This window comes from Scardinius erythrophthalmus (assembly GCF_964197995.2).
Source record: "Scardinius erythrophthalmus genome assembly, chromosome: 5".
Taxonomy (NCBI): domain Eukaryota; kingdom Metazoa; phylum Chordata; class Actinopteri; order Cypriniformes; family Leuciscidae; genus Scardinius; species Scardinius erythrophthalmus.
The window spans coordinates 9,360,081-9,432,169 of record NC_138225.1 but is presented as its reverse complement, the minus strand read 5'-3'; the positions used below and the strand labels follow the sequence as shown (position 1 = coordinate 9,432,169).

At 37.2% G+C, this 72,089-nt stretch overlaps 1 protein-coding gene across 1 annotated transcript; it reads left to right on the top strand.

Moving 5' to 3' along the window:
- Positions 1-30,181: 30,181 nt before the first annotated feature.
- npffr1l2 (neuropeptide FF receptor 1 like 2) lies at positions 30,182-44,354 on the top strand (the record flags this gene model as incomplete). The annotated part of the gene is made up of 3 exons (XM_081366415.1): positions 30,182-30,530; positions 40,114-40,213; positions 43,355-44,354. The coding sequence occupies 3 exons, from the start codon at positions 30,182-30,184 to the stop codon at positions 44,352-44,354; spliced, it is 1,449 nt and encodes a 482-aa protein (XP_081222541.1).
- Between the last annotated feature and the right edge of the window lie 27,735 nt (positions 44,355-72,089).

Genomic DNA, 72,089 nt, shown 5'->3' with positions numbered 1-72,089 from the left:
ATACTACACACACAGTGGGTTTTTTGAAAGAATTGTGTGTATTTCACTATTAATTAGCAATAAGCCGTGAAAGATAACTGAATTCGCACTCACATTCTGTCTGAGATAAACAGCTCTCTTCTGTCTCAATCAGCGCAAGCACCAGATTTGAGTCTTTTTTTAACGACTTACTGCGCTTAACATTTTAAACTTCGTGCACGTTCTTGTCTTTTATCATTCGAGCATGTTTCCTCGCTTTAACGTTAGTCTAGGTGTCAATAGTTAAGTAAGTTAGCCATGTGCTACGCGGATAATCTAACAATAGACACTTATCGTCTCCACAGAAAATATCTTTTAACATAATACTATATTTTACCAACATAGAACATATGTCTGCAATCAATGTAGCTTATTTTCATTCATAAAGCAAAATAAAAACTTACCTCAGAGATGAATCCAGTCCCTTCGATAGCATGGTTGAATGAGGAAACCCCGTGTAACGTACATACAGACAGACTGCGCATGCGCGATGGTGGGAAGTTAAACGTTCCAGCGCAGAGATCAAAACATTAAGTTTTCTCAACTTATTTTTTTGTGTTCATTGGACAAATAGCAGTAAACATGCAGTTAAATAGTTTTTATAAGTTAACTCAACATTGCGCTCAAACATTTGCCCACTCAACTTATAATCTTAAGGTGAGTAAACAATTTGCAAGTTGGATTTTTTACAGTGAGACAAATGCTGTCAGAAAGGCAAATAAACAAATCTATAAAGTAACTAAACATAAGATTTTATTTGTCCATTTGAACTGTTGATAAATTGAGGAACATTTAAGTTGGATAAAAGGTGAGTTAACACATCAGCAAAAACCTCAGCATGTAAATGTAGTATTGAGTACATAAATCTCTGAGGTAATGTGAATCTTGTCTGGATGTTACAGGGACAGATAAACACGTGTGTGTTTATTGAGTTCAGAAATCACAGAGGTAACGTGAATCTTGTCTGTATGTTACAGGGTCAGATGAACAGATGTGTGTTTATCTGGTGGAGAGTGGCTGAAGAAGGCTTTGAGTGAGTATACTACAGAAATGAATAACAAAATCTATTTAAATATTAAGTAGTTTAAGTAGTTAGATCTTCAAGCAGCTGCCCATCTCCTTAGTGCAGACATTACAAACATTACAAACGCTGTGGAAAACCATTCTAGGTAGGGCTGCCGAGTTACTGATGTTGTGAGGTGTTAGTGCACCTGTCGCTGGTATCATTTTTTTATTGGCAAACTTGCTTATATACAAGATCAGGGAACCATGGTTGAATATTTAACAATGAACAATCATAATGACAAAAAAATAAAATAATAAATATAATGGGTTTGCATAAATCATAATATGAGATTTTATACACAGGAAAAAAGAACAATGACAAGGTTAAATATAGCTGCAAGCAGCAATACGGGGCCAAGCCCTGCAAGGCAGAGCAAGCAACAGCCGCTGTAGCGCAATGCGGAGCCAGAAGAGCAAAACATCAGAAATTTAATGTACATCAAGCACAGCAAGTTCTGTACGCACATCAATTACAGCAGCACAGCAAGCATTTAAGCACCAACAGCAGTGCGGAGCCAGAAGAACAAAAAGAGCAGAAATTGAATATACATGTAAATGTACATGAAGCACAGCAGGGCAGCAAGCATTTAAGCACCAACAGCAGTGCAGAGCCGCAAGAACAAAAACAGCAGAAATTAAATATAGCACAGCGAGCATTTAAGCACCAACAGCAGTGCAGAGCCGGAAGGAATTTAAATGACAACTTTATACACAACTTTAAAGTCATCCCACATGGGACTCGAACCCACGACCAGAATGGTTCAGGATTCTAGATACATGGTTTAGCAGATTGCACCACTCAGAGGACGTACAATCATTAACTGCAGAGGAGAGCTTCAGTGTAAGAATGAGCACACAAAAGCAAGTTAACCAGATTAGCATGCTAAGCTATCTTAATGCTAATGTAGCTTATGATCTGGTATATCCAATCCTGGCAAAAAAGATATCCTCGGATTCGACATGACGCAAGGAATCGATAGACACCAATTTTATGATTTTGTGACAATCTGTTCCCAAGTTACAGCCTCTAAACCAATTATGGGTCGACCTCATTAAGTTTGCGACATCATAACTTTTTTTTTTCCAGTATAGCAAAAAATTCTGTTCAGTCATTTCTATGCGGCTAAGTCCAAAGATCATTTGAGCACATGTTTGGACAAAATTGAGCAAAATTTGAAGGAGGAGTAGCGAAAAAACTGTTTTTCATTTGTTCCAATATGGTGGACAGTCACATTGTTGGAAAATGACAAATGAGATTTCGACCGAATCGGCATAAGCCAAGGAAAATAATGAAGCAAAGAAATCAAAATTTGAACAATGTTTTCAAGAGTTATAAGCGTTTTTGCAAAATATCTTATATCTCTGGAACACTAGGTGGCACTGTGTTCAAAGTTCTCAGGTACCTTCAGGCCATGCTAATGATGATCCTTACCAATTTTGGTGCCGATATGTCAAATGCTTTATAAGATATTGCAATTTATGACAAAAATCAAAATGGCGGACAAGTGGTTCTTCCAATCCTGGCAAAATCAGTATCCACGGATTCAGCATGACCCAAGGAATCCATAGATACCAAATTTCATGATTTTCTGACACTGTTCAAAAGTTTTTGGCCAAAACAGCCATTTTCCATATCTCATGACCCATAGGTGGCGCTGTTAGTGATAAAAACATTTGAGCAGTAAATCAGCATATTAAAATTAATTCTAAAACATATGACATTAAAGACTAGAGATAAGATCCTGAAAATTCAATTTTGCATTATAAGAATGAACAAAATATATCGTAGTAAAAATAAGGGACAGTTTTACTCAGTTTAGATCAATTTAATGCAAAATATATTTGGCAAAAATAAATAGATTTTTTTCCCATAAAGTCATTTCAATCATTATTTAAACATGTTTACATGAAAAAAAATTATATATATTATATAATCATACCAACAATGGTAATCGCAAATACCTCCAAATAGTAATCAAAATACGAAATACACATTAGATACATACCAACAATGGTAATCACAAATACCTGCAAAGGTAATCAAAATATGTATCATAACACTACCTATGAATACATAAATACTTGACAAGATGTTTATGCCAAATGAAATGAAAAACATTTTCATGCAGAAAATTCTTCTTTTTTTTTTTTTTTTATTTATCAGCTAACAATTTTTTTGAACATGTCTAAAATATTCTGTATTTCAGTTTTCAAACTACAATAAGGAGCATTGCTGTTTTCTGTAATAAGAAACATTTCTTGAGCAGAAAATAAGTATATTAAAATGATTTGTAAACCATATGACATTATAGACTAGAGTAATGATGCTGAAAATTCAAATTTGCATTACAAGAATGAACAAAGTAGATTGTATTATAAAAAGGGACAGTTTTGCTTTTAGTTTAAACCAATTTAATACATAGTATGTTTTCAACAAGAAATCAAAAAGTTCTCTTCCATGCAATCAATTATCAATATTTGCAAAAGTAAAAAACTAATACAAATAACACATTACATAAATAAATGATAAATCATACCAACAATGGTAATCACAAATACCTGCAAAGGTATCAAACAAAAGGGTAACATCAACATATATAATATAACACTACCTATAAACACTTGACAATATGATCACAAGAATAAACAAAATATATTGTTTAAGAGATACTTTTGGTCTTAGTTTAACCAATTAAATACAAAGTATATTTTCAACAAGAAATTAAAAATTCTCTTCCACACTATCATTTAAATTATAAATTTACAAATTTAAAAAAAAAAAAAACACATTAGATGCATCAAATATAATCATACCAACAATGGTAATGAGAAATACCTGCAAAGGTATATAAAAAAAAAAAAAAAATATATATATATATATATATATATATATATATATATATATATATATATATATATATATATATAAGCGGGAAAAAAAATCATTTTTTTGTTTTTAATTGCATGCCTACAGATCTCAACTTTTTATTTGTGTGTTTTGGCTCTTGTACTGGTGGTGATGGCGTCTCAATGTCAGTTTGTGTGTCTTGAATTGCGTAATCAGATGTGTCAGTTGGTGTAGGATGTGTACTCTGTGGTGGTGTATGAATTTGAAGCATGTCTTGATCCAAGTCTGTATCTTGGAAGAAAGGTGTAGATGGTCCAGCTCTATCATCAGTTATTGTGTTGGTGTTAATTGGCTCAATCTTTATGATAAAATCATTATGTGTTGTGACTTTCATTTCTGGTAATTCAAGTAGTGCATCAACAATATCGTCGTCAGATCTACTGCGTTTTAAGTCAACGATTGTGCCAATAATGTTATTGCCAATTTTGGCTGTAAATATTTTGCCAGATGTAGATTTCATTGTTAAGTTCCCGAAAGTTTTCATTTGTATTGCAGCTGATTTGAATTGAGTTTTACATTTCTCACACAGTATTTTTGAGCTTGATAGTGACATATTGATAGGGTGTTTTAATGGACAGATATACGTATTTGTAATTTGTGCGCCAATTATTTCACAGTTTTGACTGTTTGAAGATGTGGTTGGAAGAAGGACTGCAGTGTCTTGAGAATTAATGATTCTGAATTCTGTGTCTTTGGTTGTAGTCAAGTATGGTTTGTTGTTGTATTGTCTTACGGAGATATTTGACATGCTGTACCACCGGTCAACTTCAAGGCAGTGCTCGCCCCACACAGTCAGTTCTGCAGATGATGTTGCGTCACAAACAGTGTAAATGGTTTTTTCCAGGAAAGTTCCATCTCTCATTATATTGTGGCCCTCGCTCTCCTGTTGAGCGATTTTGACATTGAGTAGTACCTATTGAAAGAGAAATTTACACAGATTAGTAAAACAGTATGTTAAAGCTCGTTTTCAATTTCAGTAACATGTTTATTTCAATTACATGTATGTATATTTAAAATAATGTTATTTTTTTATATGCATATAAATAAGCATAGGAGTTATCTTTAAAAGCAGACTGTGGATACATTTTCAAATCATACTGCCAAGTCACACCATATATTTGAAAGACAGTGGTGTGCAATGCAGCTTCAATGTTCTTTTGAAGTGTAAAATGTGCAAGTGTGGCTAAACAGCCCCTAATGTTAGGACCAAACTTGAAAATTCTCTCGTGTCAGCATGCACACATAAATTTAGTTCAATATAAATTCAAGTTGTGGAATCAAAGTTTATAAGGGTATTTCTGTTATAGTGGTTAATGTTTAAGTAATATGTGATTAAGTCCATTTAAAATAGATACTGTTCATTCAAATTTTCTTATAAAAATGTACTTACTCGTTCATATTGGGAGCTGGTTTTAAGGATGTGCTCCAATGTAAACACTTTCAGATCTGTTTTTTGCGTGTTGTAAATGAATCCAGCATCTCTTATACACAATAATTTAGACGTGTTTGTGAAAAGAATGTCTACTTTCCCGGAATACAGCTGCGAAGGTTGTATCACAATATTCTCCAGCTTAATGGGTCTCCTAGGAGTTGCATGGATTAAGGAAATATAGTTAGTTGTCTGGTATACAGTTTAAAGAGTAAAGTCACACAATCTAAAAAGATGATTGTTTTAAGTTTTCTTGCACTTTAGTAACATTTCTTTTTATAACTGTATGGTACTAATAAATCGTCATATACTAAAATGGATCTTTAGGTTACAGTTCATGGTTGTCTGTTCCCTCTTTTTTTAAATAAAATAAATGTCTTTATCAAAGATTCATAATTAAAACAAATATTATAGACTCGAATTCTAACAATTTAAAGCATCTTAAAATGTATTTTTATATTAAATTTCAAATTTTCATACAATCTTCATGCATAAACAATCCCAGTCACAAGATCATTAAAGCCACTAAATCAATCTTGAGGCTCTAAATTAAAATTACATCTCAAAGATTGAGGGGTGAAACAAACCCCAATATTAATAAATTCAAAAAGGAAAAAATATAAATTAATATTAATCAAATAAATATTTATCACATACAGTTATTAATTTTAATGAGAATAATCTAACATAATAAAAGTATTTTTATAACACCATGGGTTCTAGCGCTTTCATTACAAATATTGTTTATTTAGCTGGAAGGGTTCTGCAATTTTTATGAATCAAATAATTTTAACATGGTATGGTTTAGAACCATTTTTAAGAATGCGTTTAGAGCTAAAAGGTCATTGTGAATGTACTTTTCATAAGAACAACATATGTAACTGACTCACCGATCATTTTCTGATGATTTGAATTGCCCGTGTAGTTCAGGCCTGAATATTCTGATTGTTGATGTGATGTCTTTTTGTTGTAATGTTGCGTCAAAAAAATGTTTCTTGGGGCCCTGTTTTATGTCAGTGACGTTGTGTATATATCCAACAACATTTGATGGACTTGCCATATCTATAAGAAATATTGTATGCACATTAAAAAAATAAAATAAAAAAAAATAAAAAAATTCAGATTTAATAATATGATTATCACTTACAGGAGTCACATGATTTAACATGTGGTTATAATTATCAGACATATGTTTTGTGATTTAGTTTGAGTATCTTTGAAATTACACAAAATATTATAAATAAAATATTAAAGTCATATTCTGAATTTAAAAATCATTAAAAGTATATTTAGACTAACCTGTGTGTCAGGGTGCAGGCTGAACAATCTTTCTCCTTCTGAACAAATCTCCTTCTGAACAAATCTCCTTCTGAACAAATCTCCTTCTGAACAAATCTCCTTCTGAACAAATCTCCTTCTGAACAAATCTCCTTCTGAACAAATCTCCTTCTGAACAAATCTCCTTCTGAACAAATCTCCTTCTGAACAAATCTCCTTCTGAACAAATCTCCTTCTGAACAAATCTCCTTCTGAACAAATCTCCTTCTGAACAAATCTCCTTCTGAACAAATCTCCTTCTGAACAAATCTCCTTCTGAACAAAGCTAGAACGTTTTGTGTGGAACAGTTTTCTCTTAATCAAGGTGAACATATGGCAGGATACAGACACATTAAATAGACAAAAATGCACAAAGGATGATTGATCAGAATGGAACTACAAAAGGTGATGATGAGACAAAGAGAGACAGCTGTGATGAATATTAGTGTCTATGGTGATAAATGACAAGCAGGTGATGAGTTATCAGTGATGGCTGATGACGTGAAGGTGATGAACATATATAGTATATCAGATATGTTTAGTTGAAATTACTTTATGCTCAATGTCATGTGCTAACTTGAAGACATGTTTTGTTATTGTTCACACATTGGTTTTTATACATATGGTGCTGAATTGTGAAGTATTACTTTCTATGTATGTATTTTGAGCCCTGCTGTAGTATTGAATTGTGTTGGTAAATTTGAATATATAGTATAAATAGATAAAATGTGTGATGTATGAAATTGTTGACTATTTAAATAAACAAAAGTCAATTGTACCATTTTGTTGTGTTTAATATACAAATAAATACAATTATATTTGAAAGATGGATGTGAATAAACCTTGATTTTTTTCAGCATTAATCATATGGATAAGAAAACTCCATTTTAAAAACTTTTGAATTAAAATAATTGTGCATTTAAAAACAGATTAGAAAACTATTTACAGCATGTGACAAAACAGCAGTATAATTCAGTCATTGAACATTGAACATGAACATTGTCTTGACAATGGTATCATATGACAATTTTGAATGTAGACAATGTTAAGAATTACATTAATACAAGATTAGGGGTTTAAAATGATTCAAATTTGTATTGTCTGTGCTGAGGTGATCAATTTAATTATAAAGTGTATTTAAAAACATTAGGGGTTAAAAAACTATTTTGAGTAAATGAAAAAAAAACAAATACAATGATTATTTAAAACAATTACAAAAGGGTATTCAAAATTGTGAAATAATTGGTGCACAAATAACTAACGTGTCTGTCAATTAAACCATCACATTAGTAACATGCCACTATTCATTTTGTGGCTATAAGCGTCCAAAAAGTGGCATAAGTGGCATAGTGTCCACAATGTTAAACTCAATTCAAACCAACTGCAATAGAAGTTAAAACATAGAAACCTCATCATAAAAATCTACCTCTGACAACATTTTTACAGTAATAGCATTGAAATAGCATTGTTTGCACACTGGTTGATGTAAAATGCAACAGATCTAATGATGATATTGTTGATTTTCTGCTTGAACTATAAGAAAACTAACAGATACAATAGGTGCCTTGCCCCTTCGGGGCTTGGCCCCTAATAATAATAATAATAAGAAGAAAACTAACAGATACAATTAACAATTTTCAAAGTTAAAGCCTTTTGCTATACTTAGTATTTGGTTTACACTCATACACTGTGGTTTGCTTAATAATTTTACAGAGACTTAAGATGTTGAAGGTAGAATCGCTGTAGCACAATGCGGAGCCAGAAGAGCAAAACATCAGAAATGTAATGTACATCAAGCACAGTAAGCACATCAATTACAGCAGCACAGCTAGCATTTAAGCACCAACAGCAGTGCAGAGCCGGAAGGAATTTAAATGGAAAAAAAAAAATTTTATACACAATTTCAAAGTCGCCCCACACTGGTCTCGAACCCACGACCACAATGGTTCGGGATTCATGACGCATGGTTGAACCACTTGCGCCACCCAGAGGACATGTTTTACAAAGCTGCAGAGGAGAGGCTTCAGTGTGTGAATGAGCACACAAAATCATGTTAACGAGATTAGCATGCTAAGCTAACTTAATGCTAATATAGCTTATGATGTGGTACATCCAATCCTGGCAAAATAGATATCCTCAGATTCGACATGACGCAAGGAATCGATAGACACCAATTTTATGATTTTGTGACAAACTGTTCACAAGTTACAGCCTCTGAACCAATTATGGGTTGACCTCATTAAGTTTGCGACATCATAACTTTTTTTTTCCAGTAGAGCAAAAAAATCGGGGACAGTACTTTTATGCGGCTCAGTCCGAAGATCATTTGAGTACATGTTTGGACAAAATTAGACCAATTTTGAAGGAGGAGTAGCGAAAAAACTGTTTTACATTCACTCCAATATGGCGGCCAGTCACATTGTTGATAAATAACATATGAGATATCGTTGAAATCGGCATAAGCCAAGGAATATATTGACATAAAGAAATCAAATTTCAAGCAATGTTAGCAAAAGTTATAAGCGTTTTTTCAAAAAACAATGATATCTCTGGAACACTAGGTGGCGCTGTGATCAAATTTCTCAGGTACCTTCGGGCCATGCTAATGATGATCCATACCAAATTTGGTGAAGAAATTTCAAATAGTTTAAAAGATATTGCAAATTATGACATCATTCAAAATGGCGGACACGTGGTACATCCCATCATGGCAAAATCGATATCCACGGATTTGTCATGACCCAAGGAATCGATAGACACCAAGTTTATAATTTTCTGACAAACTGTTCATAAGTTATTGGCCAAAATATGCATTTTCCATATCTCATGACCCGTAGGTGGCGCTGTTCCCAACTTTGGCATGGAACCTCAGATCATGCTTCCGATGAAGTGTACCAATTTTCGTTTCGATTGATCAAAGTTTGGCCGAGCTATAGCTTCTGAACCAATTTTGGGTCGACCTCGTTAAGTTTGCGACATCATAACTTTTTTTTTTCCAATATAGCAAAAAAATCGGGGACAGTACTTTTATGCGGCTCAGTCCGAAGATCATTTGAGTACATGTTTGGACAAAATTAGACCAATTTTGAAGGAGGAGTAGCAAAAAAACTGCATACTGTACTTTTCAAAATGGCCACTACTGTAATGGGCGGAGTCTTAATGTAAGATATTGGTTCTAATCAGCATGATGAGATGAATCAGGTGTACTAAGTTTCATTTTTCTAGATCAAAGGGTTCAAAAGTTATAACCATTTCAATGTTGAATTTTTGAACTGCTGGTGGCGCTATAGAGTTGGACCTAGAGACTCAAAAATTGCTACAATTACTTTTCATTACCATCACTACAAGTGTGCCAAATTTCATCATTTTCCTATGTATGGTTCATAGGGCTGCCATAGACTTCAAGAGGAGGAAGAAGAATAATAATAATAATAATAATAATAAGAAAACTAACAGATACAATAGGTGCCATAGCCCCTTCGGGGCTTGGCCCCTAAATATCTTTAAACAATTCATCGTGATACATAAAAAAAATGTAATTTTTGTTGTTATTTGTTATTTATAAGCCTGAGGGATGAAACAAGAGGTAAATTCAACAAGAAAAAGAGGGAAACATAAAGGAGATATAAGCCACTTTTGCTTGTAGGTGAAAAATTGTGGATAAAATAAAGAAATTAACAACATATTCAAGAGATGACGATTTTTGGGTTTTCGTATGTTTAAAATCTAAGAACTTAAATCAACCTTAAATGTATTCACAACATAAATGGGCTGCTGTTTCTTCAACCAGACACAAAATGAGCAAATTTCGTCAATATCAGGATATTTACAGATAGATGAGTTATATCGCTTATATCTTTTAAGTTGTTGCGCTTGTGATAACGTCGTAGGTCACATGAAAACGTCAACATCGCGGATGATGTACGGCTCACATTCATACTTAACGAGATCTGGCTATTAAGTAGCCTACCTACTCAGTGAGTATGCGGTTTCGGACGCAGCCACTCACTCGTTTTTATTCACTCCTTCAAATGGATTATACAGCCTAATGTATAATGAGAGTATAGGGGGCGATTTCAAACACAACAATGATCTCATTAAGCAACGTTTGCCTGAGGGTAGTAGCCTAAATGCAATTAATAAGTGTATTTTTGCTCCAAAATATTTCTACTTCAAATATAGTAAAAATAGACGTAGCCTAATAGAACCATTAACAAACTGGAATCGTTGAGATAAATTGGAATCGGAAGTGTGTGATTTCCATCCCTACAGTGGCAACAATGGCAATATAGTAAAACTAAAGAAAAATCACACCCAATAATAGAAATATATATATATATATATATATATATATATATATATATATATATATATATATATATATATATATATATATATATAGTCCATATTTTTCTACATGTTGTGTAGAATTAGCAAGATATTGCATCTACGACTATTAAAAGACAGAAAAGAATGATTGTGCTGGTGTTTGCAGAGGTCTGCTTTCTTTCAGACCTTGTGAGTTCTTATGATGGTGGGAGCAGCAGAACGGCGTGGCGTGCACGAGAGGGTGCGCGTGGAGGGGCTGAGAGATGCTGTGAATATGATTGAAAGGGCTCTCCTGTGCGCGATACTTGTTGACTCGGAGCTTCACTGGAAGCGCAGAGCGGATCATCGGAGAAGCCAATAACACGACGTGATCACCAGCCGTCCTTCAAGCTTTCTCAGCCACACAAGTTCATTTATGAACGTCGAGACAGAGGAATATTATTTTATACCGACTGCATATAAAAACATTGTTTAAAGCTACATTTAAAAGTAACTTAAAGACATTTACTCACAGTTTGACGCCAGGGCACAGGAGTGAAACGTGTAGCATAGTCCCCGTTTGCAGGTAAGTTAAACATAATGATATTTTGTCTGCTTTATTATTTTGTAATGGCTCGAGATATCGTTTGGGATTCATTTAAAGTGATGAATGATACGGGCTTTGATGGTTTTGTGCAGAACAGTCACCTAGACGCAAATTCTGAAGTTCCAGTTGTGCTTGTTTCAGGTAAATTGTGCTTTGCGGTCTCGCAACTTTTCTAATATACATGGACTGTCATTGTTCTGTGAACATCAACCTTAATGCAAGTCACAAAAACATATAATAATAAGATTCATTGTTTAGCCTATATTTTGAGCTGAGCAATGTTTTATAATCAATAGTACCTACTGATTACTTTAATGCTTCCTAAATCTCCTAAATTTTAATTATTGTTTTATTTACACTGCTTTTTGGCACAATAATTACAAAATATTTGCAAAAAATAGAATAAAATAAATAAGTTTACCTGCTAAGTGTAGCTTTATCTGAACCTTTGTGGTATCCCGTTGGTGTACCACCGTAGTGCTGGGTAGATAGTTCGATTAATCGACCCGGTATTGAGAAACAAATAAACATTGAAGAAGAAATATTGGTCATACTGATTATTGCTCTATCTTTAGTAGTGCAGACACAGCTGTCATCGGTGCATTTAGATTTGCATTCCCTGTGAAAGCTTCCTCTGATGTCTGATTTAGATTTTGCAATATTCACATAGATTATGTCAAGCAGCTATTTCATTAAATAGAGATATTTTAACATCATCTTTTTAAAAGAAATCCTACTGTCTCTTATATTGCTAGCTTTAACTGGAGATGAGAATTTTTTTTTATTATTATTGTGACCTGTTTTAATTAGATAGGCAAGTGTCATTACAATATTTCCACGAAATGTTGCTCAGGTTTGAAAGAAAGCAAAGGAATCAGAAAGGGACACTAACTGATTTCATATATTCATTCATGTCCATAGCCTTAAAGAGTTTAAAGGTGCCATGTGTAAGAATTGAGGTAAAAATATCCAAAAAAAATTAGCTATGCGCATTAAAAGAATGAGAAGAAATAAGGGCGATGATGTCATTAAAAAAATGACAAGTTATAGTGCTGCAGAGATGTATCAACCTGAATTAGCATGCTAAATTACTAGCCACAGCCCGACAGGTGTCATAATACCAGTTTCGGCCATGGGAGGCGGTATGCGGGCAACATAACCACCAGCCAAACTGCAATACACGAATAACTCGCACGGCTTGTGGGCGTACTTGAACCTGATGTCAATCGTGTGGAAAGTACAGCCCACTACTACATTTCAGTTCAGGGCAGAGAGCGGAAGAATGGCTGGAGCCTATATTATGTTTATTAAATGGCTTTCCTGAGGTAAATCTGACATAATTGTTCTCCAGCTATGTTATTGACCTCTTCACGCTGATAAAAAACACTGATTGGCCAATATTATGTATGAGGGATACATTTTGGTAAAATGTAGCCTACTGTATCTTTCAACAGTATTCGGGTTTTTTTACTATTAGCTAGTAGAGATGATCGGTTCACGTGGGCTAGGGATCTGTCGTGTAACATTTACAAGCGCCAGAACGGTATTTATTGTTTGAATTGCGTAATAAAATTGACAGAATCTGAGAGCTGAGATTTTTTTATATTATAACTAACCTGCTCTGTCTAGTCTGTCGGTCTCCGTGTCCTCTTTGCTTCGCGATTTTTCTGTGCGTGAGAAAATTGATGTGTGGCGTGAGAGCGTGTGAAAAGTGTCAATGCGTGTGTCTCATGAATATGAACTTATTCACTGGTAAAGGTGAAGGGGAGTAGCTTGAAGATGTCATATTTCAAAATCACTTGACATCAACCAACGTTCCTCTGGAGTCAAAACGTCCTCTATTAGGAGTTGGCTCGGCTCACTCTAGGGGTCGTTGTGAAGGTAGGGGCGGAGCATAGAGACTATGCCGTTTCTCGGTTGTTACTCTAGAGTAGACCAACTCACTTTCTGGAGGTATACTGGCCCCATCTGGTATGGAATGTGGAGTATGAATTGATTTTTTGGTGGACAAGTCACATTACACAAGGCACCTTTAAGCAAAATTTTGGGGGATATTTTTGTGTTAGAGCTCTTTGTCTGTCAGTCAGTCAGATCATAAAGCATGCAAGCCCCATGAAATAAATTATTTAGGTATTAGAGTCAGTGATATAACAAAGCTCATACCACCATAATTAGTGTTTCTCATTCCATTTCATTGGTTTACTCCAAGACAATAAGTGGGAATTGGTTGAAGTCTGCTATAGGCAACACTGCAATCTAAAGCATTTTGAAAGCACTTTTAAAATAATCAAAGCCACTAGAGTTTCACATTTGATTTATTTTGAATATAAACACAAATGCCTGCTAGCAAACTTGACAAGACTTTCTAATAACAGGTAGCACCATCAATTAAATGATTGGTGAGGTTGTTAAACTGTGCTCATTAACTAGCTCTTATTATAATTTAGACATGGTTTGTGGTGTGGGTGAGGTAGGCCTACATCCAGACATGCTTGAGTTTTGCCAGACATGCGGAGCAGATGAACAGAGGAAAGAAACTGATGCGTCAAGCAATTGATATCACAGTCAGGATCTGCCTGACAAATCAAAAGATGAGAGAGCCGCAGAGAGATACTAATAATTCAGCAGAGCTTTAGTATTAGTGGTCTTGGTGTTTGAAATGATAAAGAAATAAAATAAAAAGCAACGTGTTAACTTGTGATTATTTAGCTAAGTGTGACATTAACATGATACAGGACTGGTCCACTATCATTATAATACGACCAGCTGGTGCTCTGCATTAAACGCTAGAAAAATAGAGTGGAAACAGGGTTTTTGGTCCAGCAGTACTCCATGATTTTAAAGTGCTGCTGAGTGTCATCAAGGGATAGAGTCCTTAGACAGTCAGAGCGGAAAACTGCACATGCAACCAGGGAAATGTTGAAGCAGAGGGGATTGCAAAATGACTGTTACATACAGTGTACAGTAGAATATATTAGGGCCGTTTCCTCCGAGGAGGCAAGGAAGGCATTGCCTCCTCAAAAAAGTTGGATAAGAAAATAATCCATATTAGAAAACAAAACCAACGCAAATATTACAAAATGTTACATTAAAAAGTGTATAAATCACTCTTTTTCTAAAGTAACACTGTCCAACAGCAACACCAGCAGGTAAAGTTACAGCGGGAGTCCGCGTCTCTCTTGCCTCCCCTGAACCCATTGAATTTTAACAGACCCCCTAAAACATTCTGTGGGTTTAATGGAGGGTAATTGAGAATGAATGGGAATAAGTCACGTGAGAGGAGGTAATGCCTCCATATCGTGCCTCCATGATTGTACAGTATATGATTGGTTATGGTTGGATATGATTGGCTCTTGTGCTAAATCCTGCCTCTTGTTTTAGTGCACATTCGCGAATTGGCCTGAATGAAGAAAATTATGGCATTTAATGGGAAGACTAATTAAAAAGTAATTAACAAATCAGCCATTTAGATATCACCACTTTATGTCACATCAAAATCAAATTTGAAATGGACATGATGAAGGGATTTTTAGTGAGCAATCAGCTTGGGGAAATTAAAGATTTCGTGTCTGTGACTGTTTACTGAGCTTGATAATTGATTAAAATAGGTTGACTATTAAAAAGATCAAAAATCAGTTCACAAATAAAATATGTTGTTTAAATTGTTAAATTGTGCCTTTAGTTATTATTTTAGAAAAAATGTAAAAATGCTTAAGAAAACTAACTTGATGTCATTTATACTTGTATACTTAATACTTGTATCCAATCATATAGCGTGATGGAGGCATTTCCTCTTCTCACTTGACTTTTCCCTATTCATTCTCAATTCTCAACACCCCCACCGCATGCATGGGCAGGGATGGGCAGCGTCGGTCCTGGAGTGCCACTGCGCTGTCCTGCAGAGTTTAGCTCCAACCCTGAAAATGCTATGCCTTGCTATGAGACATTGATTAGCTTGTTCAGGTGTGTTTGATTAAGGTTGGGGCTAAACTATATAATAGCAGGACAGTTATATAGTGCTTGAATGGGGAAAAAATGCAGTTAAATATATATAAAAAAATCAAGTCAATGTTTTGGGCTACAAATATTGTAATCAATAAATACTTTTTTATTAATATATATATTTTTAATAAATGTAGAATATGTAGAACAAATGTAATACTTGCCTTGTTCTTTAACGTTGAACTTTTTTGTTAAAATTCTTATTCTTTCATGCTATATGGTTTTATTTACTTGTTCAAAATATGATGAAATTGGATTTTTAGTTTTAGATTAAGAATCATTTGAGATGTTTGAACCAATATACAAAAAAAAAACAAAAACAAAAAAAAAACCCTGCAATAGGACACATTTTTGAGAAAACACATTTGTCATCAGATGTGTGCTCGGTCCTGACTAGCAAGAGAGCAGCGATGAGTAACTGCCAATGAAATTGCAAGAGGAGGGCAAGAGAAGCAGCAGCCAAAAAACATCAAACTGATGGCTACATCTCCCCAAGCTCTGCTTCATTCGTATTTCTCTCAGCACTTGTTCCTGTTCCTGCAAATCAGTGCAAAACTCACTGCAAGCCCTTGCTGACATTTATTAAAAAATCAACAGTTGTGTGCCTGAGTGCATGTGAGCACAAATTGTGAGATGTCAGGGAGTAGAATGGTCTTGTAATTGATGCATATATAGTCGACTACGCACAAACACAACAAAAACAGGAAACTATTTGCAATACCAGTTCGCAATGGAATTGTACTATGAAAATAGATACAAACTTACTGTGCAGTTTACACAATAACAAATAAAAGTGCAACAAAGCAGTGTAGTTGTATCCGAAATGAAGAGGACATTTAATTTGTTTTACATTGACATAAACTTTTGGTACTATAAAAAAACTGAAATAAAATAAAATAAAATATAAAAACCCTTAAACATTTTATCATAGCTATTTGCCAACATTTGGCTATATTTCTCATTTTCATTTAGTTTAACTTGATGTACTCCTTTCCACATGCATTTTGAATTGAATTTCTGATGTGGTTCTGGCTTTAAATTGTATTATATGTTTTTTCATAGAATAACTAAAGATGTCTCTGTTATTAGCAGAGTCAAAGTAGAGAGATTGTGAATGGCACTTAGAAGATTTTGTCATTTGCATTGAATACTCTCTTTAGTTTTGTACAGCATTTGCTGAAATATATCAAAGATTCATACAGTATCCCCTCTGTTATAATGGTTGCTCATGGACTTAAATGTTCTTGAGTCAACCAACTCACTGAACCTTGAACTGTGAGCTATACTAAGTGGGTACTGAGGACTTGCCTGGTGGGGTAAAAGAAGTTAGTTGATTTTAATTAGCCTACTTTAATTGCTGAAATGAAACAAATAAAATGTAGGCCTAGTGTTTTATCAACAAACATATGACAGTTGGTATTTATTATTGCTTAATGTAAATGCAAATCGTTTGAAAAAACATGGACTCTGCTAATTAGTTGTAATTTATAAAACAACAGATGTAATAAGGTTTAGATTTTAGACATTATATTAATTTACCACCACACAAACGTTTGACCATGCAAAAGCACTGGTGTTGCCATTTTTGTAACACCATGGCAACTGGTGAATCAAACAAAATACTTACAAAATGCAGAGAATGAATTACGTAAAACACAACTCTTTCCTTCCATGGCTATGAAAGTAATTGGTGGTATGCGAATGGCTTTGTCCAACATATAAGAGGCAGCATTAGTAAACCCATGAATCCAATTTTTATTACATTATAGTTTACCTTGAACTAAGTTCAAGCTGTGCATGACCATTGGTGAAAACACTTGTAGCAATTTTGTTCATTTTTAAAGGATATGTTCCAAACGTGAACATTTACTCACCCTCATGTTTGCCAAATTGTCATTCTTCTGTGAAACACAAAAGGAGATGTTTTGAAAAAATGTTCTGTTCACTCTTTGTCGTGCAGTTACATTGAATTGGGGACCGGAGCTTTCAAGCTTCTAGAAACATAAAAAGCAGGGGTCAGGCAGATTTCAGAACATTTTGAATTTTGCACACCTAACATGAAAAGAAGACAAGCTTCGGTGTTGTAGCTTGTGCTTGATTTAAGAAAAAGCCTTCAATTTCAGCCTTTGATTAAGTTGGATTGAATAATATTATTCTTTTAAGCATGTTTACTGATCTTGTGATGGATGTGCACTTAAAGATTGCAATGAATGTCTTATCCTTACCCTCTAAAAGCAATATACGGGGCATCATAACAAAGAACACCTGAAGCTTCTGTTTGTGCAGAATGAAACCCTGATCTTAAATGAGAGATCTCCATTTTGCTAGTTAAGATCAAAGAGGAAACTTAAATTAATGCAGAAAGACATCCACATTAAAACCTGTTAGTGAACTTGGGAAAAGTAAGATTTTTCTACTAATAACATGTTGTTGCAGCAAAATATACATGCATCAATTTCTGGTATGTAACAAAGATTACTTTCACAAACTCATGTGCTTTTCCTTTACATTCTGCGACTGAAAGCAATGGATTCAAAGTGTCCTCTGTCTAGTTTAAATGAGAAAATAATCAACAGTACAAAAATATAACAAGAAATTGTATGACATATAGCTGAAGTACACTGAAAGGTGCACATGCAGAAAAAGCTACGAACAAAACTACATTTAATGTCAGGATGAAACGGAAGTTTCAGTAGTCGTTTCTTCCCTGTTGTGACGTATATCCAAGTGAAACGGCTTCTTGAACCAGAAGAGAAAATGTAGGGTGGAACTTGATTTTGTCCATTGGGAATTGCTTGGATGGTTGTGGTTTGCTATTGGTTTAACTCCTGTGAGTGACAGGTTGTCCTGCCTTTGTGCCAGTAAACACGTCATCAAGAAAAAAGATGTCACTGCAAGAGGGAGGTGAAGTTATTTTGATTAAGGATTACGAGGGCACGTGCATTTTTGAAAAATGACTTGCACAGATAAATCCTTTATGACAAATGTTGTAATATTCAGTACAAAAACATTATTGTCGTATTGATCTGTTGTATTGTATTGATTTCATGGTGACTGTAAGGGCAATATGGTGTTATAAACAGGGTTGGGGAGTAACAACATTACGTATTTAAAAAAGTAAATATGTGTAAATGTATTTCAATATAGTTACATTTTAAATAGATGATAATCAAATTACAGTTACATCCGAAAAGTATTTTTGATTATCAAAGTGATTACTTTGAATTTTAATCTCATTCGTTTCATTTAATAGTAATATAAACTGTTAGGGAATTTTTAAGCAATGAGGCAAATTGATTCTCTCTGACTGTTTAAAAATGTTCAGGTATATAAATCATCTTGGCACGTTTATGCAAGTTCGTGAACAAATTGATTATTTTGAGTTGATCTTTTCAATGAATCATTTGTTTTGGTTTACAAAACCAGTGTGAATGATTTATTCACAAATCTGATATTTCTGGGGTGTGTTTCCCAAAAGCATCGTCAACTAACTTTGATTGTAATTTCCATTGAACTCAATTGGTGCTTTTGGGGAAAACACACCCTTGACTGTCAAGTTTGACTCAGCGATTATGTTGTGGCGGTAGTCTCTCCATAGAGAGGATTATCAGGGAAGTAATCACTTAAAATTTGGTCCGTTCATTAAACAAATCTATTGTATTACTTGGAGAACTGTGGCAGTTGTCTTGGCTACTTTATTGTTTGGCACGTTTGGATTTGTTTTGAAGCTTAACTGCTCTGAATCCAATTCATTGTTATTGCAATAAAATATAAAACACTCTTAAAAGTTTTTCAAAGACAATTGACTTGACAATTGTTGAGATTATTTTTGTCGAGAACTGTACTTGAGAGATCTTTTCAGTCAGCTTGGCTTTCAGGCCAAGAATGGTTGGAATGGTTGAAAGTCAAGAAAACAGTGAGAGGTTTCAGAACTGCTGTGTACTCCTTGAGAAATGCAGTTTAATGAGGGTGCAGTTCAGCCACACTTAGACGGTCACACACTTCAATTGGCTTCCTGCTGATGAGAGGGAAAATATGAGAAGGATTAAGATCTAATAGGCTGCTCTTCTGGACATTGTGCCTTCTGCTGAACTGACCACTTTTTAAAAATGGACAGATTTCAGGAGACATGGATGACAACTTATTCTCTTTTGAGAATACAGAGATGACAAGCACCAAAGCAGAAGATGAAATACGGAACTATCCCCAAGATCCATGCAAGACTTTTGATTCATTGAAGCTCTATCCAATCATTAAATCCCTCTTCTTGAAATACAACACCACCCTGCCTTCAAGTGCTCTGGTAGAATGACTATTTAGTCAGGCAGGGCTACTTTTGAGCATACTCTCTTGCTACAATCGCCCTTATTGGGCTCAAGTTGGAGAGTAAACGTAAATATTAAAACATTTAAGAATAAAAGTGAATATAATACTTTGCTTTAATTTCTACTTTTTTTTCTACTGCAAATTCAAGTAGCTGTTTACTCAAATTTGAAAAACGCTATGAATGATAAGTACTTTGAGTATATTCTTATATTGCATTAAAATGATTGGTCTTTATTGCAGTTAATTAATATTGAATTTATTTTGATTGGTGCATTTACAGTAAATGATTGTTTTACTCTAGAAATGCTGTGGAAAACTGATATAAACAGAAATAAAATGCAGAGGAAGACCAAATCTGATGACTGGTAGATATTTAGAAGTGGTAAACATAAAAATAAGACATCAAGTTAATATGCTCCTTTGTGTTACATACTTAAGATTAGACATATCTTAGATTAGGTTACTAAACTTGACTAATTACTTTTTAAAGCATGTATTTTGTAATATGTAGCGAAGTACAAAGTAACCTTCCCAACTCTAGTTATAAATAAAGCTAAAATAACTATCCATCAAGTTGAAGAGGAGGTCAGCTGTGTCGTCTGCTGGACACAAGTCTGCATAGTGTTCATGCCCCGATCACACGAACAGACAGCCAATCAAACCACAGCATTGTTGGGTGACTATGCAAATATAACTTTTAGTTTCGTTTTTGCTCAAGCATAGAGTGATGGTTCGTGTGTTGTTTCTTCCTAATTCCTGCCAGAGCTGTGTGCATAAATGATTAAAAACCACACACCCACAAACGTGCATATGCTAATGACAACCCATACCAATGTAACCAATAAACTTGATGGACATTCCTTGTTCACAACAAACCCAATTCACCAGGCATCACCTCAAGAGAAACCCAGATAGGACTAAGTTATCCCTCTTCGAGTTTGCAGATTGGCTGCAGCTAGAAGCCAACTGTATGGAATTTGACCCAATGGAAGAGACAAGAGCCACAAAGCGAGAATCAAAGATGCAGCGAAGATCAAAGGGCAGCAATTCGGGGACCAAGCAAACAAACCAAAGCAAACAAAGACAGGTCATAGAACCACTCACCAAACCCAAGGCAGTTCATCCCAAAGTACCTACCAAGCCCAAAGCCATCTGTACCGAACTTCACCTCAGCCAGTGTACCACATTTACAGCATTAACCAAAGAGCAAATGATTGGCTAGATCAAATACAATTAACGGTGCATGGCCAAAGACTTGGCCAATGGCAAAAGACTGTGACCTAAAGAGGCCTTGTCACCTTTACCAAACCCAATACCTCTCTGTAATCCACAACATCAACCAAAGGAAAAGTGAGGTTATCAGTGAGAGCAATAGCCTATACAACTTCACCACAAAAACTCTTTAGACCAACCTTGCTGCGGTGGGAAAATGTTCCTGAAAGTTGTTAAGGTTACCATCCATCACTAGCACAAAGCTTTGAACACATTTGCTGTACTTGATGATTGCTCAGAGCACACCATTTTGCTCGCAACAGCTGCACAACACCTCGGTTTTAAGGGCAGACCAGAGCAACTGAATTTACGGACGGTGATCAAGACACCAGGACATTGCATGGCACTTCCATGAACTTCAGCTCATCCACCCCAAGTAACCATAGGAAAAGGTTCAACATTCAGGGGGGCTTTACAGCAGATCAGTTTGGACTAGCAGAATACACCTAAACTCTTAAGCAACAAAATTAACCCACTGTAAAAACACAAATTCAATGAGTGAGCAAACATTACGGTGAGATAAATGTAATCTAAATGCTAATGCTGTAAAACCCTAAATATAACCATCGGTATCCCACTTAAAATATTGAACCTAATTATTTTCAGTATATCAACCCCTAGTTTTAAAATCATTTTTTTACTTTTTTTTAAAATAAAGTCCTTATTTTTTTAACGCAGGAGTAAGCTATTCTGTTAATGTGCGAGACTTCCATTTCATTAGCCACGGTGTGTCATTTCATTTCTCTTCTGGTGTGCAATTGGCTTAGGGTTAGATTTTTTTAACATTTACACAATACAATTTGCGCTACAATCTAGTATGTTTATGATTACAATAGACCGGACAACTAAAGGCAGAAAAACATAAACTTAAATGCACTAGATGATGAAGAAACACAGCTGAACAGGATAATGAAATCAAATCAATAACCATGGCAACAAAGAGTGACAACAGCAGTGACATAACACAAAGTCCAAAAATCAGGAGGTTTTGGTGGAAGGCAGGAATCCAGGAGATGTGACAACTGAGGAAACTAGGGTGGTGTATATGGTGGGAGGAGCCAGGGAGCAACCCTAGGCCGCGTTGATGGAGGAAGGAGTCATGGTGTTGAATGAGCGAAGGCAACAGAGCTGGGTCATTCTATGAAAATGTCCATTTTTCTGTCCCTAGCCTTTACAGAAATATTACACTTAAAAAACACTTTAGGGTTACAATTTCTTTACATTTTAAAATAAAACAATATGTTATTTGAACAATTACACCTTCTTGAGCCATCAATGAGGCAATATTTGATTTTTATTAATTATTTAGAATTCCAAGCACCACATAAGTGCTCGTCCCCTCAGTCATGTACAGAGGGAAAATGCTTTATTTTGAGGTCAATAACAGATTTTTACACCATTTAAAATGCAATAATGTATACGTAACTATCAAATATATTATGTAAATGATATATATACAAAAAATGCAGAATAAATATTATAAAATGTATAATGAAAGTAGTGGTCCCCTGGAGTTGTGTCACTGGTGTTACCGTTAAACAAAAATCTCTTATTTTGAAATAAAAATCACACTGATGACATCACTTGACTTCCTTCTTCCAATTTCCTGAATATCTATGAAGAAAAGCCCATGGTAGATCCACTGTCTCTTCTCAGTTATCAGAAATCTTCTCATTTATCTCATGATTTCATATGAAGCTTTTAGTTGAAGTCACTGGTATGACCTACTTTACTGTTAGGTAATTGTAAATAAATGAGAATACAAATGGATTAAACTACTTAATTTAGTTAGTATACTCTGATTGACAACATGTGGTTTGTTACCTTGCAGCAGCCATTTTGTAAAATGAATTTTTCATGAAAATTGTCACTGGTGTTACTGTCACTGGTGTCACCTTTCTTATGGGTAACACCAGTAACACCAGTGACTCCCATTTATAGATAAACTTTATTCAAAGCTATTCACTTAGATTATATGCCAAATGTAACAATTTAGTCTCATATACTTAACTAGATGTACCGCATTGCGGTACAAAATATGACCGCCGCTCAGGCCTGCACTGGCTTTCCACAAAAATAAATGACGTTGAGTAATTTGGCTGTATTGCATGTTTATGTATATACCTAAAAAAAGTAGTAGTATGTGCATGTCTGTCTGTGTGTGTGTGTGTGTGTGTGTGTGTGTGTATGTGTGTGTGTTTGTGTATGTGTGTGTCTTTGTATGTGTGTGTCTGTGCGTGTATGTATGTGTGCGTACATGTGTGCGCGTGTGTGTTTGTGTGTGTGTGTCTGTGCATGTGGATTTGTATGTGTGTGTATGGGTGTGTGTCTGTGCGTGTGGATGTCAGTGTGTGTGCATGCTTGCGTTTGTTTGTATTCCTGCATGTGTGTGTGTGACAGTATCATCCTAAACCAGCAACCCTTCGCTCAACAGCACCATCTACAGGCCGATGAGTGTACAGTCACTAAATGTGCACATAAATGAATTTATTTTATACCCCCCCCCCCCCATGGATGAAATTCTACGAAACTTAGCAGAGGATACCCCCAGAGGATGTCAAGTTAATCATACACATGAAATATGGTGCAGTTCTGAACATCTCCACTGAAGATAGGGGCGATTAAAGCAGAATAATATTGCATTTGCATTTTTTATGGGAGGGGCGCAAATCACAAATGAGTGATTATGGGCTAGGTTGATGTGGGCCCTTAAGAGCAACATACCATAAAAATTTCTTCATCCTCGGTGCCACGGTTCAGGTAGTTATTTAGGAAAAACTGCATTTTTTGGGTTTGGGGGGGCCTAGCGCGGGGGGGGGGATGGGGGGGTGGGGGGGGGGTAGTGGCCCCCGGGGACCAAATTAAATTTTTCCTTAGAAGTCTAGTGGGGCTACATGCCCACCAAATTTCATGTTCCCCGGTGTTTCGGTGTCCCTGGTATCGTTGACGAAAAATTTACGGGGGCCCCAGCGCAGGGGGGGAAGTGGCCCCCGGGGACCAAACGAAATTTTTCCGTAAAAGTCTAGTAGACCAACATACCATAAAAATGTCTTCATCCTCGGTGGCACGGTTCAGGTAGTTATTTAGGAAAAACTGCATTTTTTTGGGTTTGGGGGGGCCCAGCGCGGGGGGGGGAGTGGCCCCCGGGGACCAAACGAAAATTTTCCTTAGAAGTCTAGTGGGGCTACATGCCCACCAAATTTCATGTTCCCCGGTGCTTCGGTGTCCCTGGTATCGTTGACGAAAAATTCAGTAAGGTGACGGGAAAAAAACAAACAAAAAAACTTTGACAATCCCTATATGACCGCTTTCGCTAGCTACGCTAGCGGCGGTCATAATTATAGTTGAAGAATAATGATCTTTGGTCTTATGCATGCCATTGGTGATTCATTGTGTCACTGGTGTTACTGTCTTTTTTTTCTGTCACATTAAATACAATGTCACATGTGACATAGTAATAATGTTACATCCATTTAATTCTGCTACACTCAATAGTTAAGATTTAAAGGATTGCATCATTACTTGATTTTAACTGGTTTTCGAATATTTTCATTGTTATAGCAAATAGATGGTAGCGCAGATGAACTAACCTCATTCAAGCACACTTTTAACAAACCTAATTAAAATAAATAAAACATAATCTCCTTATTTGTTGCATTATTATTATTTTTCGGTAACTCTGACTACATGTGCTCAAAAAAATTAGAAATAATATTTCATAAAAACCTTTAATATTGCCAAAGAAGTAGGGTAACACCAGTGACAAAAAAATGGTACATGCGGTCTTTAAATAAATGTACAAAAAATATAAAAAATCATTAAGCTGTCATTTATGCATATTCATAAAGTCAAAGGGTAGTCTAATAATGTGGTGTAAGTTTAAATGTTAGAAAAAGAAATACATTTTAAGACATCTTGCCATACCAAAAGTGGACGTTTCTGTAGAATGACCCAGCTGATGGAGGTGGAGCCCTCGGCACAGACAGAGAGCCGATGGACCAGAACGACCCAGATGGAAGCGGGGTAACGGAGGGCTTTATTTTATGACAGTATTAAATCACGTTTAATTAAAATTATTTTTTATTTATTCTTACAGAGCCTGATTGATTTAGTTTACCCCCAAATGTTAAGTAATGCATTAACTATCAAACATGTTACATGTAGTCAAGGCTGCTGTTATTTATGCATGAATACTTGACTCCTTTCGTAGTTAAGGATAGTTCTTCATTGGTTCATGATTAGTTCATGTACTGTTATTGTAAAGTGTTACCCTTTTTGCCCTTTGGGTGTGCGCATTTTGTCTTGAGTCTTTGTTAATCAACTGGAACTTAAAATTATATGAATGCTTCTGAAGCTATATATACTGCATTCAGCTAAAGAAAACATTTTTGGTGAGGAAAAGGTCAAAGAGTGTTCTTCGTCATAATATGTGACCCTGGACCACAAAACCAGTCACAAGTCGCACGGGTGTATTTGTGGCAATAGCCAACAACACATTGTATGGGTCAAAATTATCGATTTTTCCTTTATGCCAAAAATCATTAGGATATTACGTAAAGATCATGTTTCATGAAGATATTTTGTAAATTTCCTACCGTAAATATATATAACATTTATTTTTGTGAGTGAATGCAGCATAAATCGTGAGCATAAATGGACAACTTTAAAGGGGATTTTCTCAATGTTTCGATTTTTTTGGCACCCTCAGATTCCAGATTTTCAAATAGTTGTATCTCGGCCAAATATTGTCCTATATCCTAACAATCCATACATCAATGGGGAGCTTATTTATTCAGCTTTGATGTATAAATGATGTATACATCTCAATTTCAAAATTGTGACCTATGTGACTGGTTTTGTGGTCCAGGGTCACATATTTATTTATAAACAGTCAGTTCATGCCTTTCTAGTGAACTTTTGCTAAATAATTCAGTGACCTCACATGCTGTTCATAATGATAATACATCAGACATCATGGCCCAGTTCCTCTCCTGTACAAATTAGGGGCTCATAAATTTAATCAAAATGGTTTTGAAGAATATCAAGGTGACAAGTTCGCTTTACAATCAGTGTTCATTCAGTCAACCAAAAAATTACAACGAGCAGATTAAAAACAACACTAACCAGATATGGATAAACAAGTGTGTTGGTCACACTTTATATTAGATGTCTTTAAAGCTGCAGTCCGTAGTTTTTCCTCTTTGTCGCCATCTCTATTTGAAATCTGCAATTGCAGTTATTTGCGGAATTAGCAACTTTACGTGGGTTGTGCCCCGGCACGACTCAGCGTGGATGAATCCAATGTTTTGTGCGGCTGTCAGTCACCGCGCTGGTGTGGATACTGTCATTCGCAATCACAGATTCTACTTTTTGGAAGTATGACCAACATAAGAATTTTCACCAGAAAATGTAATCTGAACAAGTAACATCCACTTTTGTTCGCACTGATTAAATCTAATGATCGCTTATCATATCACGTCAAACCATGCAAATTATACTTTGTTGTCAAATTGTTAATGTTAACAACATCTGCATTGCGTGACTACATTTAATACCTACATTTATCCTTGTTTTCGCATGGGCCAAGTTGAAGTGGTTGAAGTCGCATGGGCTTTTTTCTGTAGCCACTCAGAAGTCCGAAGTCTTTTGCGTTTTACAATGGGTTAATCTCCAGTTGTCACTGGTGATTGTCGTTTGATCCTTTCTGGATCTGCCATCAAATTGATAAGTTTAAATATATCAAGTGCTGTGAGAAAAGGCTATAAATCTCCACCTCCAACACTGTAAAATAAAGTCAAGTCAAGTCAAGTCAACTTTATTTATATAGCGCTTTTCACAATACAGATTGTATCAAAGCAGCTTCACAGTATTAAATAAAATAGTACATAAGTGTTTGTTTCTGGTGTAAAACATCCACGTTTGGTAATGCTGATCAATAGCACTGTTGAATCGATTAATCAAATTAAGTATCCCCAACTGAGCAAGCCAAAGGCAACAGTGGCAAGGAACCGAAAAACTCCATCAGGTGTCACTGTGTCACTGTGATTTGCAATTACATTGTAATTTACATTGTACTTATTTTTTTATGTAAGTTCATAGTTAAAGCTGCAGTCCATTACTTTTTGGGTTAGAAATGATCCAAAATAAATTTCTGAGCAAGTACATAACCGGCCAGTGTTCAAAACTAACTGCTTGCCTTAGCTCGATTCAAAACGGTAAGCTTGAAATAATGTTTTTAATTCCAGTGGTACTGGTGGATTTCCGCGGGAAATTCGAGAATGTCTTTGCGTCATTACGTCACATCTGTACACATAAAGAAGGTGTCTTGGCTAGTAGTCTATGTTGCGTTGGATGTTGCACTGTTAATTACCAGGTAACCATTCTCATTACTTTCAGTTTAAATGGCAGGAGTATTCTGTCCTATCTCAGAACAAATACATTAAATATCGTCACAGCATGCACTAAATATGCTCTACTAATTAGAGAAAATGATGACTGACTATTAAATGATGATTGGCTATGACTAAGGTATTAATTTAATTGATCTGTTTTTTTTAACAGAATCTGACTTTCAAATGATATTGCAATCCAGATTCTATTAAGATTCAGTTGACATCTGCCCTTGTCCGAAGAGTTTTGATAGTTTTTATATTTGCATGTTGCATGTAATTATGCATAATTTATTTTTACTACAGTAACTACATGTAACAGGTGTAGCAAGGATCACAAAGACAACTCCTCGGCTCTTGCTGAGACATAGATTGATACAGAATACCGAAGATATTTACTTCCTCACTTCACAGCAAGTCTCTCTCGATTGTTTTATTACTTGTAGCAAACTCAACAGCTTTGCACCACAGGATGTAACTCCAGCTCCATCATACTGTTGTGGGGTCCTTTTAATGGTTGGAGAAAGTGAGACCATGTGGGTAGTATCATTCCCATTTTATCCACAGTTGAACAAGAGTTTAATTACAAGAACATACAAAGTCTTTGAACTATATATATATATATATATATTTATTATTTTTTTTTTTTTTTATGTTGGTCAGTATTAATAACAGTTCCATGGTTAGATGATTATGTTGTATTGTAATGTTTAATTGTTTTGATCTATGCCCCAAACTTGTGTGAAACATTAATTAGCACTCCCATTAAAACATCAGTTTAAAAGCAATGGCAACAGACAGAACAATTAGTGCTGTAAGTTCATGGATTTAAATTTCATTTTTTCAGTAAACATTCCCTCAGAATGTTGTCCATTGTGTTACATATATATTACTGCCTGTATGTGTCTATTCCTGTGTAAAAAAAAAAAAAAAACACCTGCACAAGCACAAAGAACACATTTTTTCTCCATCATAATTAATACACAAACTATTTCACTCTGATCAATATTGTAGGCGTTCATATTTAAAGGGAAAGCCTGACCAAAATTTTTAAATCATTTACTCGCCCTCATGTCTTTCCAAACATATGGCTTTATTTCACCTGTGGAACACAAAATAATATATTTTGAAGAATGTTTGTAACTAAACAGTTTGGGTTCCCAAACTCTTCTTTTGTCTTTGGCAGAAAAAAAGAAATAAACACAGGTTTGAAAAAAAATCAGAATTTTCATTTTTGGAAGAATTATCCATTTAAGACTGCACTGGTTTGTACTTAACCCTTATCCTATTCAACTTCTGAAATTATTTCAGCCCAAACTGCTGAATATACAGACAACATTTAAAGGTAGGTTTAACCAGCATATGTTGTCTTTGGGGTGCTGATATGATCCCAAAAAGGCCACAACAAAAATTGCGTATGCGTTACATATCATGTTTCTTAGTATGTGTTCATAGTTATTTTAGACAATTTTCCAAATACATTTTTAGAAATCATTTAATAAAGAAGAACGCATGTTGCTGGTTACTGGTACACAGTAAAATCCCAAAAACAAACACTTTCATATGGTCCCAATCTATAAAGAGTAAAAGTAACAAGAAAATCAATGTTGCAGTTAGTGAAATAAAGTAGATTCACAAGTGATGATTGAACATTAGTGATGACATCTGCAGTTAACAAACAGAATCACAGAAGATAAAAGGAGACAAAAAAAAAAGAAAAAAGAAAGATACAGACAGCTAGCCAATTCACACCCGCAAGACCATGTTGGTGAACCAGCTCCACCAGCTCTTATTTGCTTGAGAACAGCATGGATAGGCTGGTCCACCAGCTAGACCAACACTAACCAGCCTAGACTGGGTTTTTCAGCAGGGAAGCTAACTTTGAAAGCATAAGATCCTCCCTTCAGAGCAGTCCAAAGCAATTTAAACTTTTTTAATGCATATTTTTTACTGTCTTGCAAGCTCTGGCAATTTATTTTCTAGAAATGAAAATGTAGTCTTGTTCTAAACTCACTATGCATAAAATCACAGAAAAATGTACAATGACAGTCTTAGCGGCCCCTAATTTAATAACAAATGATCGTTGCGACGAAAGCGAAGCAATCAAAACTAACTTTAGCTGGAAAATACCTTTATTAAAGAACTGCTATAAGGCCAAAACAATCTCTGTTACCTTATACGTTTAGCTCTGTAAAGCTGCTTTGAAACAATCTACATTGTTAAAAGCGCTATATAAATGAAGATGACTTGACTTGACAGTCTATAAGAGCTAGGGCTGTTGATCAATCTGAAGATGCTGGAAAGTATTCATACGCCATGCATCAGATGTATCAAGCTTTCCTGTTGAAACTGACTGCACATAAAGCCTGACGCTCTCTGGTGCTCAAATTCTTTGCATGAATGCATTTTACAATGAAAAGTCATTATTGTCTCTGTTTTGACATTATTGTTTTAAATTGGCTCTACTGTGGTGTGTGTGCAATTTGTTCACCCTCAGGTGCTTTCTGCAACCAGCATAGCAAGAGGAACTCTGTGACAGCATGGAGGACGAGCTAGCAGAAGTGGAGATGTTGCAGGAGCTTTCCACACTCTATTTGAACAGCAGTCTCCTGAATGCTTACGCAAACCACAGTAATGTCACCAACCACACCAGTATCACCTACTACCCATATTACCAGCACTCTCTGTCTGTGGCTGCCACCCTGACAGCGGCCTACCTCTTCATCTTCCTGTTGTGCATGGTGGGAAATGGCTTGGTATGTCTGATTGTGCTGAAGAACCGGCGGATGAGAACGGTCACAAACCTCTTCATCCTCAACCTGGCCGTTAGTGACCTTCTGGTGGGCGTCTTCTGTATCCCAACAACCCTGGTGGACAACCTCATTACAGGTAAAACACATCAATACACTGACATAAACATGTGAAGGAGAGAGAGAAAAAACAAATCCTAATCCTGTCTTTTGCCTTGACCACTTCCTTAAGCTAAAAACATTTCTCCACTGCTCATGGCTTTGTATATAGCACATTTTTTGAGCATTTCTCCACTGAGCAAGTATCTTATTACTGCAGTGAACCCTGAGGCCAGTTAGCTCTTTTCCACTGGATTATGCTGGGTTGTATCTCAATCCCACAGTTCTAAGTCTAGAGCTAATACTCCTACATCATTGACCTATTCTGACATTTACTAGCTGCAGTACATAAGTCAGTTCTTGCTATTAGACTTTGGCTCAGTGTGGAACAAAAAGCTAAATTTCTCCCTTAGTTCATTGTCTTGTGTTAACTTTACATGGATTGTGTTGGTACAAGCTCTCTCTGTCTTGTTTTATTGACTCTGAGCCTGAGCCTGCCACAAAGATCGAGCCAGAGCGATCGCCAGAGGCAGAGGCTACACTGTGTAATTTTTCGGTCATACAGATAAGAGTAGAGTATAGCCTACATCGTTTAAAACTGTAAACTTTTATTCATATTAGGCTAACGACAAAAGTTTGTCTGTCGTCTCTGTCTCCGGGAACTGCGCGTCACAAAAATGAACCGTAAGCCACTTTCCTCAGCTCGGTCACGATACGATACTCAGTCTACTCAAACATGTTTCGCTATCATGTGAGCGCTTCCCAATGACGAAAGGACGAGGAAAGGGGGAAAATCTCGATCTAATTAAATCTAGGCTAAATCGCCCTGAATTAAATTGTAAAAACAGATCAAATAAATGTATTTGTCAATGTTGCGATATTGTTTCATTTAAGTTCATAATTATTCTATAAATATTATTTAGTTTAACAGCTGCACGAAGCACTGTGGTTCGAGATTTATTTGAAAAAAAAAAAAAAAAAAAAAAAAAAACCTTATTCACAAATCGCACCCTGGTTGTATAAGGATTCAAAGATCCCTGTGGAATTTAAATATTGAGTTGAACATTTTGTTCATGACAACAAATGAACATGCGTTTGAAGATTGTATTTAGTTTTGCTTGGCCCAAACTGAAGTAGCGTTTTAATTCTTCAATTATTGAAATAATTAAATATTTAGTAATAAACATATGACAGAAATATTACTACATAGCCTAAATTATTTAATTCCTTCATAATCAACACTTGAATAGCCTATTGCTAATGTCTAGAATAGCGATTTAAGTGTGAATTGCAAAATCTTTGTTTTGTTTTGCAAACTCAGATAGCCTGTGGGGGGTTTGGAGAAGGCAGTTGCTTTATCGTGGGGGTGCAGGACCAACCCGAATAGGTGTTAAAGGAGAACTCCGGTCAATTTTAACATTGAGCTAATTTTTTTGTAAATTTCGAGTGCCCTCAGTACAGAGAACAACGACAAAAATCGGTGTTGCCTACACCATGTTATCCTCTTTTTAAAATTTGCACCCTGTTGACTTCAATGGGGCAAGTTTTAAACTTGCTTTTAGCCTCTTAACATCTTTGATGTGTCATTACAAGTGCACAGCTAATGTGAGTGATTCCTTCAGAGTGATCACGGGTGAATCTGACTGCAGTAGATGTGAAAGATATTAATAAAAATGATGTTATTTCAGCCAGCGCACATACCTGTATTTACATCCTGTTTTCAGTCGAGGTCCATAGTAATCGATTGTCGAGTTCACGCGCGTGATCATAGGTAACTAAACCTATGCGTGTGAACTCGACAATCGATTTTGCCACTTTCTATTTTGTAAAGCTCAACAATCTTTTGCTGCACATCAGAACTATATTCTTTGGTTTTACTCATTGTGATGGATGATTAAAGGAATTGAAATTCAGGAACAGACACCGACACCGGCTCAGGAACAGGAACAGACACCGACACCGGCTCAGGAACAGACACCGACACCGGCTCAGGAACAGACACCGGCTCAGGAACAGACACCGACACCGGCTCAGGAACAGACACCGACTCAGGAACAGGAAAAGACACCGACTCAGGAACAGGAAAAGACACCGGCTCAGGAACAGACACAGACACCGGCTCAGGAACAGACACAGACACCGGCTCAGGAAAAGACACCGACTCAGGAACAGGAAAAGACACCGGTTCAGGAACAGGAAAAGACACCGGCTCAGGAACAGACACAGACACCGACTCAGGAACAGGAAAAGACACCGGCTCAGGAACAGACACCGGCTCGGCGGTGTCCCTCTTGTCTGGAGACACTGGCTCGGCCATCTTGTCCGGAGACATAGGTTCGGCGGCTGCCATCTTGTCCAGAGACACAGGCTTGGCGGCTGCCATCTTGTCCGGAGAAACAGGCTCGGCGGCTGCCATCTTGTCCGGAGACACTGGTTTGGCCATCTTGTCCGGAGACACAGGCTCGGCGGCTGCTATCTTGTCTGGGGATCTTGGATCGGCAGACGTGATGTGAGCAGTCTTTGGATCGGCAGACTTGACGTGAACAGTCTCAGTCTCTGAAGGCCAGCTATACAAATTAAAACTAACAAAAAATCTATTGGCTTGTTTTTCATTCATTTCTTTGTGTAATATAAAATTTATCTTCTTACTGTATTTTTTCTTCTACTTTCTTAATTTATCTTTCTTTTCTCTATCCCTTACTTTGTTTCTGCATCCTGACTGTTTTTCTTGCCTTCATTACTCTTCTTGCCAGATCTCAAAACTGTTTGAAGAACAGTTTGCCTGTTAAATAAGAATCACATCAGAGAAGAAAATACTTACAAAATTGTCTTGTAAAAATCGGAGGGGACCTCTCCAAGGAGGAGTAGTAGGCCGTGAAGAACGGCTGTTCATGTTGGATTTCTGCAAAGTTATAAAAATGTATATTGAATAGCGCTTATGACACTAACACAACAAAGAGCAAACGACAACAGCAAAAGCAACATTTGTTTTGCTATCGAAAAATAATTGTGATATGTCGAGGAGCTTACATCATTTTCAATCTGCTGCAGAATCTTCTTCAGTGTGGAGCCAATGTCTCCACCTTTAGCCCTGAAGATATGGATGAAACATGGAGTGAATCTGTCCAGTTCTTGAAAGAATTCGGTTTGCAGGTTTTTGCCTGATACACGACTAAACTAAGACCATCAGCACTGATCCTCAACAAACTCGTCTCCATACCGGCGTGATGACTCCGACTTCCAACCAGATGGAACTTCTGACCTGTAATGCTGCCTGGATCATAATCATACACTGTTCGCTCGTCGGCCAGAGGAGAACTGGTCCCCGACTGAGCCTGGGTTCTCCCAAGGTTTTTTTTTCTCCATTCTGTCACCTGATGGAGTTTTGGTTCCTTGCCACTGTTGGCTTTTGGCTTGTTTAGTCGGGGACATTTAATATTCAACAATATTATTGATCTGCCTTACTTAAGGTGGACGATGATGCAATTTTCTTCTAGAAAAAAACTTTGTTGTATTATTTTCATATTATCACTGTGAAGCTGCTTTGATACAATCTGCATTGTAAAAAGCGCTATATAAATACAGGTGACTTGACTTGACTCTGCCAGGATCTAAAGAATAAAAATAAAAATAAATAAAAAAATAGGACAAACTGACATTAAGCAATCACTATTAAGCAAACAACATAATCTGCTATGTCATGTTTATGACATATTTATTACAGGTTATGTTGTCTTGGTAATGTCAAGTTGCCATGACAAAGACACTGACAGGTTATGATGTATTGGTTTATGTCAAGTTGTCATAACAAAGACATCTCAAACAATGTCATCTTTTCATTAAAAATGACATAATTGAGCAAATGACACTTAATGACAATTGTCATTAACATGCATAAAACCTTCTTCATATTAATGACGTGTCAAGTCATTATTGTGAAGCTGTCATGTCAGTCTTATGCACACCCCTTCAAGTAAACTGTTACCAAAATATATTCTATTTACAAGCCATTTCTGCCGTTCCTGTAGCTTAGGTAGGTATTCCCTTATCCACCTCCTCCAAAATAGGCCGTCCATGTACTGTACTTGTCGCCACCTACGACGTACATATAAATCCTCCCTCTCAAACAAACCAGGGGGTAAAGATGGTTGAGAGCACACTGCCCACTGCTTGCTTTTGGTTTATCTTGCTGAAAGGCATGAAGGATGCTGGGATGTTAAGAGCCACACACACACACTGCATGTTATGTGCTTCTTACAATCTCTGCTAATATGGCCTGTACATAGACAGCCAAAACAGATTCCTTTCTTCTTTAGAAAGTCTAGGTTTTCTTTATGGATTTTTGGATCTTTGCCACAACAAAGACAGGATGCACTTCCTTTATTAGTTTTCCCAACATCTTCCATACCTGGTACAGTAACAGTGGTAGCGAAACTACTTCCCTCAGTCTTAGAACAAATCATTCTTCGACCTCCACCAAAAGGAGCCTCTAAGATGTTTCCAAACAATTTTTGCTTGCTTCTCTACAAATTCCACAATTTCTTTTTAAATGCTGCTGGTTCCTTATGTTTTTCCTGCAGATCACATGCCACTGCTTTCCATTTGTCTCTGAGCTTAAAAGGCATCTTTGAAAGAATTATTTGCATGTTGGTAGCTAAGTTTAACTCTTTCAAATAACGAATATCCTCCATAGAATTACAGCAAGCTCTAAGAAAAAGATGATAATCTTGTAAAGCCCTTGTATCCTCAGGTTTAATGAACTTCCAAGAGAGCACTTTGTCCATATATGCTGAAGAGATTTTGAGTTTGTTTCCAAAATGTTCCTTAAGTAGTGTCTTGGCTTTCATGTAACCCTGCGTGGAAGTTATGTGTTGACAACTTCTGACAAATTCTCTAGGTTGATCTCAGGTATACTGCTCAAGAAAATAGAAACAATCACCATAGTTGTTTGCTCTTTTTTCCACAACCTCCTTGAATGAAGTAATGAAATATTGCGCTGTTTTACCAACATGGCAGTAATTTAATTTTGTTTTTCTATAAGACGCAATATATTTCCTTGTTCTCCATCAGTTAGTGATTGTCCTGAAACAGGTACATTGCTACCATGATTACTGAGTAGCTGCCCATTCACAGATGCAGTTGGCTGAAATGGTGTTACGGACCTTGGTTGTTGCACAGGCTGAAGCTGAGAATTACTTTCCTTATTTCTTGCAACTCCTGTTGAATTAACAAACAAAGACTGTGACTCGACATGTGTGTCAACTTGAACTGATGCCACTGCCACTGAATTAGAGCAGATCGCTTCATCCGTTTCCTTTCATGGTTTTCTTACTTCCAAATGCATGCTTTGTTCTGATGCAGTAGACCTATAGACATTGGCTTTAGCCATATACACAGCTATTTTAGTTTGAAGATCAATTTGTTCCTTTTTCATGAAACGCTCCTCTTCTTCTTCCACAGCATGCTTCTGTTGCAGCATTTGCTGACTGGCTAATAAAGCCGCCACTTCAGCTTCAGCTTGAAGGCGAGCAGATGATGTTGATGATCTACTAGATCGTGAACCAGAAGAAGAACTCCTTTTACTTAATTTTTTGCTGATTACATTTGAAATACTATCAGTTGGTTTGATCTCATCCATGAAATGCTCACAAGTCAATGCATTACATTCCTCACTTTGGTTCAGAATCCTTAGTGAATTTGCATTTGCATCAGAGGTTTCAGCAGCAGGCAACAAATCATTTGAAGGATATTGCCCTTGAACCGCCATAGTCATTGTTGGTATTCCATCTATTGCAGAATGAGATGACAGAGGACGTTCATTTCTCTGTTCAGATGCTGCTGCTATGGTAGGAGTCAGTGAAGTTTTCAAAGGTTTAAGATCAGACAGCCATTGCTCCACATCTTCTATAAATCCCTTGTTGAACCGAAAAACTGAGCTATACCATTCTTTTTGCTTTATTTGTTCCTCAGCAGGAAGTAAAGGAATCACACTCTCATGCAATGAAGTGACATCATCTCTCAAAAGCTTCAATGTTTCCAGCAAAGAGCAAACTTTGAATGAATTTTCATCATTTTGCATAAGCCAGTGGTTCTCAATCCTGGTCCTGGGGACCCACAGCTCTGCACAGTTTGTATGTCTCCCTCATTTAACACACCTGATTCAGATCATCATCTCGTTAGGAAAGAGCTCTGAACTGAACTGGGTGTGTCAGATAAAGGAGACATATAAAATGTGCAGAGTTGTTGGTCCCCAGGACCAGGATTGAGAACCACTGGCATAAGCTCTTTCATTGAAGCAATCACACTTTTTATTTTATTAACTTTGGATTTACGGTCCTTTTGCAGAGATTCAATCTTTAACTCCAAAGCCTTTGCGGTGAGCTTACGCTCCCTATTACCCTCCATAAGCGCATCAGCCTCATCTTCATCCATTTTCACTCATCAAACAACTTTAGCGACACATACAACTTTCAAGGCAATCTGTTTAATCGCACACGACAATTGTGCAAATCCTAGCGCTGCGTGAAACACACAACATAAACTACGCACTTTCCAGCCCACCGTAGTTTATCCAAACAAATGGATCCGCGCTCCACATCAAGCACAAACAAAATAACGTATCCAATAGACAACCAGCAAGCAGATAGATAATAATCTGAATCACATACCGGTCCAAGTGCTTTGCATCTCGTGTCCATTTCTTCTTGCAATCCACAACTGCGTTCCAATGCAGTGCATGAATGAAATACTGTATCCTTGAAAACAAAGCGCCGTTTTCTGTTGACTAATGTTCAGGCATCCAAAAGCCACAAAGAGGCTATGTAGCTGGATGGCTCGTGACTCGCTCGCACTCAGTCATCATATCATTACCAAAAAAATAGACTGGTGATTTTATCTGATTTTACTTTTATTTCAGCTTGACATATATTCAACCAAAGCAATACGGTCAACAGAAAGTTGGCTCCCGCAACTCGCACTCGCACAACAAGCACTTACAAACACAGCAACAAGCAATCCGCCAAAGGAAACAATAAAGAAAACGGAAGTGATCACCTGTGCCCACGTGACAGTGAATAACCAATAACAAATATCAAATAATTAATACTCCAACACCTATAAATAAATAAATACAAACGCACATGTGTGTGTGTGTGTGTATAAATTTATATATATATATATATATATATATATATATATATATATATATATATATATATATATAAACACACAATACTGTGCAAAAGTCTTAGGCATGTTAATCCCGTCTGTCCGTCTGTGATTACATGAAGAAACAGAAAAAACTGACACAAACTAAATCCAGAAGAACTGCGGGAACGTCTCCAAGATGCCTAAGACTTTTGCACAGTACTGTATATATGTGGCTATCATCAACTTAACAACCGTTTCTAATTGTAGGGTATTTACTAAAAATTGTATTCATTACATTTATTATTATCATTATTGTTGTTATATTGTTATTGTTTCAAATTCTGTGCTTAAAGTCCCTGTGAACCGGAAGTTGCAAACGACTTTTCTCCAGTGTTGTGACGTATTTCCAAGTGAAACGGAATATTGAACAGAGAGCAGGGTTTTACTCTAGCGCTCCTCCTCTCCATCTCTGCTCATAGCAGACTAACGGTTTGAGGAGAGTGGTTAAGCGCTTTCAAACCAAGCCGTCAAACCTACGTCATCAGAAAAAGACACCATTCCAGACCCGGAAGTAACTTTTCAAATTTTGATTAAAGATTACCAGTATAGATTACCAAATAGTTTTTATATTTACTTGCATGGATTAATTGTTCACCACAAGACTAGTAATATGCGCTAACAAAGTAAATAGGGTCAATTTTGATTTCATGGGGACTTTAAGAAATTTGCAACAGTGTGAACATGCCTTTAGTACAATACACTTAACAATCTTAAGTACTAGATGTACTAGATTTGTTTAGTTTAACTATTGCATCCACCTAAAAGTCACAGTACACAGTAAGTAAGTTATAAATTCACTAGTTTTTCTTAAGTAGATTCAGCAATTACTTTTTAGCATCTCAAAGTTGATGAATACATTGTGACCGCATCCAGTCGGCAAAATTCCGAACACATTTTCCTTTTTTAAAAATGACTTCAGTGCCGTTCTTTGTTCTTTTCTCATAGAAAAGCTTAACTCCAAGTCTTCCAGAGGATGCCGATTCAAAAGGCCGATGTTTGCCAGCAGCAGCAGCCATCTTCTATGTTTTCAAGTAGCAGGGAATTCACACGGAACGTTTTAACTCTGCCGTCAATATGTTAAGCCCGCCCACCGACTCATACACGATGTGATTGGCCCAACTATAGTTTGGTTTTTCCAGCTCGCAAGCCAACGGAGAGTTGTTAGACGACACTGGCTGCAAAATAAAATTTGCTGCCGCTAGGGTGCGTCTAGATTTCTAAGCTAGCTTTTCCCAACTGTCCTTGAGCAAACTTAGCATGTGGTTTACTCCAAACTCAGTGACTACAACCACGAAGGTTTTAGCAATCTTTCTCCTTTGATTTTATAACCAGCAACCCACACAAACTTGGGTAAGAGAAGTTTGCAAACAAAGATCCCTCTGCATGCTGGTAATCAAACACACTGTGCTCACAACCAATAGTCTCCATACATTTTAATCCCAAATCTGAACTCATTTTATCTGATAACATTTTTTTGATGATGATTAATATGTGTATGTGGGTGATTCTCCAACTACAGGCACTTTTGTGTCCTTGGCCTTTTTTTTGTAAATAAATAAACAAACAAATGCACAAATACATTGTCTTTATGAAGTTCATGCTCCAACATCCTATAGTAACCACCAAATCTTGACCGTTTTCTTTTAAAAATGCTTTTGCAAGGCTGTTTATTGGCACATTTTGCCATTTTATGCTGGGTCACCAACCCAGACTGGCCCTCTTTGAATGTAAAAAAATAATATATATAATATATATATATATTGCAATTTCAAGTTTAGTTTAACATTTGGTTTACAGAACATTTTCTGCTGTACTATTTAGCCTGCTGAGCATTACCATTTATGTCTCCACTCTCCATGTTTTGTGTCATCCGTCTTTGAGCTGTATGTTTGCCTGCTGTACCATTATATGTGCACCAACAGGTGAGTTTTTGGAGGCAACTGTTATATTCTCCCTCATGCTGTTACATAATATCTGAATATGTTTAGAATTATGTTCACTTAAAAAACAAACAAAAAAAAAACGTATGTTTCTAACGTCTAAGCATCATTTACTTGTGTTTATCATAGACCTTATTTTACTCGTAAACTGAAAAACTACCTCATAAAAAACCATAGGAAAATCTCGAGGGAACCACTGTCTTGACACAAAGGTAAAGGAAACAAATCCAGATCTGGCTTTTCACGCTAGACAGCCTGCTGGTAAACCGAGAATAGTCTTTTACTCTCAATCTGCTTTCAGCAATTTTTCTTTAGCTCGCTCTCTCTCTCCCCTGAAAGTTTGTGTGTGTGTGTGTGTGTGTGTGTGTGTGTGTGTGTGTGTGTGTGTGTGTGTGTGTGTGTTTTCAGGGGGTTGTGTGGGTCCTCAATTTACCTTGTCAATCATTACTTTTTTCTCTCTTTTTTTCCTGCAAGGTTGGCCGTTCACAAACACAGTCTGTAAGATGAGTGGTCTGGTACAGGGTATGTCTGTGTCTGCCTCTGTGTTCACACTGGTGGCCATTGCAGTGGACAGGTCAGTGGTGTCATTACATGAATCTGATTAAACTTGTCAAGAATATTTTAAAATCCAATTCTGAATTATACATATTTGAAATGAAATAAAGACATTAAACAAAATATTTTTATAAAAATGTTTAAAATTAATACAGTACTGTGCAAAAGTCTTAGGCGCGTTAGTATTTTCACACACACACACACACACACACACACACACACACACACACACACACACACACACACACACACACACACACACACACACACACACACACACACACACACACACAGTTTTAAGCAGTTATTTATTTCTTTGCTGTAGTGTGTCAGTAGGAAATATCAGTTTACATTTCCAAAAATTCCTTCTGCCATTAATTGCAATAATGCACAAGGAGTCTGACAACAGCTGGTATTATCCACATGGAGATCTGATCTTATAGATTCTTTGATTCCATGAAGAAACAGAAAAAACTGAGACAGACTAAATCCAGAAGAACTGTGGTAATGTCTCCAAGATGCTTGAAGAAACCTGCCCAGCTGCTGTACTGTGAAAGGTTTTAGGCACTTGTGTAACAATGCTGTAAAGTAAGGATGCTTTCAAAAATAATGTCATATTTATTTATCAGTTAACTTCTATAAACAAAATCATATCAATATTTGGTGTGACCACCCTTTGCGTTCACTTTTTTTCAGGTAGCTTTGCTGGTAGGTTTTTTCAAGCGCCTCGTATATAAATAACTAGCTTAAAACCATTTTTTGGGAGGTGAAAATACTAACGTGCCTAAGACTTTTGCACAGCTTTACGCACACACACACAAAACATATTATCAGGGTTTGAAATTAACTTTTTCACTCACCGGGCAATTTGGCTACAAAATTTTATTAGTTACTGGCCATTCTGAATTTTTACAAGCCAAAAAAATAAAAGGGGGAAAAAGAAAGAATCTATCACATCTAAGCTGTGAAGCAGGCCTAATCCCCCCCCCCCCCTTTTTTTTTCTTATATATATATATATATATATATATTTTATTTATTTTTTTCTATATACATACATACACACACACACACACACATATACATATATATATATATATATATATATATATATATATATATATATATATATATATACACACATACATACACACACACACACACACACACACACACACACACACACACACACACACACACACACACACACACACACACACATATATATATATATAATAAAAATAACATTTTGGATTTCATAGCCTAATTTAATTTCTTATCCAAACAAAATCCTGTCATCATCTTGTCCCTTCCTCTTTCATCCTCATAATTTTCACCAAAAATGTGTTTTAGGTGGACAGATCAATACAGCACAAAGAACATAAAAAAAAAAGTAGAATGTTGGAAAATAAAAATGTCTTTTCTGTTAACCAAATGCTTTTTTTAATCTTCGCTATTGCTTCAATGCAAATGAACAAGCACGCCGTTATTTGTTGCGTAGTGACGCGTATATTCAAGTAAGCCAGATATGCACAGATTCTGCACAATACGCTGTATTTAATATATCATGATGACTCACGAGTATTTGCACTAAAACTAAGCTGACAGCAAAGTGACAAAACATAATAAGTAAAACGCCAAATTGGCTAGTGCTTTGACAGCGTTACCGGGCGGGTTGGCAGGTGTTAATTTCAGACCCTGCATATTATAATATATCTATCTACATACAATATATATATATATATATATATATAGTAATGACAATTTGGGGGCAAAAGTAGCCTAGTTAATTGCCAAGGAAATAATGTTACAATGCAAAAAAATCTTTAATCTTTAATCCAAAATTCTTATTTTGGGCTGAAATGTGACGCGGACTTTGAGAGATTCAAAGTGAGACATTTCAATGTTTTGTCTGTGAGATTTATTCAATGTTACTCCTCTGATATATTGCGATAAATAGTCAAGTCACCTTTATTTACACCTTACTAAGCAGCTTTATAGTTATAACAGGAAAATAATTCAACAAAGTGTGTTCCGGCTATAGCAGATCAAGAAGAAAATAGCATCATAGTCCAGCTTAAGGAAATTTAAAGGGGTCATGAAATGCATTTTCAGATCTTTATATTATGTTTCTGGAGGTTAGCTTATGAAGTTAGCAACGTTTTTGCTCCAGAAACATTCAAATATTTGTAATAAATTATAATTTTCAATGTTTTTCATTCTCTGTTGAAAAAACACCTCAGTTCAATGGGCTTTGTCTTTGTCATAAATGCAATAAATGCCCACTGCTGTGATTGTCAAAATTCCTTGCACAGTTTACATCCCCTCCCCCACAGCCTGTGTGACATCTTTTTTGATGTTTGAGATGGCCAGAGTATTTATCTATATACGTATTGCTTTCTGAAACAAGTAATAAAACTCAGTGAGTGTTTTAGCGCAATTTTCTGACGTCATGGGATCACAACACTAAGAGATAGTAAATCTTTTTATGTTTTTTTTTTGTTTTTGTTTTTTTGTACGTTTTCGAGATTAGACCTTCCTTAACATAATGCCGAAAACCCGAAGTCTCTAGGTGGTCTGGTTTAGGAGGAGATAGAAGTGCAAGATTGGTGCGCACAGACAGAACAGAAATCATGAAAACAGCAAGAAAAAATTGCCCGTTGGAAAATTGCGCTAAAAATGACTACAGTACAACACTCGCTACATTGTGTAATAGGTCGATAATAGTAACACAAACTACACCAACATACTGTATGTTCAACTTGACTACACTTCCTTCACACAATATATAATATTCAACTCAAGAAAATATTACTAATCAGTGTATGTAGCGATTTGATTAGCAGCACTCTAGCAGTGTTCCACTTAGTCTCCTGACAGTGTTAAATGCTGGTTTGACATACATTACAAACACACTTAAAAGAATATATAGCCTGTTGTAGAGCAACCTCTTATATGTGTAAATATCAAGGACATTTGATTTTCCATTTCATGACTGCTTTAAGTAAAGACATTATGTTTTATGATAAAATACGACAAAAGGGGAAGTGAGCAAAAGAAAATAATTATAGAAAAAGGCAGAGGATTAACTGACATTGGTGTACAGTTTATGCCTGATGGATTTATTCCAGCTGTAAAGAGCTCTGTTCCAATCTCCTCCAGGTTCCGTTGCATTGTGTACCCTTTCCAACCTAAACTCACCTTACTGGTTGCTAAGGTGACCATAGTGATGATCTGGGTGCTTGCAGTGGTGATTATGTGTCCATCGGCTGTGATGTTGACTGTGGAGAGAGTGGAGCATCATTACATGGTCAACAATGAAGACTACAACCACACATACACACTTTTCTCATGCTTTGAGAACTGGGCCAACCCACAGATGAGAAAAGTCTACACCACCGTCCTGTTTGCACACATTTACCTTATTCCCCTCACCTTGATCACGCTTATGTATGGACGTATCGGGATCAAACTCTACACCACCTCTGTGATCTCTGGGAACGATCAGCACGAAACGGGACAGTCTCACACCTCCCCTCCGGCTCCTGGAGCCCAGCAGAAAGGTCGGCCCCTCGTTTCCCAAAAGAAGATCAAAGTGATCAAAATGCTGAGTGTCGTGGCTCTGTTATTCACACTCTCCTGGCTGCCTCTGTGGACCCTGATGCTCCTCACGGACTACGGAGGTCTGAACGAAGATGACTTGGAGATGCTGAGCGGCTATGTGTTCCCATTCGCTCACTGGTTGGCCTTCTCAAACTCTAGCGTCAATCCCATCATCTACGGATACTACAATGAGAACTTCAAGAGGGGCTTTCAGGCGGTGTGCAGTACGCATTCGTGCTTCTGCGAGGGAATGTCTGTGAAGAGCGGAATGCAACGGAAAGCAGGAGGAGACGTTAGGGATCCAGCGGTCAACTCCAATCCCCTGAATTTCGGTGCAAGGAACCGGGTCTACAATGACGGCGATCTGAAGAACTCCAGGACGTCTCTGGAGTTGGAGCACAGGAGAACTGGCCGGCTTTGTAATAACTCTGCCTGCTCCAATGACACAGGATCCAGTGCGGGATCTGGGACAAAAGGGGTCACAAACCAAAAAGTCTTTCAGATGGAGGAGCCAGAAAGTCCTATCAGAAGGGGTAAAAACCAAGCCTGGGATGAATAGATGGATTATTTATGCGATTAATGGACTCTGGTTGTGGGCAGTTGAGACTCCACAGATTTTTAATGTAAAGTGAGATATGAAAAGTGAGATCATTAGATCAAATCAGTACTAATCTCATCAGAACATTGGGCTGAAGGCTGAAAGGCTGAATTAACTCATTTTTGGACTCAAAATTCTCAAGCTCTACTTTGTTTCCTGGAAAGTGCAAACAAGAGCAATGTTAAAGGAGGTTGAAGTCAAATGAAGTCATATATTGCATATAGACTTTAATTTGCAATTAAAAGATTAATTCACCAAATTCTTGCAACAACAAAAAAATATATATATTTAAAATAAACGTCTAGTCTAAACATCCAACAGGAAAATCCGTGGGATACTTGGTAACATACTCAATTTCAAACATTTTAATCTTGTATAAAACATTTCTGATATTTGAATTGGAGTCTGTGAAATGACGTTTAAACCTGTCAGTTTTTCTCAGATCAGGCAACAAGCTGCGATCACTAAATTGGCTGTGTTTATCATTTCTCAAGATGGTATTGCACAGCTGCACAAATATTTCCTGAAATCTGCATTGTATTTTGTATATTGTATTTGTGTGTGTCCTTTATTATGTAAATTAGTGATTTGGAAAACCATTGGAGTGAACAAATATGGTTAATACCAAAGGGGAAAGATGCCATATGTCATATTTGATATAGCTACTGTTGTTCACTATGTGAGAAAACAGAACAGCAGTGTGGTGAAGATGCAAGGAATAAGCACAATCCGTGACTATGACTCAGATGTTTATATTTTAGTGTTCACTGTGTTTTTCATGCGTCTTTATTGGTCTGACTGTGGCTTTAAAAGGCTAATGTAAAACCTGGCTTGGTACCTGGTGTCTAATTCTATACTTAATGCTGTAATAGCAAAATGAATGTAAATGGACTGTAAAGAGAATGAATATTATAAATTCATACCATTATCTCTACAAGGAGGTGTTTTTCCTCCATGCTTCTTTAGTTTCAGTGTTACCTTAAAAGTGTAAATGAATTCTAACCGTTTTCTTGGGGTGAGACTAGGTGTCATAATTTGCACCAGGTCCTTTGAGGATGGTCACTCATACACATTGTTTATATTTTATCATAGTTTATCACACCATGGAAGACAAGCCTAGTCAAACACAGGCCCAGAGACTTCTTTCATTAAAAAAAACATTTAAAAATCTTACAGACCCCAAAGAACAGAGTAAAATTAACTAATAGAGTAAATTAACACTTGAAAGAAAGGACATATTTTGTAACTATGACATCAAATAACATCTAACCGTTCCTTACCTGCAAACTGCAAGTCATACGCTATGTTGACAGTTATGTCTAAATGATCGATTATGACATAATCATCATCTTTTTTTACATACAATCAGTTGGGCTCACCTTGGGCCTTGAAGATCTTTTAATGGCTTTTATTGATTTCATGACATTGGGAAACTGGTAGCTATACATCAGAAATGTCTTTTTTATATATATTTGTTAGAAAGTGTCCAGCTTTGCTCAATTCATTGCTTTCAGGTACATTAATGACAAAAAAATAAAGCTTATTTTTATACAAATATTTTCTCAACAAACTCACAAAGAAATTACATTTGTCAAGTTGTTTGTGGAGTAGGAATGCTTATTAAAAACATTTGCGATGCTAATGAAGGACATAATTAACTTCAAATCAAGGTTTCTTTTAATGGGGGTCCATTAATTCCCTTATAGTGAGTTTTGACCTCTCTTGTCATCTGTCTGCTGCCTTCATTTGGAATTCTATTTGGAGAACTACACAGATTATACCACACAATTTAATAATACTTGCACATCATCTCTATTCCAGAGTATAAGAAACCTAATAGCTCCTTATAGTTTGAGCTACTAAAAACAGACTGCCCATGACAAAGCCAATCAGAATAAAAACAAGAAGAATTAAGGTCTACCCTCTCTGACAGTACACAGAGAATACACAGAGAGTCCCTGATAAACTGAATGAGAATTTGCATCAGTGTCTGGTATAATTATGAAATAGAGCTCTCTTACAACAACAACAATTAGCTTAAAATTAACTTAAAATTTAGCATACAAATAACTTTTTAGATTTAAGAGATTTAACATTTTGAAAACTTAATAAATAATAATTTGTTACATTTATATAGCGCTTTTCAGGGTCCTCAAAGCGCTTCACATATGGAAGGGGGGAATCTCCTCAACCACCACCAATGTGCAGCATCCACCTGGATGATGCGACGGCAGCCATACTGCGCCAGAACGCCCACCACACACCAGCTTACTGGTGGAGAGGAGACAGTGATGAAGCCAATCAGTATATGGGGATGATTAGAGGCCATTATGGACAGGGGCCAATGGGCAAATTTGGCCAGGATGCCGGGGTTACACCCCTACTTTTTTTTGAAGGGCATCCTGTGATTTTTAATTACCACAGAGAGTCAGGACCTCAGTTTAACGTCTCATCCGAAGGACGGTGCTCTCTGACAGTATAGTGTCCCCGTCACTACACTGGGGCGTTAGGACCAACACAGACCACAGGGTGAGCGCCCCCTACTGGCCTCACTAACACCTCTTACAGCAGCAACCTGGTTTTTCTCAGGAGGTCTCCCATCCAGGTACTAACATGGCTCAGCCCTGCTGAGCTTCAGTGGGCAACCAGTCTTGGGCTACAGGGTGATATGGCTGCTGACTAATCATTCTGATTAAATTCAACTTTAAATGGACACTTTTTAGGAAATAAAAGTGTCGGAGGACCCGGAGGACCCCCTGACAAGGACAGCCTACTAAAAAAAAATATATGATTCCTCTCATTTATTTTAATATTATTAAAATCTTGCATATTTTGCAAGGGCTATGTAAACTTATGAGCAGATCTGTAAAAGTGAAAAACTGTCTATTGCTAATTATGGTCTGTTAAAATTTAAGATTTGTCCATTTCTTCTGTTGAGTATCTTTCTCTTTGTGTAAATAGATTTAATGTGCATAATCATTGTTTCAGTCCTTTAAAATCTGGTTACACTGTGGATGTGTCTTTGGCCGTTTGGAAAAGTTTTGTTTTGTGATTGTCTTCAATTTGTGTTCAAAACAAAGAATTCACAAATATTACGTACTGTATAAACCAGATCAAAATTCTATCTTTTATGGCTTATCCGACCTAAATACATGTAGTTATTTGTACGTTAATCTGAACAAATGGATCCAATTTCAAATTTTAGCAAATGATAGTTCAGACCATTAAAAAACAAAACTGAATTGGGTGCAGTGACCAAAGCCCTGTCATGTAGTTTGGGTCAAGGGTTATTTTTGGGATAGCATACAACATATGCTTCCCGTGAATGTATACTGTGCACATTATGTGACGAGCTAACAAAGCACAGAAAAAGCTAAATACAGTCTTTATTTCTAAGCTGATAAACGAATGCCAGGTTTGTTCACCATTAAGAATTGAATTGAGAATGCCTTTTCAATTCCATTTTACTTTCTGAATTTGAAGGTTGTAAACAGGATGCATAGTAGTTGCAATTTGAATTTAAAGAGGTAAAATTGAAATGACTAAGTAAAGCAAAGTTTTTCAGGCATTGTATGTTGGCTTGAATTCAATTCTGAATTTGGCTCAAACCTGCTGGATGCACTAAGATGTTATAGTGATTATGTTATCACCAATGTACAGTGCACACTGCTCAGTATTCAGTAAGAAGTAAGCTAGCATTCTGTTTTAAGCCGTGCTCTTTCCCTCATGTTTACGACCGAGGAAGTATCATTTGCTAAAAGCACAAGTGCTCACCATTAAAATAGTCCATGGAAATGTAAAAACTCAGCAAATGTTGATGATGTTAATTACTATTAGCTTGTGGCTAATTTGCCTGATGTTATTGTGCTGTAAGGCTTATACAAAATGTCAAGTGGCTATGCAATCAGTTTTCTTTGTCAGGCTTCACTGAGCCGAATTTCAGCCATTCAGCGCTAAAAATGTGTGATATGATTAGTTTAGTGTACAGCATTTCATTTTTGGTGGAAGAAATGTGTTCTCGTAGTCTAAAAATGTCTGAATATGTGTAAAGCAACAAGGTCAGTAAAGAGCTTTTACAGCAGTGTTTCAGTAAAAGCAAAACAATCTGCTTACTTTTCAAGAGAACTATAACCCCATGAGGGTTTCGATTGACACTGTTAGAGAATTGGGCTGCGTTTCCCGATAACGTTGTCTCTTAGCGCGCTACGAAGACTCTTAAGGTATAGCTTAACTAAAGGTATACCATTTCCAGGCGTGTTCCCCGAACCATACCTTAGGAAGCTGCTTAAGATATACCTTCTTACGTGCGACGTTACCCGGTGCTGTCCGTGGCGATGCTGCTGAATTGGTTGATATCGATGGCTCGAGAATCAATTATTCTCTCGTGCAGGGGCTGCTTCACTGCGTTATGCGAGAAAGCGGTGTTCTTTATAAAAGAAGCACTTCAGAAATATTTGAAATTGCATTTATCAGGGCTCATGGGATATTATAAAAAAATAATCCAAACTATACTAGCCTATAATAGCCTAGCCTACATATTTTAAAATTGTATCATAAATTGCTGCCATAATAACCATTTCAAATGTTTACGTGCTTTCTTCTCTTTCCCATTTTTGTTCACTGAGGTGGAGCTGCGATCAAGTTCTTGTAAATACTTTCCAGCATTTTGTAATAAAAGTGTACATCAGGGTTCACCAATCTCGGTCCTGGAGGGCCGCTGTCCTGCAGAGTTTAGCTCCAACCAGCTCCAACACACCTGTTTGAAAGTTTCTTGTATGCCTAATGAGACCTTGATTAGCTGGTTCAGGTGTGTTTAATTGGGGTTGGAGCTAAACTCTGCAGGACATCAGCCCTCCAGGACCGAGATTGGTGAACCCTGGTGTACATCTTACATACGGAGCTCGGCAATGATCAAAAAGGATTTAAACAGTGAATGTTGAATCTCTTCTTGTAAACTCAGAGATGTGGATTCAGACGGCAATTAAATTACCACACGACCTGTTTGTCAAAAAACAGTAGGCATTCATTTGGCCAGGGATTTTTACGCGGGTTGGGTGAGAAAAAACACTGACATTATTGATTCCGACAGCATTAAATCACCGACTTGCCCCTTAAGTGTTTAAAATACTGTACGAGCCCATGAGAAAAAATTTGCGTCCGAATAGGACTTAGCCTAATTGACAGTATGCTTTCATTTGCCTTTAAAAGCGCTCCGCAGACGGCGCCGTCTTTTAAAACAACTATTCACTGTATCGCTGCCATAGTTTGAGCAAACTCCCCACCACAATCATTCCCTTTAAATAGACTATTAAGCCTTTAATGGTTTGCCAGCTAATGTACCTTTGCATAATATAATTAAAAATCTAACAACAATCAGTGTTTTGCATGAAAACACTCGAATTCGCCTAATTGAACACTGTCTGGGTGTATTAAAACTTCAGAATTACATTCGTGTAGACCTGCAACAGTGATAAGGTAAGGCTAAGAGTGGTCCAGACCAACCTTCCGAACGTATGACTTCCAGAAGGTATTCTTAACTAATAACGTTTCGGGAAACACGTATTATCGATAGGTACAGCTTAAGGTGTAACTTAAGAACGACGTAGCGTTAAGAAGGTTTCGGGAAACGCAGCCCAAGTCAATAAATGCCATAAATGCTATTTCAAATTTATCAGTTGATGGATTCAATTCAGTGACTGAAATTTTTTTTAACCCACAACCTATGACATAAAGTGTTTCTTTTCATTTCTTTTCTGTTGTTAATCTGCCAATTGTTACACTGTACAATCTGTCATGAAACATATTATATTTTAAATAGCAATTTGTAGATCTATATTGTTTCTTGTTGCTTTGCTCCTGGCTTACTTTGAAAATAAAGGAGATAATGTCTCATAAACGTTTGAAACTCATTTGTTATTGAAAAATACTTATTAAACACAGCTTGATTTTTAGCCTTCACTCACAATAGCAAATGTGTTGAAAAACATGACAGCTTAAACCAAGACAGAATTTATGTACTCTTTCTGTTTAAACGTATACGGTGCGTAATGTAATGTATAGACAGCGGTGTCCCATTGTGTTTTCATAGCCCCTCTGAATTACAGAGTCTAGTTTTCAAGGGTTCTCAGAGGGGTACAAACACCACATGGTGTTAAAACAAGCACTTCTACCTGACTCTCCCTTCAGTCCCTATAGCTCTATTCATTACTCCAATCATTATAAATGAACTATTATTCAGGATTAGTCAGGAACTGAAGCTGTGAGCAAGAATGGTGATGAAAGATCTGAAATTACTTATTACTTACCATGGACACCCAGAAGACTGCAGCTATTTGTGGTATAAACAATGGTTTGAAAGTAAAATGTAGTACTGAATTAGATATACAAATATATCTAGATTGATTGTAATTTTTTTTCATTGATTCATAATCAAACATCAATAAATACTTTCTACTATTCTGTAAGTTCACATTACTTAGCGTTAGCTTTAAAAGGATTGTCCAATGGACATCTATGCAGTCCTTAGTGCATGACACGCTGCTCAGAATACTCAAATTCAAAGACAAGATCTCTGATCTTCACAGCTTTCACTCCAGCACGCATGTGCGCCATGTAATCTAATCTCTATCTCAGAAAACTAAAAGATAAGATTGTCTGTAATGCATCCCTAAAGTTATGCATTACAGACGATCTTATCTTTTAGTCACATAGCAATTTTAGTTAGGATCTTTAAATGTTGTTTAACTTGTCAGATCTGAAATTAAGGCTTAAGATAAGGCATTTATTTAATACAGCCCCAGGTCCTAAATTAACCAATCTAATCTCGCCTTGTTGATCCTGGAACATGTTGCACTTGGGGAAATCAGGTTCTGCCAACTCTGCATAGGACACCAATTTGACCAGTAACAGCACTGGTTGGATCAACAAGAGTGAATTATGTTCAGGGAACGCTAACAGAATACATCAACTAAAATTGGTGTGATCTCATTGAATAAAGATGCATTTTAATTGTATTTAATTAACAATTATTGAATTTTAATTAGTTTATTTAAATCCAGTGTATTTTCTTTTCACTTTCGTTATTGTGGCAAGGTGTTGCCATTTTTTCCAGTAAATATTGTAAATACTTGATATTTCCTTCATGATTGTGGTAGGGGTTGGGCGCCACTTTTTCCTTTTGTACATCTTTTTCTCCTATTTTTTTCGTGTAGTTAGGGAGTTAGGTAAGACCACTGTTTAAGAAGTTGTCAGTGTTTAATGATATATTAGACATTTAAAAGAGTTTACAGAAGTAGGTTTTTTTAGTTACCATTGTGGTGAGCTTGTGCTTAAGTTCAGCTGTAATAAACAAGTAAATGTCATAAACAAGTTTTAAAAAAATTACTTGTCCCTGACATTAGTATAGTTATGGCTCATTGAGTACAGCATCTTTGTATTTAATATCCACCCACAGCCTAACCACAAGCTCTACTCTTCAGCAGAATGGTAACCACAAAAATCAACATAACTCTTTTAAATGTCAAACATACCTGAAAATTAAACATAAAGGGTCTTTCCCTTTATTAAAAAAAACACATTAAAATTAAACAAACAGGTCTTTCCCTTTATTAAAAAAAAAAACACATTAAATACCCTATTAAATACACATTAAATACCTCTACCCGAGTCTTTAACCATTTTCAAGAAACATATTTTTCAGCAACACTTGACCCATTATACGAACACTTACTATTCTGTAGCTATTAAAAAAAAATTAAAAATTAAAAATTAAAACTTGCTGGACTAACTGGGACTTGTCACAACACTTGCATATTGTTGCCCTATTGTTGGCTTGATTGCTTTTATTGCTCTCCTCGTTTGCAAGTCGCACTGGATAAAAGCGTCTGCTAAACGATTAAATGTAAATTTAAATAGCACTTAATTTCAAAGCATGCTGGGAACTAGAAATTCACTGCTCGGTTTCAGTTAACGCAACAAAAATGATTTATGTTGTACCAATACAAATGGATTAAGTTAACTTGACATTTTACAAATTTAATTAAATTAGATGTACAATTGAGTGCAAATGACAATTAAGTTAAAAATTTTTTTTTTTTTTGAGTGTGCATGATTATTTGCTCTGCATAGTTGTTCCCTGTTGTCCACATACTTTGGGGTCAACTGAGACCCAGTGCCCTATATTGCAAACAACTTACATCTTTTAGGATTGTGATTTATGGTTCCTCTTGCACCCCATCTTCTCCAACAAACAAACTGGCTTAAAGGAATTGGGGTAGTTTTTAGTGACCTTGCCAGATGCTCTTCTTCCATGCTTGAAGCTCCCTTCACTTGGTATATATCTAGAAAAAAACAGCCTAGAGCTTTTTTCTTTAGAAGTATCATCTCCTTATGCTCTTTTTCCCTAGAGAACAGCAGGATCAGTGACAGTAGCCACAATGGTGTACCCAGAGCAAAAATTCTTCCATCTCATGGCTAACCCAAGTGCAATAAATCAAGTCAGGTGTTTCTTAGCTCACATACTTTTCATAAAATACCATTTAGGTGCATTGGAAAAGGCATCAATGTGAGTTTACTGAGCTTATTTCAGAGCTTGCTATTCTAAATCTTTCATAATGTGATCTTGAATCTTCCAGACGTCATGTTATACAATAAACTACCGATCTCATTTGAGGAAGGTTATCCATCAACATAAGAGTTAATTTCTCTTAGCAACCAATAGAAATCAATACATTTAATTTACACAGAAATCAATAAATGGATGTCTGATGTTCCATGCATATGAAATGTTCAACTCCAAGGTAAAAAAAAAAAAAATTGTTAGAAACCCTGAACATGTTTGGAATGACACAAATGTGAGTGAATGATGACACATTAAAATCTAGGATTTCAACTTCTATTCAAAATTGGGGAAAAAAAGATACAAAAATTTAAACAAACAAATATGACATAAAATAAAGAAACATCTAATATTCAGATTGATTAGTGAATGAATATTAAAATTAGAAGCATTTTCACTAATGGTTTCAGCTGTTTTGAATTAACTGTATTTCTATAAATAAGCACAATAATTAACACAAGAAACACAATGGGCCCTATTTTAAGATCTGAAACGCAAGTGTCAAAGCGCAAAGCGCAAGTAACTTTGTGGGCGGGTCTTGGCGCTGTTGCTATTTTCCCGGCGGGATAAATGACTCTTGCGCCAGGCGCAAATCTAAAATGGGTTGGTCTGAAGTAGCTTCATTATTCATAGGTGTGGTTTGGGCGTAACGTGAAATAAACCAATCAGAGCGTCATCTCACATTCCCTTTAAGAGCAGACGCGCTTTTTCTAAAGCGGATTCCTATTGTAACGGCGGATTTGCCAGGCGCGCGCCAGGAGCGGTTCACAGCCGAGGAGAGCAACGCTCTCGTCAGGGACGTTGGGGATGGAGAAACCCACCCAAATTAACTTTGGTTAAAAAGGCGTATGATAATTTGGGTAAATGTGTAAGCTAGATGTATGCTTTTATAATAAATTGTCTATCTATCTATCTATCTATCTATCTATCTATCTATCTATCTATCTATCTATCTATCTATCTATCTATCGTAATAATGTATGATTTGCAAAAATGAAAACTGCTGCTTCTGTGTAGATGAGAGAATCAAAGTGTATGCGCGTTGTGCACACGCTACATTGATTATGGCCAAGCATGCGCCCTTAAAATAGCATATGAATAACATGCGCAACGCGCCACTGACTTTAAGGGCCCTGGGCCCTATTTTAACGATCTGAAACGCAAGTGTCAAAGCGCAAAGCGCAAGTAACTTTGTGGGCGGGTCTTGGCGCTGTTGCTATTTTCCCGGCGGGATAAATGACTCTTGTGCCAGGCGCAAATCTAAAATGGGTTGGTCTGAAGCAGCTTCATTATCCATAGGTGTGGTTTGGGCGTAACGTGAAATAAACCAATCAGAGCGTCATCTCACATTCCCTTTAAGAGCAGGCGAGTATGTTCTAAAGCGGATTCCTATTATAATGGCGGATTTGCCAGGCGCGCGCCAGGAGCGGTTCACAGCCAAGGAGAGCAACGCTCTCGTCAGGGACGTTGGGGATGGAGAAACCCACCCAAATTAACTTCGGTTAAAAAGGCGTATGATAATTTGGGTAAATGTGTAAGCTAGATGTATGCTTTTATAATAAATTGTCTATCTATCTATCTATCTATCTATCTATCTATCTATCTATCTATCTATCTATCTATCTATCTATCTATCTATCTATCTATCTATCTATCTATCGTAATAATGTATGATTTGCAAAAATGAAAACTGCTGCTTCTGTGTAGATGAGAGAATCAAAGTGTATGCGCGTTGTGCACAAGCTACATTGATTATGGTCAAGCATGCGCCCTTAAAATAGCATATGAATAACATGGCGCAACGTGCCACTGACTTTAAACTATTTTTTCTAAACCTGCAAAATAGCATGAAGGAACGTTTGCGCCAGAACACGCCTCCTTTTTTGCGCTGAACCGCCCAGGGAGCGCAAGTTCATTCCCTGGTTTAGCGACGTGCTTCTGTGGAGGGAAAAGCGCACTTTGCGCGGGTGAAAAATAGGAATGATACATGCGTCGGTGTACAAAGTCAATTGCGCTGGGTGCAAGATAGGGCCCAACATATCATATAATGGAGAGAGAGAGAGAGAGAGAGAGAGAGAGAGAGAGAGAGAGAGAGAGAGAGAGAGAGAGAGAGAGATGTGAACATGTGAGCCAGAAGGTTAAAGAAAAGTGAAAGGACACAAGTGAACCCATGTGCGCCCCAGGACAATAGATGTGGCACTCACTCCCAGCAGTGATTCATCTGTTAGACCCTCAGCTCATCACCTTTGTTGTACCTGTATGGCGCCCTGACGCCTCTAGATTATAGAGTACAGCAGCTCCAATCACAATGGACTTGATAGCAAAAGAGTCTCCTACAGAAACAACACAAATATGCCCATTAAAATGATTGCTCAAATCAAACGCAGACTGATTGGCTAATAATGAAAGGAGGCTCTTCCATTGAATCATATACTCAGAAAACCTCTCGAATTATTTGTGATTTGTCTGAGGTTGTTTGTCTTTCACCGCAGCTCTCTGTCATCATTTGAACATTTTTCTTTTTGTATGACACTGTGGTTACAGGGAAAATAATGTCAGTGAGTTTGACTTTTCTTATGCTCTAGCTAGCAGAATGTGCAATGCCTGGAAAGAGGAAGTTAAAGGATTACTTCACCAAAAAAAAGAAGAGAATGCTGTCATCATTTACTCATTGTCACCCTTATGTTCTGTTTGGACGTTTTCATTTTCTGTTTGTTTTCATTAGTCGCATGTGGTCCTAGTTCTATTTGCCGCCACTGATCAGTGGACACCTTCAAATCACCACAGCTGTTTGTCACTGTCTCATCACCACCATGTATTTAAGTTCCTCCCTTTCATTCAGTTGTTGTCTAGTATTGTTTATGTTAGTATGTTGGCTGTTTATTATAAGAATTATATTAAATCGTATGTTATTGAACCATCACCGAAAAGCACACCACAAATGAGATTACGTAGAGCTACATAGAAATTGATCTGCAAACAATATCTTAAATTTCGGGCTGTTCCTCACACAAATCTACAATATATCGTATGACTTCAGAAAGTTTGGAGCAACCTATAGCACAAGTTTACAGCTTTGTTGTATAACGTATAAATCACCATATTTTTTCTTTGTATATGGAAAACAGAAGCTTGTTCAAATGATGAAAGAAGCAAATGATGAAAAATGATACTCTACCTTCAAAGACTCTGTTATCAGTATACAGTAGCAAGAAAAAGCATAATCAATGCATAAAATAACAAACAGCTAGATGCTACGTGCCATTATTGTTTGTATTCAGAGTAACTGAAATTAAATGGATGAAAAGCATTTCATCTTTTCCAAGTCTTTTATTCATATAGAATATTATGTTAAGATCAATAATTAGCATCAGAATTCAGAAAGCATGTTTCACATTATATGTTGCCTATTCATCTGTTCCGTACAAATTGATAATGAAAAACATATTTACGAGAGCGCTCAGATGATGCCTTTAAAGTGTCAGAACCGTGACATGATGAATAGTGCATGTGCTTGAGACACAAGAGCTTACAGAAATAAAGGTTTTGGTACAGCGTGCCCTTATACCATTGCCTCTACTCCCACATTCCTGACGCTATACTCCCCGGTAAAACTAGATTAGAAAAATAACACCACATTTCTTCTCAATAAGCTACTTGATGTGAGGCATTATCCCTGTTTTGATCACAAACAGAGACCGGTTAAGAGGGAGAGTTCATCTAAAAATGGAAATGCTCTCATCATTTAGCCTACTCACCCAACCTATATTACTTTCTCTCTTCTGTGGAACATAATATATTTTTAAGAGCGTCTCATATTTTTTTTCTCTCCATACAATGAAAGTCAAAAGAGCTTAAGTTGTTTTGAACCCCACTGACTTCTACTGTATGGACAAAAACAATTATTCTTGTCCGACGGAATAAAGTAATACGTTTGGAATGACATCACAGGCAATGTTTACAGAGCATACTCAAGGTGTCTCTTTTTAATGTCCTGATTCAGTGAATGAAAAATGAGCACACTCTTAGGAAAAAAAGGGTTCCCCTTCGTCAGCTCACTATGACGTGAGACAGAAGTGATTCTGACGAATGGGGATCGCTTGCGAGAGCCTATCTACTTCAAGTGAAATAAAACGAGCCAATGCATATTGGCATGCGATAATTGCACCAGCTGCTGTGCATCGCGGCGCGAGCATATAACGAGAGGCAGGTGCCTCGTATCCTTGTCTTTCGCTTCGGAGCCAGATGGTGTATGCTGTTTCTGTCTCCTGCAAAGATCTACTGAGTGTCTTCGAGTCTCTGCCAAGAAGAATCTCTGGTTCGTGGTGTTGGTGTGACGCGCTGACAGCGAGGGTCGCAATCTCTCTGCGTCTTCTCTTCAGAGCATAAACAGCTGTTTTCACAGCTTTGTTGGTTCGGTGGGCGTGACAATTGAGAGTGAGTGCTCACACTGGGTTGCATTCCTGGTGTGTAGCCGCGGCTATCTCCCTGTGCGTTTCAGCACCTCAGAGCACTTCTAAAAGAGCTAACACGATCTGTCTGCGTCTTTTTCAAGATGTCATTCAGCCAATGTTTGACTCCGGCTGACGGGCATGATCGCTGTATCATGTGCTTGGGCTATAGCCATGCCGAAATGGCGCTCAAGGATGTCTCATGTTCTCATTGCGGGAACATGACCATTGCGGCGTTACAGTCGAGACTCTGTTACCTCGAAAGAGGTGGAGCCCCTTCGCTTATTCCCCGATCTAGCGCTTCTTCTGCCCAACAGAAAAAGCCTACTTCGGTTAATAGCCTTGGTGACCTGAGGATCACAGTGAGAGGTAACCTGCCGAGCCAGTCTCCTCGGGCCCCTCACTCCTCTGTAACGTCACCCGCGGAGCCCCCAAGAGAGTGCGCTGGACCGCCCACGGCGGCCCCAGTCATTTCTTTTGGAGCTCCACCGGAATGATCAAATGTCGATCGCTGCATCGGAGGGTCGATGCATCGCTGGCTCAAGACTCGGCTGTGCTGCCTCCTTCGGGTGTGCCAGCGTTGTCCGTGTCAGACCCAGAGCTCCTGGCTATGCTTTCCCGGGCCGCCGAAAGTGTCGGGCTCGAGTGGTCCCAAACCTTAGCAGCTGGAGGATTGGTATCTCGGGGGGCCTGTGCTGGTTCTCAGCGCCCCGCCCCAGTGCCCTTCTTTCCAGAAGTGCATGAAGAGGTTACCATAGCATGGACGGCACCTTTTTCTGCCCGAAACCGCTCTGGTGCCTCTTCCTCCCTCACTACCCTCGACGGCGGAGTGGGGAAGGTGCGTTCAAGGGTCAGGCATATCAGTACAAAGTCCTGCCCTTCCCTGTCGCCACGTGTCTTAACTTCCCTGTCCCTGTCGCCACGTGTCTTAACGAAAGTTGCGGAGGCAGCCATTGTTCCACTCCGAGAACGCAGCGTTCGTATTCTCAACTATCTTAACGATTGGCTGATCCTGGCTCAGTCTCGAGATCAGTTGTGAGAACACAGGGACATGGTGCTCCGTCACCTCAGCCTGTTGGGCCTTCGGTTCAACTGGGACAAGAGCAAACTCTCCCCTGCGCAGAGGATCTCTTATCTCGGTATGGAGTCGGACTCGGTCAACCAGTGTTTGACCTGCCGATTCCGATTTCATTTTTTCTAACCACTTTACAGCACACAGAAATATATATATATATATATAAAAATATATATTTTATTTTTTTATAAAATATCATATCCTTTTACCCAAACTGAATAATAAAATCAAGTTTAAACGGGTAAATTTTATATAAGTATTTTTGAGTCTTCAATTTCTTTTCTGACATAACCTAATCCAGTTCTTGTTAAAACACACTAGACATGCACATTCTGTGCATTTTGGGCACTTTTGTTTGTAATCATATTTATTTTGTCCATCAAATGTGTGCTTTCACTTTAATTGAGCGTGAGCAGCGCAGACAAAATAGACTCGGCGGCAAACACTCGCTTCACTGCTGCTCACGCGACGCTCCTGTTGGGCGCTCACGTACTGCTCCTGCACTCATTGATTAACATGCACGCCGAAAAAAATATGCGTGAAACGGCCGGTTATTCACGAGGTTTCCTACATGTGCGTTCCTTGTGCACGTGTGATGCTGGTGATGCTTAATCATGGGGAGCCCGAGTGCATTAGACCTGCATAAAATCGACATATGTCAGGCTGACCGGCCGGTCGCTGGTTATGGCCGATCACGTGAAAATCGGCTAATTTCGGTCACCAGCGGATCAATCGGTGCATCTCTACTCCTAACTTAATAAAATAAGCTTTTTTTACTATAAGGAATTATTACATCAAAATGTAGATCTGTGTGCAGTTAGACTACTTTATTTGAATGAAATACATACACTTCTCTCGCATTTGCTTGCCAGTGTTGGCACGCGTGCCTTAGGTTGCCGACGTCTGCCCTAGAACAAGTGTCCAGGCATGCTGTGGTCCTCACGGATGACTCTTCCACTGGCTGGGGGGCCACGTACAACGGGCATGCGCCTCGCTGACAGATATACGTAGAGCTGCAGGCTAGGCGACACCTAACACGTTCGCTAGATTCTATAGCCTCCGCGTAGAGCCGGTATCTTCCCGTATACTTGCCCCCAGTGGCCAGTAGTGCGAGGGACCCGTTCTTAGTGTCGGCTTGCAACGCCACTCCCGCCCCCTTGGGCGGATATGTGCGTCTATTGCTTCAGTAGTGTTCCCCAGAGATGGCTAACCCTGCGAGTTCCTCCGTCACCCTTGTGGCAGTCAGACGTTGCGGAGCATCTGACGCCAGGCCTATACTCGTATGCATTGTGGAACCTGTGTTAGGCTGGGTGTCCATATATAGCAGTCCCTGCGGCGACCTCATATGTGTATTCCTCCACAATCAGCTCCTCTGCTGACGAGCCCGTGTCTTTCCCTTGTTACGTCCCAGGTCTAGGGTCCGGGAGAATAACATAAATAATTTACGATACAACTGACTTCTTGTTTCTTTCTCTTTTATTACTTTGAAACAAGTTGTTCAAATTGGAAAACAGCAGCACAAGGCGCCTCTATGCTTTCAACAGTCCCCTTTCTCTCTCTGCCGGATCCACGTCTCTTCCTCTTTTTTGAAAGAAGCGCAGTTCCAGGTTGACCAACCACGGGGCACATTCTCGACACGTTCAGTTAGGGAGGTGCAACCTGCATGAGTGACAGAGCGAGAGAGAGAAAAAGAGAGAGAGAGAGAGAGAGAGAGACACCATACACAATACGTCTCATCATAACACCCTCCACAGAGCCTGCTCTGTCGTCTCTGCTGGTGTTCTTTCCCCCCTATAACTAAGCTGGAACCACATCCAATAAGTCACACTGAGTAGGTCTTGCGGAACAGCAGTGACTGACCTTCTCTGCTTAGAGTTCCTACTTTCTGCCCAACGCTGCGGTCAGACCAGGAGGCTCAAGCGGAGGCGTTTTGGTAGATATCCCCATTCGTCAGAATCACTTCTGACTCACGTCATAGTGAGCTGACGAAGGGGAATGTCTCGGTTATGTATGGTAACCCTTGTTCCCCGAGGAGGGAACGGAGATGTGAGACCCATTGCCACAGTTGCTGAGCTTCCGCTGTACAGCCGAATCACAGGTCCGGCTCCTCAGCAGAAAAACAAGGATGCGAGGCACCTGCCACTCGTTATATGCTCGCGCCGCGATGCACAGCAGCTGGTGCAATTATCGCATGCCAATATGCATTGGCTCGTTTTATTTCACTCGAAGTAGATAGGCTCTCGCAAGTGATCCCCATTTGTCAGAATCACTTCTGACTCACGTCTCCGTTCCCTCCTCTGGGAACGAGGGTTACCATACGTACCCGAGACATTCAGTGTGGTTCTTAATAGAAACTTAGGGTTCTTTACTCAATTTTAAAGAAGGCTTTATGCCAAAAGGTTTCTACAGTATATAAGGTGAAATGTCTTAAATGATTGCATAATTCTTTCATGGGTTTGTGTACAGTCTTATTTGGAATGGAATAATGAGAAATGAAAAGACATCTCGTTTATTAGTTTTTTCATTTAGTTTCTGCTCGAGTTGTAATTTTTCGTTTGTGGTTTACAAATCGGTTTATGGGTTTGATATTTCATTCGCACATGTGGGCGGCGCTGAAACACCCCTTTCATCTGATTGGTCAAACCGCTTCGTACGGCACACTGACAAATCCCACTTTAATAAGCTTTTGTCGCGATGCGAACCACCACTCGCTGACATTTGATGCAGAAATATGATGCTGGAAACATAATTAGTGCTGCTGCGAAGCTTCACCTCTAATGTCCGACAATTGAGCCATATAATATGCTGACATATTTTGGTGTATTATACTGATTTATTCAATCATTATTCAATCAATATTGAGCACTGATTTTAGAAGTAGGTCCTACCTGTGTTTCAATGTCCCATTGATAAATGCAATGAAAATGGTTTATATATTGATAAAAGTAAAATGTTTCAGCATACTTTATTACTGTATGGGCAACCAGGACTGGACGTAAAAAGAATGATAAACATGACAATAATTAAAGTGTAAATATGCAGCCGTCATAACTTTTATTTTAGACAGCACGCTGAGTTTTGAACAAGGGATGAAGCTGAAATCAAATTAATTAAGATTATTGCAAAATAAAGCCACAGAACCGTTGCACGGCTGACTCACTGCACAGTGCTGTTCCTGAATGAATCTGATTCTTTGAGCTCTCGGATTTCATCAAAAATATCTTAATTTGTGTTCCGAAGATACCCGAAGAGACCCGAACAACGTGAGGGTGAGTAATTACTGACAGAATTTTCATTTTTGGGTGAACTAACCCTTTAAGCGCGATCTGCCGTGACGTCACAATCAAGTTGAATTGTGGGATATAGAGCTGCTTAATTCACTCATTAAGACAGTTACTTGCTGCCACCTAATGGCAGTCTTACACTTATTATCTGTATCATTGCATTTTGTCATTAATTTCATATATCTAAAGGCTATTCGAAATATTATATTTAAAACTTTAATCTCATCACACTATGAAATTGTAATTACTATGTAAACCCTCTGAGCAGCATTAAACAGTTTGTAAATAAATCTAAATGCCACTTCGGAATTCAGATGCAACTTTGGTTGATGCTGATTTAATTAGATTGGTAACATCCTGTTGTCTTATTATTCTAATTTAATTTGTTGATTAAATTTAAAGAATTTAGCATAAAAGATGACAAATATATATAAAAAGTTTAGAATAATTGCCCTTATAAAGGTAAAAAATGCCCCTGATGAACAAAAAAATAAACAATTGAGGGGCAAATTTGCCCCATAATGTTCATTTCTGACACTGATGACGATGCATGTAAAAATACTCTTTTGTTCTCTGGCTTTATTGTTCAAGGTGTCATTTCAGGGTTTTGATATCTTCCCACAACTGAGAGAGCATACCCCGGGCCTACATTATATATTCTATTATAAAGGCTATTTAACAAAACCCCTAACTAGGCGTGCTGCATAGTCAATCACTGTGACAGTGATTTTGATTAACAAATAACATAACACGCCAGTTTGATAGTGGCATTCAGCATTGCGATGAAGAAAAATAATTGATGTCATATAAGCTATTCTCTATGAAAACAAACAAAACACCAATAAAAAAAAAAACTAATAGAATATCAACCAAAACAATAGATGTGCTGCGATCATATCTATCAAGTTCATCCCTTGTCCAAAACAATAAGGCGTATTGTCTTAAAAAATAAGTTACAACTGCATATTTACACATAAATCGATAATGTTCAGCGCTTCGCTACAACGTAAATGCCTCTCAGTGCTGTTCAGTGAATCACACAGTTTTGCCAAACAGATTTTGATAGTTGGTAAACTAAATAAAACCAGTGGTGTGCCAAAGAAGTAGGCTGATGGATAATGTAGGTGCAGATGCGAGATAACCTACTTTAATATTTCTGAAATAATCAGCTAATATTTTTCTGGCAGGTAGGTAGTCGAACCCATGCCTATAGAGAAGAAAACCCTTTCTAGGCCCTACTCAGTGAGATTTGTGTCAAAGCATTCCTTAGTCTGGTGGTTGGATGAGAGAGAGATTATTTGTAATAAATACTTTAAGAACCTGTCCAGCAGCGGAGGACTATTATTCTGTACTCAACTGAGAACTGAAAGCGGCACGGGTTGATCTTTCGTTGACCAATTAGTGGAAAGTGGCGTTTCATTTGGAAATCTAATATTCAAGCCGTTTATCCATTTTCTACCCCTGAATCTAAAAATATAAAATTAACCTGAATTCTCATTTTTTTCTTTTTTTTTTAAGAAAAACAAATAAATGAGCCGTTCCTCACATGTGTTGTGGTCATGTATAGGTGCAGGTCCTTCATCTGATCTGGATACGGCCCGAATCCGTCTGAGTACGGTAAACCTCAGGATAAACAGAGAGACTAGTATTAGCATAGATGCCAATCAGGTGTTATGGTAAATGTTCCCGGTTCCGGCTGACCTAATTTATGCAGTCTAATAATTATTTCAATGATTTGAATTATAGAAATGTATTATGTGCTATGTGTATGCCAGGTTAAAGAGATGTGATTTTAGTCTAGATTTAAACTGACAGAGTCCACATTTTCTGCATCACTTTTTTTTAGCAGAACAACTGAATTCACTATACACCTTCAGCACAAAGGCCTCACATCACACCCTCCAGCACTAAAGACACGATTAACTGCTTTGACAGTGTTGTTTATGATGTGACACTTGCAATTGCAATTGCCCTTCACAATTTGTGGGTTAGCTTCTATGAGTTTCTGAAAAACTGAGTTGTACTGACCATAATTAACTGATGCGTTATCTGCACCATAGGCACTGATCTGGCTGACTGAAAGTCCATTGTTCTCAGTAATAGACACTATTTGTTTGAATATGGCTTCACTAGATTCATTGGAATCGTCGTAAAAGTCTAACAATCCATACTTCACACCCTCGGATGCACAGAAATACTGGACCATGTAGGGAAACAATTTTGTGTGCCCAGAATTGGACGCATCAGAACATACTGCAAAATAGTGCGCTTTCTGCAACTCTGCTGCTAATCTTTGCAGACTAAATGGTGCCAACACATTTTCCAGTGTAGAAAATTAGCACTATGAAATATTGATAATCAATAATAACAGGTTATAATTGATTATGAATATTCGGATCAGTTAATATAATTAACTCAATGTCGTAAATTAATATTACAATCAATTAACCTGTTTGTCCCGTGAACACTCAGGATTAATTGTTTAGGCTATTAACTCTTAGAAATGTAAATTTCCGGGGCATGGGAAATGTCTTTCTTAATTTACAGTACTACTAAGAGCAAGTAGACAAAATCTATGAATTAGAGACTCCAGTATATAATGAGCTTGAGACACGGACAACTTTACGTGTGACATGAACAAGATTTTTTTAACTAGTCTAAACACTTAAACTACTCTAACATACACACACATACATGCATACAGTTTACCAAGGGAAAGAGAGCTGAAGCAGAATACAGGAAAGCAAGAAGTTATAGCATTGTTTGAAATTCAGCAGATCAACAGCCTTGAGCAAACCATCAGTTTAGTTCTAACACGCCCTTCTTTAAAAAGGGTAAGGATACTTAATGGATCAAATAATGAGACTAAGTCTGATACTTGCATGTCTCGCCCATTTGAATTAAACTCTGCTGATGCAATTTGTTGAGGCTCCAGTTGATCTTTGCTGACGTGGTCTTGATGAGAGAGAACCAGTGGGAGTCAGAGTATCTTTGGTGAATGGAAAGACAAGGCTGCAGCCTGGCACAAACTGAGGTCCTTAGAAACTTCTAGTTCAGCATCATCTTCACGTCAGCATTTCAGAAAGGGACTAAGAGAGCTAAGTGAGCTAAGAGAGAGCTGATCTTGTGATCAGTGATTTTTAAAACGTGAAGATGTCACACCATCTGGTAGGTTGTGAGCCAATAAGAAGTGTTTTCCTTTGGAGGGAAATTTCTTTACGACCCATTGTTCAAGCAGGCCTTTGAACATGTAATTTGATTGGATGTTTAACACGAGAATCTTTAAGATGCTTATAATACTAATGCGACACAAAGTAAGCAAAATGTAATGTAAATTAACAAATGGGGGATGAAGATTGGAGTTTATACAGACTAAACATGCCACACATGTGATTTGGTAAACCATAGTATGCAACAAAGTCTGAAACATTAATCCATTAGAGTTTACAAGAAACAAAGGCCAAACAACATAAAAGGAAAATCATGAGATGGGAAAATTAGATACATGTTTATATATTTCTCAAGTGGTTATATATAGAATATATAGGATTAACATGGTTTATTTAAAATCCTCAGCAAGAATTAAGTGAGTGTCACAGCCCTCTGCAAATTCCTTTTTGGGGTCGTAAAACTCTTAACAGTCTCAATATGTCCTGTAACAGGACACCGCGTTCTGCCAGTGTGTTAGCATCATTTGTGATGTTAGTTTTGGGGAAAGTTTCATAGGCCTTTGTTGGGAGAGTGAGTTTGCTGGATTACTCATTAAATAAATGAATAATTAGAGTGTGTCTGATTGGTCCAGACGCTACACCAGCCTTTAGAAAACCGGGACATTCAGTGTCCTGGAAGAGTGGATAAATTTCCCGGGACAGGTTATTAAAAAGAAGGACAAACCGGGACAGGTGGCAACCCTACCTGGACTTACGTTGTGTTTTGTTTTATATATGTGACAGAAGTCGTCCGTGAGGGGCTGCTGTCTTTTACTTTCATTTTGTATTTGTTTTATTTTGTTATTAAATTCTTTAAATGTTCGCCGGTTCCCGCCTCCTTCTTCCGATAAAATCTAATCTCGTTACAAGAATGTTGTGGTCGATAGTATCAAATGCAGCACAAAGATCCAGTAACACAAATAGAGAGATACAACCACGATTGGATGATAAGAGCAAATCATTTGTAACTCTAATGAGAGCTGTCTTAGTACAATGATATGGTCTAAATCCTGACTGGAAATGGAAATCCTTGCAGATATTATTTCTTTCTAAAAAGGAACCGAGTTGTGAGAAGACTGCTTTTTCAAGTATTTTTGACAGAAAAGGTCAATTCGAGATTGGCCTTAAATTGACTAATTCTGAAGGATCAAGTTGTGTTTTTTTAAATAAGCGGTTTAATAATAGTCAGCTTAAAAGTTTTTGGTACATATCCTAATGACAAAGAGGAATTAAAGGAGAACTCCGGTCAATTTTAACATTGAGCTCATTTCATTGTACATTTGGAGTGCTGTCAATACAGAGAACAACTACAAAAATCGGTGTTGCCTACACCGAGTTATTCTATTTTTAAAATTTGCACCCTGTTGACATCAATGGGGCGATTACCGAGTTCACGCATGTGATCATAGGTAACTAAACCTATGCACGTGAACTCGGCAATCGACTATACTTTGGAATGAATGAATGAATTTTATTATTGTGTCATGTCCAAATAGGACCCATCCCTTTCGGGATTATAAGACGCCACAAATCACTTTCAATTATAGCATTCACTTCCTGTAGATGGTAACATACTTCACAGTAGGTCAACACATGCATAAATAAATAAAGTAGTACATAAAAGTGAGAAAAAAATAAATAAATAAATAAATAAACAAAAATAAAATAATAATAATAATAAAATAAAGAATTACAGATTTAGTTTCTCACCTAAATGTATTTTTTGTTCTCTTTGCCCAGGCTTTTTCTAAATAATCAGCAAGGGCGAATATCTTATAATCAAAAAAACACTTTAGTCTATCCGCATCATTCAATCACATCAAATCTGTAGTTTTACACTTTTTAAACAGCTTCAACCGCATCTCATGGTATAAAGGGCAGTAAAACATAAAAGGAAACTCATTCTCTATATCAATATTACAATAATCACAGATTCTTTCTTCCTCTGGCACTCCCCTGTAACGTCCTGTTTCCAGGTGCAGGGGCAAAACTCCAGAGCGGAGCTGAGCGCACAATGATCTCTGTTTTTTTGTTAGCGGAGCACATACATATTTTTCATTTCCAAAACAACTCTTTATTATTCTATATGTTCTTAATTTTGGTTTAAGATATATATCTTGTGACCATTTTCTTTTATGTATATCTAATAAAACTTCCTTTATAGCAAGTATATGTACTGTATTTATATTTTGAAAAAGGTCAAGAGCTCCAATTTGTGTAAATATATCTTGTAGGTCACATGCCTATGCACCCTTTACAGACACATCCCAGTTAAATATTTTCTTAGCAACTCGGTTGCAGGCATTTTCACCAATCTATTCCATAAAGCCATCATACTACCTTTACATCTTACTTCACTTGGTTCCCAACCCATGTCACCCGTTATTGCTAAGATTGGGGTAAATTTATGGACTCCTAAAAAATAACGTATTGCTCTATTTTGTACCATCTCTCCTCTCACATTTATTTTTGAGCCCCATATTCCTGCCATATAGTCCATGACAGGGCAAACACAGGCCTGAAATAATTTGGAATAGGTAGCATATCCCAGGTTTCCCAACTGTTTTGTTTTTGCTATTACACCCCCAAGCGCTCTACTAGCAGATTCGGCCAATGTACCTATACCATACTTATAATTCAAATACTCATCCAAAATAAAGCCCAGATATTTATAATGTTCTACATAATCCAACTTGTGACCCCAAAAATAAAATTGAAACTTACTTCTTCTATGCCCAGATTTTCTAAAATGCATAATCTGTGTTTTACTATGGTTAACTCTAAGTCTCCACTTCCCACACCATTTTTCGGCACACTCTAACATCTTCTGAAGATGTTCTTCATTTTCCGCCACCAAGATTATGTCATCTGCATAAAGTAATATGTCTAATGTGTTATCCCCATCATAATTTATACCCAGTCCAAGAGCTTTTATTTCCTGTGCCAAATTATTAAGAAATATGGCAAACAGGGTAGGGGAGAGACAGTCCACCTGTTTAACCCCTTGTGTTGTAGGGAACCACTCTGAATAGTACTCATTGACTTTAACACAAGCTTGAGGATCTTTATACAATGATTGTAAGGCCCAATAAAACCTTCCCTCTAGCCCTTCTCTTGAAAGACAATAAAATAATAAATCTCTGTTTACAGAGTCAAAAGCTTTTTGAAAATCAATATAACAAACAAATGATGGCTTGTCTTGTATTAATCTATTTCTAACTACCGTAGTGATAGAAAATACATGATCCACACAAGCTCTTGCCTTTCTGAAACCGTTCTGCTCCTCTACTAAACGATCATTTTCTTCCAGGTAGGCCATGAGCCTGTTATTAAGAATAGATGTATATAATTTGTATGTTGTACTCAATAAGCTAATTCCCCGGTAATTAGCTGGTACTCTGGGGTCATTTTTTATAGATTTTGGTATTGGACTAATAATCGACTTATACCACGTAGAAGGAATGAGCCCATTTTCAAAACAAAATTTGAATAAAGTAGAAAGGAGATCTTTAAATAACGGACATTTCAATATTTCATTTGTCAACATATCAATACCAGAAGCCTTTCCCACTTTCAGGGCATCAATAGCTTTTTGCACCTCCTCCTCGTTAATATCTGCGTTTAACACATTTTCATGGTCAGAGGAGTGAGATGCTTCTCTTTCTAACTTACAATTAAAAAGACAAATTTCATTTAGAAAAACTGAATCAAAGCAATCCTTTTCCTGATTACCCGAAAACAAATCTGAAAAACACTTTTCCCATTCCTGCAATACCTGTGAGACATCTGAAACTATTTGACCCTTATTATCATATATTTCAAGTGGTATTTTATTATATCTTTTGGGCCCGAGTTTTCTAATCTGATCCCAAAATCGTTGCGGGTTGGAAGCATGCATATCCTCTAGTTGTAAAATACAACCCTTATTATACTGTCTTTTAAAATATCTTAACCTTTTGTCAAACTGATTTTGTCTCAATTTAAATTCAGCTCTACAGTGTTGTTTTAATTCTTTTCCACCTTTACATTTCAGATAAATATGCTCTGCTTTACGCATTAACTTCCACAAATTTTTAAGCTCTTCATTCCAGAAAGGTTTATTTAACCTGTGAATTTTGTGAGATGACTTTGGTCTTATTTCTACTCCTCCTAATTCATCATACAAAAAATTACATACCCTACAATACCAATTATCTATGACATCTTGTTTATTTTGTGCTACTTGCAATTTGTCAACTAGTTCCATTATACCTTTAGTTAATTTCTCTGAGGGTCGCTTTGGATCATGCCTACCTAACTTGCAGGTAGACCTTTTATAAGCCTCCTGATTGCTCTCTTCTATGTTAAAACCAATTTGTTGCCGTACACTTAATTCAAGTAATAATAATGAATGGTCTGGAACATGACACCTGTCACTGATCAAGTCGCAACATTGACAATCAGAGATGAGTTGGGATGGAGATATAACCTTATAGTCAAGACAGGTTTCAAGGCAATCAAAGGGTATAACTATATAGTCTACAACCGCCTTCCCTTTGGTTGAAATCGAAGTAAAGTTATCACTAAGGGGGCTTACCCGGCCATTTAAAACACACATTTTAGTGTCTACTAGAAATTCCAAAAAGGCCTCGCCATGACGATTCACATAGTCATCAATTGCAATACGCATAGGGATATTGTCCACCTCTTTCACATAGTCCAACTTGTCACCAATTCGACTATTTAAGTCACCGACAACATAAATTCCATCCAAATTTGAAAATAAATACATCTGACTTGATAAATGAGCAAAAAAAGTGGATGCATCCCTGCCCCAAAAAGATGTCTCGGGTGGTAAATAACAGGAGTACACAGCAAAATATGAGGCGCCACGTAGGATTTAAATCAAACTTCGCTTATCAATACATACATAACACACGTGCACATACACCTATAAATTACTCGCATATACATGTATACTATTGGATGTTCAAAATACATATATGAAATACACGTGCACACTAATATGAAATCCATACCAATACATATTATGTTAGTCATGAATGCATATACACTTGTGAATAACTTGCATATACATATAAACTTGACGCACGCATACACCTAATACTCGCATATACATATAAACTTCCATGCATATAAACATATAAACACTCGCATATACATATAAACTTCCATGCATATACACCTATAAACACTCGCACATACATATAAACTTCCATGCATATACACCTATAAACACTCGCACATACATATAAACTTCCATGCATATACACCTATAAACACTCGCACATACATATAAACTTCCATGCATATACACCTATAAACACTTGCACATACATATAAACTCGATGCGCGCATACACATCCATAAAACACTCGCGCATACATAACGTGGATGTGTGCTTTGTGTATATATGTATATGCGAGTGATTTCATATGTGTATGTGTGAACTTTTCAGTGCAAACGGAAGGCATTTCAGTGTAACCGGAAGGCATTTCAGTGTAAAAGGAAGGCATTTCAGTGTAACCGGAAGGCATTTCAGTGTAAAAGTCATTTGTGTCATTTTGATAGTTTGTTTTCCAATTTGAAATGAAATAAGCATAAACGAGAAAACGGCCCCTTTATTCGTTTTTTCGTTAAAAAAAAAAAAACGAAAAAAATGAGATTTCGGCTTGATTTTTCATTTTTTTAGTTCTCAGGCAAAAAACGAACAAATTACTTCAAAATTAGTTTTCCACATGTGGGCGGCCTGACACGCCCCCTTCTGCCGATTGGTCAAGCAAGTCTGAGCATGTGACGTCATCAGTTGTTGCTCGGGTCTGTTCTACAAAATAAGAGTCCTCTACTATGGCTACAGATTCTTAAACTGTACAGGGCAGGTCCTATTGGGCTTTCTTCTGTGCAACTTTACGCGTTTCACAGAAATCTTTACATCAGAGATATTAATTATTAGTCTGCCACCAGCCTGTTTTATTTAGCTGTGCGGAGTTAAATCTGTGTGGTGAAGCTGCGCTTGACAGCGCCGAGCGGGAGAGGCTCACTGACCATCAGTCAGCAGTCAGAACTTTTCTTTTAGACGCTCCGTTTTGAAACGGGATGGTGATTGCAAATACTGTAATGCGATTGCTGAGGGTGGGTACCGATGATGGTGAAATACAGTTTTACTGAAACTGTAATCATATCCGCGACCCGCGAGAATGAGACAGATGATTGACAGGACGGCGAAGGCAATTAAAGGTGCTAGATATAACTTCTGTTAACAAAAAAATCAATAAAAAAGTGTTTAATCTAAGTGACTTTGTCTTTGTTTTATTGTTTTTGTTGTTTTTAATCAAGTAATTGTGAACCACAAACTGAGCTTTCGTTTTAAAGGGCAATTTCCAAAATATATTTATTTGTTATAATATGGGTATTTTATAATACTGCATAAATAAAAACAAACACACGTAATATGTATGCCTATAGGCTAAACACCACAGTTTTTTGGTTTTGTTTGTGTGAACTTTTATCCCCAACCATATTTCTTTATATGGGCTCCACTCCAGGGGTCACATCAGCACCCCTACTTCCCATGGTACTCTAACTGTAATTAACAGTATGCTGACCCAGTTTATATGTAAAATCTTTGGTATATGTAATCTATAATATCTAAAAACACTTTACAGTGTGATGGAAATAAACTTTTCTTAAAGCATGTTGTATATCACCACAGAATTATTGGCACCCTTCAATCTGTGTTGTATACTGTAGTAGACAATTGTCCTGCAAAATGATGAGGTTTTTGTAAGAAAAACATTGCGAGCTGTCGAATTCTTGTTTGGAATATAAATCAACAACGTAAGAGGCTTTAGGCTTTTTTTTTTTTTTTTTTTTTTTACGAAAAAATCGAATAAAGGCCGTTTTCTCGTTTATGCTTATTTCATTTCAAATTGGAAAACAAACTATCAAAAAGGCAGGTTAATTCCGTGTACGCACAAATGACTTCCTTTTACACTGAAATGCCTTCCTTTTACACTGAAAAGTTCACGCACATCCACATATGAAATCACTCGCATATATA